Source organism: Lontra canadensis, unplaced genomic scaffold, assembly GCF_010015895.1.
Source record: "Lontra canadensis isolate GAN:19392208 unplaced genomic scaffold, GSC_riverotter_1.0 scaffold1, whole genome shotgun sequence".
Classification (NCBI taxonomy): domain Eukaryota; kingdom Metazoa; phylum Chordata; class Mammalia; order Carnivora; family Mustelidae; genus Lontra; species Lontra canadensis.
Window position 1 is genome coordinate 1,765,493 of NW_022630995.1, and position 71,338 is coordinate 1,836,830.

At 47.6% G+C, this 71,338-nt stretch overlaps 1 protein-coding gene across 1 annotated transcript; it reads left to right on the forward strand.

The window, feature by feature from the left end:
• Positions 1-20,911: 20,911 nt before the first annotated feature.
• Positions 20,912-57,332, forward strand: RASGEF1B (RasGEF domain family member 1B). Its single transcript, XM_032881787.1, has 14 exons — positions 20,912-21,046; positions 32,830-33,012; positions 35,157-35,279; positions 35,851-35,988; positions 41,610-41,822; positions 42,465-42,539; positions 43,894-43,989; positions 44,109-44,211; positions 46,068-46,147; positions 47,436-47,531; positions 52,427-52,522; positions 52,882-53,005; positions 54,374-54,446; positions 57,196-57,332. The coding sequence occupies exons 2-14, from the start codon at positions 32,836-32,838 to the stop codon at positions 57,218-57,220; spliced, it is 1,419 nt and encodes a 472-aa protein (XP_032737678.1). The 5' UTR covers positions 20,912-21,046; positions 32,830-32,835; the 3' UTR covers positions 57,221-57,332.
• Positions 57,333-71,338: the final 14,006 nt, after the last annotated feature.

The following is a 71,338-nucleotide window of genomic DNA, read 5'->3' on the forward strand; positions in this document are numbered from 1 at the left end:
GAAGGGACATCCAGAAACAGGAAAGCGGTCCCGAACCAGGGCGGTCAGAGCGAACGCGAGGCCCAGACAGGACCTGAAACATCGCCGGGAGGCGCAGGAGCAGGCCAGGAACCCCCAGCGGTGTCCACGGGAGACCGAGGCGGACGGAAGAATCCAAGTTCCCTGGTTTGCAGCTTCGTCTGGGGAGGGGGGAGGTGGTTCAGCTGTAGAGCGGGCACCGGTACCAGACCCCCCAGCATCGAAGATCGGCCCGAGACCTAACAGCTGTGAAACTCTGGGTCGGTTACTTAACCTCTCTGAGCTCCGTCTGCCCACCCTGTAAAAGCGAAATGTAGCTCCTAACCTGCAGGACTGAGCACGTCAGCAATGTCCGGAGCACAGACTGTGCTCTCAGCGACCACACTATCATGGAGGCAGGCAGGTGCCCTGGCTTGGGGCATGCATCTAAAGTAAGCGGGAGCCGTCCAGAGACAAGAGTGAGGCGGACACGCACAAAGGCGGGAGCCTCAGGGGAGCCCCATTATCAGCTGTAACAGCTTTCACGGCAGGACGTCCACAGGGGGATGGCAAGTCGGGAATCAGAGGCATAGGAGGCTCCCATGAGTCCCCATATTAATTAATAACAACAACATATTAACGTTTATTTGGGGGCATTACTGTACTAAACATCTGACCGGCTTAGCTCCGTTAGCCCTTGCAGCAAGCCTAGAAGGAAGATAGGGTTGTCTTCACTGTCTTATAAGTGAAAAAGCGGAGATTCAGTTGGCCAAACTGAGCCAGCTAATGGGGGGCAGAACTCGAATTCAGGTCCCGCTGACTCCCAAGCCCATACCCTTCACATCCAAGGTCTGGAGTGGGAAACTGGGGGTGGCCCGGGATTTGGTTTGAGAACTCGAACTCCCCTGCCCAAGCAGACACACCCAGGCCACCACGGTGGCTGTCCCCGCTGTGCTCATGAAGAAATGATGTCAGTCTGAAGGGAACCACCGTTCCCACCTGAGCACCCCCCTTTGTGGATTGGAGTTGATTCTTTTGGTTCCTTTCAGATCCCAGTCAATCAGCTGCTCATGACCACAGACCGCTCTTAGGGTTCTAGAGAGTCAGTCACAGTCCTTCCAGGCCCACGCTTTCCCTTCTCTGGGCATTTTGACCAAGACCCCGGGGCTGGGAGCCAGTGCCTCGGAAGTACTCCAGCCCAGGAGACAGGACCCAGGGTCACTCTGGGCCTCCACCATTTACTACCTGCGATTTGGGGCAAGGCCCTATCCTTCTGGGGCCTCTTTTCATTCCTCTCTTGCAAAGCAGAGATAATGACCCAGACTCGGGTCAAACAACTAGGAAATGAAGGCGTCTGCCGAAGGAATCAGTATGTAACCGTCTGCTGTTCTCTGTGGCACGCCGGGTCCTGACAGGGGCCAGCTGGGGGGAGTGAGAAAAATCTGGGCTCTTTGCCCCCAGAAGATGTCAAAGTCTTGAGCCCCAAAATTCTTGAACTGACCCCGTCATCAGACTACCTTGAACTTTGGTAAAACCTATTTGAACTCCTCTTTTGTTTCCCAAGTGCAGCCATAGTGAGTCATTTTCCCCTTGGGGAAAGTGTCACCTTCCCAGTTCTGCCCCTTCTATTTTGATGTTAATTTTAGCATTACCTGTGTGGATTGCTGGGTTTTGATCCAAAACAAGCCCTCCCGGAATAGAACAGAGACCGCTCTCTGACTCACTTCACAGCTTAAGACTCCGGCTTACCCATTTCTCAGGGAACAGATTCCCCCAACAAAGCCTACTGTGGTGTTCTGGCCTCGTAATTTTCGGCACGAGGATCTGACAAAAAGTCCATGGCACAAAGATGGCACCTGCCAGCTAGTGTTTAGGAAGAATTTGAAATTATCAGAAGGCTCCGCGCAGACTGTCCCGTGTGTTAGTCCGGGGAGCTTGACTTTGCTTTTTGTGCTAAGCCGATCCCTTTAAAATATTAACTCATCCCAGTGAGCAAAGACCTGCCTTTTTCCTGAACCTTCCGCGTCTCCCTTACAGGGTCTCAAAAGCAGGCATTTTCTTGTTTTTCTTTTTCTTTTCTTTTAATGTACGATCTGGCCTGTCGAAGGAGACACCAAAATGCCAGGGCAGTCGAGCGAATAATCAGCATTTACTCGGGGCCCCGCCGCGCTTTCCAACCAGAAGGACGACAGAGCCGAGTGAGTGGGGGTCTCTCTGCATGTGGCTTTGTGCAGCAGGCCTGCCAAACATTACTATTCCAGCCCTCAAACCTGTGCCAGACTGTTAATATCTTAATGCTCATTCAAGTGTCAGGGAGTGCTGGCAGATGTCAGGGAGAATGGGAGGCTGTCAATAAGGAAATTACTCACATTCACAGGGTGATGGCGGCAGTCTGTCAGGTAGCGTTTGAAAAGAAGGGAGCAGAGGGGAAAAAAGCAGGGGGCAGCAAACAGCGCTGGGGGAGGGTCCTTTTCGATGGATAAATTGTTTAAAGACATCTCATTTTCCCTCTGTTCCTAGAGCTAAACCCCAGATACAGCACTCACAGGTCAATCAGGAAACAGACGCTGTTGTCTGTTTCTGGGGGGTTTCAGCGAGAGCGGGAGACTGGGGCCTTTTGTGTGTGACCCACGACAAATAACTCAGGTTCTTTCCTGAGCGGCGGGAGTGCATTCTCCGGTCGAGACACACACGGTTTTCCAGACTTTACCGATTTCCCTCAACAGCTACTGACCGCCGGCTGCGCTCGCTGCGGTGAATGACCCAACGGCTGAATGTACACGGGACGTTTATTTTGAAAAACATTCTTCACATTGGAGAGAGGAGGAGGCGTCCTCTTTGCTGCGCCGTTTTAAGATCGAGAATCTGAACTCGGTAGAATTCCGCCCGTGCGGCCCTGACGGAGCCCGCCGTGGGCTTGCCCGTGCGACAGAGGGGGCTGCGGACTGGAGCTTCTGGAGAAAGGCTTGTGGGCGATCCTGCCTTGGAAAGCTTCTCTTAGTTCTGGATTTGCCACGGTGATTCTATTTATTGCCTCCTTATGCCTGTAAAGCTCTTTTCCTGTCTGTTTCTTTACTGGTCTTTACACCGCCCCACCCCACCCCGGTCCTGCATGTACGTGGGTGTGCTGGGGGGGATGCAGGTACCGTTGGCATCCGTCAGTTCTCAGATACACGGGAAAAAGCCCACATGTAGCTACAAAACTTGCCTTTGAAATGAAAGGTCAGGACCCCCAGAATCACCCTGGAAACATGAGATACCTCCAGTGCTTGTCCCTGATGATGAGAAAAATACCGCTGCGTGGCAATGCCGTTGGGAGTCGTGGCGGCTCACGGGGCTGCCTGCGCTCAGTGTCCCACGTCTCCTATTTCACAGCCCCTCCACTGTTTTAGAATCTCTCCCAGAAGCAGGAGGAGAGAGGAAGTCAGCACCATGTGTGAGCTCCTTCTAGACTCCCTAAGGAAAAGCAAATATTGTACTGATGGAAAGTCCAGGCCTAAAGGCGCCCAGGAGTGCAGGAATTGAGGCCGGGGACTCCCCCCCCCCCCCCAGCGCCAGAGTCACCTGAACTCCGGAAACACACCTGCCATGGGGACCAGCCTCGGGGGAACAAACCAGTGGCTGCAACGGCGAGGCAGTGACAGTCTAGACCTCCCTTGGCCAAGGAGGTGGCCCTTGTTGATCCCCCTGGGCCCCACTCCCCACCCCCCTTCCTGGCCACCCTTCCTGGCCAGCTCCTGACCCTGCCCCAGATGAAGTGGTGCGGGGTTGGGATTCGGGGTAAGAGTGCGCTCCTGCCGCGTCGGCACAGCCGCCCATGAGCACGCCGCCTCCCTGCTGGTCCGGCCGTGGACTCACCGACTGCCCGGTACACACCTCCAGCCGTCGTGCACGAGGCTCCCGGCCCTCTCCCGTGTCCCTGACCCTTTGAAGTGCTCTCCTCAAGGGAGCAGAGGCAGATTCCCGTCTGAAAAATGTGGGATCACTGAACTCATCCCCCGGGGGTCTTCCAGGGACACCTCGCGTGGCAGGAAGGAGTCGGTGAGTTTCCATCAACTTACCTCACAGCGTCCCTGCTTTTCCTTGCGAAGCTGAAGCGGAGTCATGGGGCCAGAAGCTCTCTGTGGCTTTACAACGTCTCTCCTCCGGAGAGTGGAGCTTCTCCACCCCACCCTCGCCTGCCTTGTCCTAACCCACCCCCTGAGGTCAGTCCAGCCCTTTCTCCCGCATGCTGCGACAGTAAGCTCGGGGAAAGAGCAAGCGCGTCAGTCCATCCGTCCAGTGACTTGGGCTGGAAGAAGTACTCAAAACCACAGAGAATATGCCACCGGCCGGACGGAAGCAACGTCACGACGGAATCCTGAGGCATCAGTAAAAACATGAGCGAAGCACTGGGTTTCTTGTAGGCGTCTAGTTTCCCATCTGGTTCCTTCCCATGTGCTGCTCATTTTACTGAAGCACTCTACTAGTCAGAAATCAAAATCCATAGCATTTTCAAGTCATTTTCTTTTTCTTCCTACTCCTTTCCATGTTCATGATTGCTAAATATGTTATTCTAAATCTTCATGTTTCCTATATCCTAATCTCTAAACGGATACGGGTCAGAGAGTAATGGAAAAATTAATAATAACAAGGCTATCACTATCACTAATTGAGTAATTACTAAGTGCTGGGATAATGTCCTGAACCATTGCCCCTGTGTTACAGGTGAGGATTAGGGTTTAGAAATGTTAAACAATTCAAGGTCTCTTGTTTGTAATCCCAGCTCAAAGGCCAAAGTCCCTCAGGGCCTGTCTGGGACTAAGACAGATGCCAATTTAAATGTTCATATAATCTTAGAACATCTCATATATTTCCTTCATGCTTCTTATGACAGTTTGTAATTTTACATTTTTTGTGTCATTATTTGATAAGTATTTCTCCCCCTAGACGCTCAGTTGGCAGATAGCAGAAACCACATCTATCTTTGATACCGCTGAGCCTGATATACAGTAAGATTATAAGACATATTGAATGAATATTGGAATGACTTACTTAATGAATAAATGAGTTCTTATCTGTCCAACCCCAGAAATCCAAGGTTTTAGTATAGGCAACAAGATTGCTGCTTTAATGACGTTCCAGGAGACAGAGTATGCAAAGCACCATGTAACAGGCCACATTAAGTCCTGCGAGCCGGACGGCCTGGGTTTAAGTCCCAGCTCAATGGTGGCTTTTCCGGCTGTTTGATCTTGGACACGTTACCTGACCTCCCTGTGTCTCAGTTTCCTCATCTGGAAAATGGAGGTAGTAATAGAACTCCCCTCACACGGTTATGAGCATTAAATGAATGCATAACCTCTCAGAAGAGTGCGCGGTACTTAGAAAGCTCTGTGTATGTGTTAGATATTATCATCACTCAGGAATTTACTTAGCACAAAAAAAAAAAAATACCCCAGGCTAATTTCATTCAAAGAGTCCTATGTGATAGTATTTATTCACGGATTCAAAGCCCCTGCTCTGCTCCTTCTTAAGGAGGATCCTAACAGTGTTCCTCTCAAAGAAGTGGACCCAGGTTTTTCACGCTTAAGCAGAAAATACCCAACATGAGTCCACCTGGAGATTTCTACTAATCTTTTACCCCAAAGGTTCAGAAAGGAAATATTTAGCAAAGATCAGTTATTTTAAAATTTTGAGCATACATTATAAATATATATTTTTAAATATCTACTACCCTCTGTTGGGCCCACACCCTCCATGGTCCTCACCAGTAACTGTGGAATGAGGCAGATGGTCAAGGGCCTGACCTAGAGGCCCTCCGTCCCAGATTTCATCCCCGTCCTGCACCTTATTGGCCCGTAGTCCTTAACTGCGTCTTGTCTGCCATCTTACGTCTTGTCTGCTGTCCTTCTGTGCCTCCTCTGATCGTTTTTTCCATTGTTCCTCCAGCCTTCCTGTGTCCAGGGTCATCAAGTGGCCCTTCACCACTTCCCATTCTCCACGTATTCTCAAGGCTCAAGGTGACATCATAGCAGAGACTTAGAACAGGGACACATTCAGTCAAAACACCTGTGTGGGAATTTGTCTCTACTTCTGCTCCCAACTACTTGCCTCAGAGCAAGTTACTCAACCTCTCTGGCTTTCTTCAAGCTCATCTGTAACAGTGAGACGAATTCTCCACGATGTGTGTTTTGGAATCAGGTTCACCTTCCTCCGCCCTATCTGTCCGTATCTGTGTCAGAACAGCGGTCACAATAGTACTGTTTTCAATAGACACTTTCCCAAGTCTTTCCTCTCTACCGTATTACTTGGTCCCCATATCCGAATGGCGAGGTCTTCCTGTTAGGCTCTCACTCTATTTCCAGATAAGGACATTGAGCTAAGACAGAGCAGGATGTGTGACTTGCCAGCATCACAGAGACCCTAGAGCCCAGACGTATTTTACTGGGGCCTGTCAGGCTTTTCTGAGTCTCACGCTATATGCATGGCATGGGGCAAAACGCTAGCAACACAGCAACAGTCCCACAGGTTTTTGTAACAGAACACACACACACACACAGACACACACACACACAGACACGCACACAGGCATGCACACAGACACACACAGACACACAGACATGCACAGAGACACACACACAGACACAGATAACACACACAGACACACAGACACACACACAGACACACACACAGACATGCACAGAGACACACACACAGACACACACAGATAACACACACAGACACACAGACATGCACAGAGACACACACACAGACACACACAGATAACACACACAGACACACAGACACAGACACACAGACAACTGAGAACTGAAAGTCACAGATAGAAGGACCTATTGAATAAACCACAATTTCCTTTCATCTCGTTGTCTGTGAACACAGAATCCCCTTGTCCTGGATGGAACCCCCACGGTTGTAGGAGAGAGCCCCACCTCTCACGCATTCCACGAAGGGCCCCGTGAGAGAAGAGATTCATTTTACGTTGACATCATTACTTCATCCTCACGCAAGCACCAGCCTTGGGACGGATGTCTCTCAACCCCGGTCTGTCTGGACTTGAAGTAGTGCGTGTTTTAACGTATCCTAAAGCGTTGACTTTCTGTAGAGCAACACAAATCAAAATTGGAAACTATCAGTTTTCTTCTGAATCCATGGTTTAGTCTGGGTATAAGAGAAGTACACAGAGTTTCAGTTTCGTTTTTAGTGAAATGAGACACAACAGGGTTTACTCTGAAACTGCACGATTTGAATAAGAGCTTTAAGATTATCTGGGTTATTTTCTGTTGTTTTTAAACTACATTTTCTAGGACTTTCGAAGGAATAGTCAGGTTCGTGAATATGTCCTGTGCTCACACAGTTAAACACGATGGAGTGTGACAAGGTGCCTGTCGTGTGAGGAGTTTCCTTCCTGCCTGTCCCTCTTGCTGTGCCCATCGACCAGTTCCCATCTCCTCCCCGAATCGCTGACCACTGACCAGTTCCTTGTTTATCTGCCCACGGATTCTTCTCACGTGAGAAATACTACAGTACAGATATATATGCTTTCTTGTTTTATCCTTTTCTACACATTATAGCACACACTATACAACAACCGGACCTCCTCTCACTACGTAGCACGTGTGCATTACGTATCCGTGCACAGTTCCTTATTATTCTCTATTATGCTTGCAAACTGTCTGACTCCGTGACTGTGTCAGAACTCACTTATCCAGTTCTCTAATGACGAACGCTTGGTTACTTGGATCTTTTACTTGACGAAACTAATAGCTTTGTTCATGTGTTACTTCGTGTAGCGAGTGGACTGTATCTTTAGGATGATTTTCCTTATCCGCTATTGATGGGTTCCAAGATCCATGCATTTGTAACCTTCCACAACAGTGGATTTTTATTAACCTGATGAGCTAAAGAAAAAGATATCTCGGTGCAGCTTTAATTTACGTTTTTGTTAAATGAGTCAGACTGATCATTTTTCCTCGGGGTAAAACTCTTTTCGGAAACAAACTCGTGTGTTCAGTCCTTTGCTGGGATTCTCTCGGTGGTGCTGATGTTCAGTCAGTGCCAGGACAATAAATACGCCAATATTTACCATTTCCTAGTTTGCTATGGGATAGGCTTTTCTTCTAGGAGAAAGTGACCATTCTTATCTCCTTCGCATTGAACGTTACAGGTGGTTAATTAAGTCGTGCATCTTTTTATTCTGTGTCTAAGATTTGGCCAAAGTTGAATTCGAACGAAGAGACGTACAACGGTGCCCGACGTCCTCCTCTTTCCGCCGCATCCCTGCACCTGGTTGAAATTTGCTCATTATTTTGAAAGACAAAATCACCACCAGGACAAACTCCCAATCTCTCCTCCTCTGTAAGGAATTTTAGAATCGCTCCACCAGTCCCTCCAAGGAGAACTGGAAGAACTGATAGGGTGAAAAGAAAAAAAGCGGAATTGTCTGCCACAGAATCCGTCTAACAGTATAGCTAGATGACTGTCCCTTTTTCCTCTCTTAGATGTGTGAAAATGATTCTTCACCTGTTGATATATTGTTTGCAGAAATTTGAAAAGTAGTGGCTTGTTCTGATGTGGCTGCCCAGGCTATAAAGTTAACCTTTTGACTTCTAACGCACTAGTTAGAAGAAAAGGAAAAGCGGGAGTGTGAGAGGGGGATGAGGTTCCCGTCGCCCTGAATACTAATGAGCTGATGGATGTCACCTGTATTTACTGCGCAGCTGTGATGGGCCTGACATTCTACTGGACACTGAGCTTGGGTATTAGGAGGCGAGAAGGGCGTGCCCCTCGCTTTCTCGGAGCTGGAATTCTAAACCAGCCCCTCCACCCTGGTTCCAGTGAGACTCCGTGGGGAAGTTTCGCAATCATTCAGCACAGGGGCCCACGACAAGAAACTGTAAGGATGCAAGTTGGGAACAAATATTTTTTAAAATTCCCCAGATGACTCTAAAGGAAGCTAGAGTGGAAAACCACTGGTGTAGCCATACCCCGGAGATGCCTACAAAACCACGAGGTATTTTGAAGAGGAAGTGGTCATGGAAACTTTGATATGATGTAATATGGACTACCTAGCATCGACTTTGAGGCATTTTTGGCACCATGTTTAGCTTCAAAAGCAATAAAGCCTTAAGCCAGCATTCCAATGTAAAGATAAGTTGGAAGATAGAAGAACAGGTGCGATGGCACCTCCAGGAAAAACACTGGACATATCCAGACTGTGGCACTTTCTCTGACATGGAGGGCCAGGTGTCTTCCAAAAAGCCAATGTCAAGAAAAGCAGAGAGGGCTGGGAGTGAGGTGGAGACGGATATAGACTAATAGAAAACAAAGAAACAACAACCTAGTAGAACACCTTGATTATATCCTTGTTCAAAAAGAAATCTCTGGGAATAATTTTTTTGGACAATTTAGGAAACTTAATATTTAAATATATACTAGAAATCAGATGATATTAATACGGTTGATTTTTCCTAGGTGTTAGATATATCATTACCTAGGTACAAGAATGTAAGGAGACGCGTGCTGAAGCGTGTAGTGCTATCAACAACTTTCAAGTGGTTTTTCAACAACAGAAAATGAAAGCCACACGTAGAGATAAGCAAATATGGGCCCACTTTTCTGAGGAGTCTGAAAGAGGCTGAGGTATTAAAGATGAGAGAGGCCGCTGCATAGTAATGATAATTATATTTAATTAACAACCACTTATTGAGTTTTGTGTGCCAGGTACCGCACTAATGACTTTATATACCAGGTAGTAGTTCCTTTTTAAAACAAGCATTATTAGTATTTTAATTTTACAAATGAGAAGACTGAAGCTTGTAGTAAGTAAACAGCTTCGGCTCACACGGAGCCAGAATCCAAACCAAGTCCTTCCTGTTTCCACTCGGGAGACCTCGATCACCAGGCAGCCTCGCCCCGCCTCGGGACGGTGCTGCCGCCGCACGTGTGGCCACGGAAAGCACACGCTATGGACTTGCTTCCATCGCAAGAGGCATCACAGGGCAAATCCGTCCGATGTCCGAGTGTCCACTTCACGGACTGGGTCCTCCTTGCCATACAGAGACCAGAGCTAGGCCGACCTCGGTCTAAATCTTGGATCTGTCATTTATTAGATGTTTGTTCTCAGGCAGCTTTTTCAAAAACCTTCCGTCAGTTTCAGTTCCTCTTCTAGAAATGGACTCCTCTTTATGGGATTGTTAGGCTGCTTCAACAGATGTGTAGAGAAAGCACTTAGCACATCCAGGATGTATAGTAAATGCTGAGTAAACGTCAGTCACCCATCCCCCAGCTTTTTTAAAAATTAGATTTGAATGGCTACAAATGACGGAAAATCACCTGATGCTCACAGTGATTGCCAATGCTGGACCCTACAGTCACTAAGTACGGACTTGGCATCAGGGATCATGGCTTTGCGTACCTACCCCACAGCAGGAAAACTCAGCTAGTGGCACAGACTTGTGTTTGTGGTCAGTAGGATAGTCATTACGATGTGTGTATTAAGGCTGTGAGTTTATTAGACCTCTGCCTTCTTTTAATTAAGAACACCGCAACCCACTGATAGAGACAGGCCAACCTGAAGCGGACGACTTAAAACCACGGGCCATAGCTGTCCTCGACTTAGGTGTCTGAGTACCTAACACCTCCTCAGCTGAAACTTGGGCATGCAGCAAAGGGACGTGCTTCACAACCCGCTCTCGGAGCAGGCACACACTGGTCAGAAGAGCCCTAGCCTGAGACTGGCAGGTGTTCCACAGCCCACAGGATCGGCAACTCCGTCAGCTGTACGGACAGGCTGGCTGAGCAAAGGGGAATATTTTAGGGCAAGTGAGCTTGGGGAACTACATGGTAGATCAAGACGTAGCAATATTCTCATTTATTCTCATTATTTGATATCAAACACCCACTGTACACCAAGTATCGCTGTGGCCTTTGATGGGATAGATAAGGTCTTTGTTCACTTGTACTTTTTATTCTAATTACTCTATTAAAACGTTTATCCCAAATTTAAAGTAGTAACTACATAAATGGATAAAAAAGGTGATTTTAGGGAGTGCTAATATGATCCGAAGGGTTCCTTGAAGGACCTCTTCATTCTAGGAAACGACCAAGAACTAAGCCACACCAGCGATGTTCATGACTGACTCCTTGTCTTTCAGGGTTGCTTCCAGAGAAGGCTTTCTCGATGCCCTCTGAGATGGGCGCCCCAGCTGTTCTCCGTCCCAGCAATGGCCACTGTCTGTGACGACTGGTCGCTTGTCTATTTCCTTGTGTTAAGTCCATCTTGCCCACCTGGAAGGACGTCCCGTGACAGTGGGAACCTTGTCTGTTTTGTTCTCATTGGGTTCCCAAGGCCTTTTCCAGGGCCTGGCCCATGGAAGTTTCTCTCTCCGGTAAATACCTGTGGAGCTAGGGCAGCCGACCCTCCCAATGTGCCTGGAGCAGAAGATCTGCCCACGACATGTGGTTTTCGGTGCTAAAACCAGCACAGTCCCAAGTGAATTGTCCCAGACGTTCCATGACTGAAGCTGAATCTCAGATCTCATTACGCCAGACCCAGAGCAGAAGTGTCACTATGCCATGAAATACTTACTGGTAGTCACGGCCTCTAGCAGAGCCCAAGCCTCAGCGACCAGGGAAAGCAGGTGCCCAGGGACTCTTCCAAACACCACAATCTAATAATGCAGACATTGAACTCCGGGTAAGGATATGCCCATAGTCATAAGGTGAGTGGGTTAGGTCAAGTCTATCACTTCTGGGACTCTTCAAGCCTCTTGCCTGGCTGCTGAGTTATCCAGATGGAACGCGTCTAAAAACTAACAAAAACTTAATATGAGTAGCATTGGACAGTGAAAAAACACCTCTGAAATCATGTCATCCAATCTCCTCATTTTACAGTTGAGGAAACTCAGAATCTGAGCGTAATTTCCTTAGTGGAGAGCCTAGTTTTATAGGATCTTCTTCATTTGTTCCCACACAGACAGGGTCCCTTTGAAATAGTGGTCACTGCTCTTGGTCTCTAGGTTAGTGAATGTGTCCCTTCCATAGTTTGCTCTCAACCAGCTGTCCTGTTTTGCATTTCTTTCCTCATTTGCTCTGGAACAAGTTCTACTAGCCTTTTTTGCAAATGACTTATTTCAATATGCTGGTTGTTTCTCCTCAAAAGAATTCCTGTTTAACAGGTTCAAATATTCCCTCATGCCGTGAAAACTTCTGTAAAAATTTCTAGGGCCTAATAGACATCTTATTTGTCAGGTGAGAGTTTCCTGGAGTTTATGTCATTGAGATACACTTTCAAGGACTGGTTTCAGCATTATATGTGGGGTTTTTCCTTACCAGAGGAAAGACACAGATCAAAATTCACATTCATTTTTATTTTGTTTGTGTTGTGAATCAAAAAAATGAGACTATGTCTGTCATGAGCCTTCATGAGCCAGCGGGGGCAGGGCTAACCCAAATCACATCTATTTAGAGATATTTTCAAAACAGTATGTCCTAGTTCAACTATTTTGGGGAAAAAAATACAACTTGTTAGTATTTTGGAAGTTAGAAAGTTTGGATTCACAACGGCCTTTTGTAATACCTGGTTAAACTTTTAACTTAGGAAGAGGATTTCAAAAAAGAGTTTATGGGTTCTGAAGAAAACACAGTAAAACAGAATGACTCAAGACCAGGGTTTTATTTGTCTGAGGAGACCTATGCCGACGAGGCATCGTATTTGAGCCTCCGTTACAAATTTCTTGCTGTAAGAGGTATGAAGTTCATACCTCCATAAAGAAGGCCTTAGTCTTTCTCAGGCTTATTTCCTAACAAGCTCTCTCTTAGGAGATAATCTCTTTAAGTCATTGAGCAATAGTCTGGGCCGGAGAATTCCTCTTTTCTTCCAATCTCCCCAAGCTCCCCCTCTCCAAGCAACAGCTATGTCCTTCCCCCCACACTGACGCATAGAACACGTCTCTGAACATGTACTGTGGCTCTCTCAACAGACCAGACATGAATGGAGCATTCCGTGAAGAGGGAGACCTGTCCATATGTCCAACCTCCATTTTCCTTTAATTCTTGACCATTCTTCAGAGACAGCTAATTGGAGACAATTATGTGAATAATTGTAGATTCTAAAATTATCACTCGTGAATTCCAGGCCCTGGAAACGTTAGTCATATGCTAGTGGTGTTAGTCTGAGGGAGAGTTGACTGGAAAGCAGTTCTCAGTCAAGAATCAAAGCTCTTTTGGGTTATACTCATAATTTGCATCCCTGTCTGAGAGGGGATACATGCAATCATATCAAGAAGCAAGAGGAAACTAATTTTGATAAACTTTGGGAGATTTATAACATTCTTTAACAAACTTTTCACACATTATATTTTGTATGGCAAGACCAGACAAAACTCTGCACTTCTGGTTGACAGTCATACATTATAAATGTGACTAATCAGGGAGCAGAGCAAGGTAAAATAGTAGCATTGCCAGTACAGATTGCCTTAAAATGTAAGCTTTAAATGCAGAACTTGAAGTTATGCGGTGTAGCTATATGAAAATATCCAACCATAATTATAAAAATTGGGGGGATTTTTTGGGAGAAATTCACAAAATTTTGAAAAAGTATAAACAGTTGGGCACCCACTTGTGTCTCAGACGAATAAAAAACATTGCTTTCCAACGAAAACACCCACAAATGATGATAATGGATATGTTGTCATATCTGCTTTATGTCTTTCTTTATGAAAGAAATCAAACACAACACAAAAACTTGGAGCCCCTTTGCCTTCATCCTATCCCACCTTCACCCTTTCCCAGAGACAACTGTTCTTTCTAATTAGCCAGGGAAATACAGTTAAACTATATGATCCGCTCCATTTGTTTTTGTGCAGAAAATATATTTAGCATTATGTTTTCCATAGCAATTTCTAAACATATGTACAGAAATGCTGGTTTTCCAATGGAAATAATATTATTTAAGTGTCCATATAAATATTTGGATATTTTAGCAAATTAAACTTGACAAAATTATCTGGAAATCACAACAATGCTGTAGTATTTTTTAAAAACGATATAGTCTTATTTAAATCAATTCTTTTAGTAGAGGAAAGAGAAAATATATTAGGCATATGTTTTCATGATGCTAACAGTAAATTCTTACTAGAGAAACTTTTGGATCAACATAATTTCTCGAATATACTTTATGACGTCTGATGAATAGTTCACGCTATGGTTACTTTAATGATACAGCAACTAAGAGTTTACTATTTTACTATCTTGAATATTAAATAAGATAGGTGGTATTGGCAATATTCAGAGAATTCTAATGAAAAGTGTTAGCAACATCTAGAATTCTTTATCATTTCATCAAGAAAGATTTGATATCTTGAGAATATTTGAAAACAAATTGTACCTTCTACTGTGTCAAAGTAGCTCCACAGATGTCACCCCTGCAGAAATAATTAGGAAATAAAATCATGTAGTTTTTGAAGTTTTGGGCTTATCACCTAGGCTCTTTGACTTGCATAACTTGGCTATTATCTTGTTGGGAGGGCCTTGGAAAGATCATTTAATCTCTCTAGAATTCAATTTCCTTTCAAAAATGCCTTGGTTGGTGGCATGGGGGTGGTGAAAGATTACAAGAGAGGTCATTAATATTTCTACCAGTTCTAAAATTTTATTATTCTATTATTCATTTTCTCCCTTCTCCCTTCCCACTCAATGTTCCAGGACATAGACTGGTAATTAGTCAAAACTAAGGAGATCTTCTAGCAAAGTAATCAGACTTAACATTAAAGGCTGTAAGAATTTGAAACAGAAAACCTTATCTTAATTCATTTTAAGATCAATTTACTCACAAGAAAGCTGACAAAAATGGCTAGAAAGAGAAAATAGAAATAGAGAAATATATGTATATTTACTATTCGCTATAGTTTATAGGATGAATACTTATCTAAACAAACTCATGGTAAACAAATTTGAACTTACACTCAGAACAGCATTACATCTTGCAAAATGATGCTTGTTTAAGGTTATGAAATATTTCTTTGTGCAGAAAAAATAAATTACTGTGCATTATATAACCAATGAAGACGATGAGATTGTCTCATAACCTCATGATCAGGCCAAGTTATATTATTTCTCAACATCAATATCCCTCCTGAGGTTATTACAAATAATTACTTTGTATTAGTAAATAAGAGTGGGCAAATGAGTCAAACAGTAATGTGGATAAAGGAAAAATAATAACTTTGCCTTTCAGCAGTTCTCATCTAGCATAAATGAAGATCCATTAATGTTTTACATCTCCCTAGGGGATTTTGAAAACCCACTATATCTGTTGTGGAATTTCCCATGGGGTCATTACATTCTTTTGTGCAACTTAAGGTCTGAGAGATAAAAAGTGACAGTGATAGAAATCACGTGGGTCTGTGGAAGAGACTTTCCCGGAGTTCTCTTTTTTAGTAGTCAGTTCCTTTGTCTTCAGGAGTATCTTCTCAGCCAGTCTGGCGAATAACAATCTGTAATATTTTTAGTGACCCCAGGAAAGGGAAATATATGCCTCTGTAATGACCACTGTCAGAATTAAATGGCCCTCACCGACCCAATGTTCTCCCTAAAGGACATAGCGGATGTGAAAAAACATTGTAAACAGTAATAAATGTTGTGAATTACTATTGAGATGATAATTCCAAGACTGATCCAAGCACATGTTTCATCACAAAAATTCCTTCTAAATGGCGGGGCTATGAAGGCGTTCACGTAGGTGGGCAGGGACTCGAGATCTTCAGTATCTAAATCTTAATGTCCTACCTTCATCGTTCTTCTCTCAGGTTCTGGGAAATGCAGGCACACAGGTCAATGCCAAACACATACATGGCTTCCATTACTATGAAATTCCAATGTGGTCCACCAGTGAGCTAGGTTGGCTCACACAGAGAATTCTTTCATTCAGGATAGAAGCAGGAAGACGGCAGGGCACCAAATCCTGCCAAGAAGCCTAAAGCCTTTCACTCTAGGCGCCCTGGTGATGAGGAAAGCAAAGCCCAGGAGAAGCCCACTGAACCACCAGGAGAAGATGAGGGGTTTTCTCTAAGGTCTGGAGCTGGGATGATCTAACTGGCCTGTCCAACATCTTGCACAGTATCTCCCCTTAACCATTGCTGCCCTGTAGGAGAGAGTCCAAAGAGAGAGGATCCCAAAAAAGGAGTCCTACAGCTCCAAAATATTTGTCTTGACTTAGCTGTGCCACAATAGTATTTCCATATCCTGTGTGAAAGCAGTGGGTATGGGAGTAGAATAGCTCTGCTTCATATGAACAGAACTTGCTTAGGTCATATTAACATACCTTGCTTAGGAACTGTTAAGTGATTTTCTCCAAATTACGTTTAATCATTCTTCATGTTCTTGCTTTATAAAATTCTCATGAATCTTTGGTTCAAAGACAAGACAGGCAATGCACATCATACTTAGTTGGTTTGTCCTCCTTGGCTTTGAAAGTGAGAAGGCCATGGTTGTGGTCTAGATTGATTGTTGATAAAAGTAGGGTGATTGGTGCCTTTGTTTCTTACCCGTATAAGCTCGGACTAAAATGCCTTATGCTTAAACTGTTCTCCATATTCCAGAATGACACGGAGAAAATAAATGACAGAGAAAACGTCAAAGTGTTTTGGAGAGTGACTTGGCCATTTCACAAGGCCTTCTAAGACCCAGAGAGAGGGAATTCAATGTTGAGAAAGGCTGCTGTTCCACCTTGGATATCTTTAAAGTTCTTACACTGAAGCTGTGATCTGTTCCCTTATTCTTTTCTCTCTTTAGTCCTATTTTGTGCTCTGGAGCCTCTTTCGTCTTTCACGGAACAAGTTTTACATATTTGAAGGTAGTTACATTTTGTGAAATTTTCATTTAATGTTCAGGTGTTTTAAGAAAATCATAAACCAGGGCACCTGGAAGGCTCATTCAACCTAGCTTCCAGCTCTTGCTGTGGCTCAGGTCATGAACTCAGGGTCCTGGGATCGAGCCCCCATTGGGGTCCACGTTCAGTGCAGAGTCTGCTTGAGTTTCTCACCCTCTCCTCCTCCCCCTGCTCTCTCTCTCTCAAATAAATAAATCCTTAAAAAAAAGAAAATCATAAACCACGATTAATATTGAACTTGTGTCTCAGACAAATAATAAACATTGCTTTCCAATGAAAACTCCTCTAGCTTAAATGCATATATCTACTAGTTTTAACAGCAATATCTTTGACATGTAAAATGAGTCAAATTGATGTCATTTTTTTTAGACATTATTTCACAAATCTTACAGTCAGTAATTAAATCCGTTTTATAGAGTAGGAAGACCAGAGCACTGGCACCAGAGAGAGACACCGGTTTAACTTACGGTCTCTTCAGCTTTACGGCCATGGCAAGTTACTTACTTTCCTAGGCATCATTCCTTTATCTCAGAAGTGGAGAAAATAGTACATATCTCTCTGAGTTTTGCCAAGGATCAAAGATAATGTGAGTAAAAAACGCAACACAAATACGGTGAAACGCTCAACAGAAGGTGAAAGGGGTAAACAACGTCAATGTCTGTCAACACAGAGAGATGAGCGAAATTGAAAGTTGGAAGGAACACAGTGAAAACCAGAACAAGACGGATTGTACAGTAACATTTAGGTACGTTGACTCATGTGGAACTCACATAAAGCGACACCATCATTGGGCATGAAAGGTGGACTGAAACACACACTGCCTACATGGCGGAAGAGTTACGTGCCTTTGGATTGGTGGAAACTAGGACTTCACATGGGAAATGAAAGAGACTAATAATATAAACTAAATATATTAAAATAATAAAGTTTATTTTTATTTTTTAAATTTTTTTCAGTGTTCCAAGATTCATTGTTTATGCACCACACCCAGTGCTCCATGCAATCTGTGCCCTCCTTAATACCCACCAGCAGGATCTTCCAACCCCCACCCCAAGCCCTCCGTTCACAGTCTCTTAATACCTCCTTAATACCCAAAGTCCTCCTTAATACCCACCACCAGCCTCCCCCAACCCCTCCCCTCCAAAACCCTTCTTTTGTTTCTCAGAGTCCACAGTCCTCATGGTTTGTCTTCCCCCGCCCCCCGCCGATTTAAGAGTGTTAGACATGGATTAGTCATGCTGATTGCTCTAATTTTGTGCACTTGAGGTCCAAGAGGAAAAGAGGAGAAAAATACTGTTTAGCACAGGGCCTGCCATGTACCCAAAGCTCCGTACAAGCGGTTATTTTATTATCTGAGTATCCTGTTCCGCGGGGCTTTATTTGCATCAGTGTGACTGGTACTACTGAGCTCACCAACGTTACCCAGATAAGAATTGAGCCAATGGAGTCAAAAGACCAGAAAGAAACTATGAGAAGTAGAAAATGGAAAAAAAATATATCTTTTCATGATAGAGAATGATTGATACATAATCATCACAGCTATTGTTTATGGAGTAGTTACCATTTACTAGGCACTAATGAAGTCAACTAATACATATTTACTGAGTGCTTATTGTGTTAGACACTGTTCTAGACATTCAAAATACAGCAGGAAATCAACAACTACAATGACAACAGCAAACCTGATGTTTTGGAGCTTATATTCTAACTAGGGAGAAAGGCAGTGAGTAAAACATACAATATATTAAGTGGTGGTAAGTCCTACAGAAGGAACAACAACGAATGGAGGGAGGGACCCTGTGGAGACCGGGTCAGGGAAGGATTCGCTCAGGGACATTGTTCCAAACCCACTTCACGTGTTAACTCTTTTCATGAATCTTCCTGTTTTTGTTTTTGGCTTTTTTTAAGATTTTATTTATTTACTTGCAAGAGAGAGACAGGGAGAGAGAGCACAAACAAGGCAGTGGGAGAGGGAGAAACAGGTTCCCCACTGAGCAGGGAGCTGATGTGGGGCTTGATCCCAACCCCAGGATCATGACCTGAGCGGAAGGCAGGCGCTTCACCGACTGAGCCAGGCAGGTGTCCCTTTAAAGAATCTTCTTAACATGCTGCGAAGAAGTTACTTTTGTAAACTATGACTGCTGTTTTCATATGATCAAACTGGAGCCCAGGGTCCCTCAGTATGGGATTTTGTAAGGTTTGATAACTGGCAAAGCCATAGGACAGGATCCGAATTTAGGCTACCCAGCTCTGAAGCTGTCCCCGTCCTTATGTATTGCCTCTCACACAGGGAGCTAGAAGGGGCCATGGGGGATCCATCAGAATGGGGAGTGGGAATGTGGTTTAGTAATACATTAAATCAATACTATCACAGTGTCCATTTTATACTTTGAGAATCTAAAATAAGCATTTTTGCTTGAGTGAGAAACACTTAAGAAAGGGAAACAGGACAAAATCTTTCAGGGTGGTGGGTGGGTGTATCCAGAGGTTAAAGGATGTGTCAGATATTTCCACTAAGAAATCTTGGTTTACTCTCACCCTTTTAATTAATTGCTACCGACCCAGGAACCTCAGTATTGCACATGGCTTGCACAACCTCAGTGGCTTGTTTGTTACAGAACTAGGATGGAGAACTGAGCTTGAAAGACAAAACCACCAGTACAACCTCAGTGACTAGGCTGGGCAAGCAGAGCCCCTGTGCCTCCCTGCGTGGCCCACTCCCACCAAGCCTGCCGGCCGCATGGCTTCTCCTTTCCACTGCAGAGAGGCTCAGTGAATTACTGAGTCGGGGAGACCCATTTGCAGGAGTAAAGGAGAGAATATAATTAGAGGAAGAGAAGTGAAAGGAGGGGCAGATGAAGAAAATGAGGGGAGCCAAGAATAGGCAAGGTGAACTTGAAAATGACCGTTTCCAGGCCAGGAAGGAGGAGGTACAGGAAGAGGATGGAGTAGGGACAAAAAGGGTTCCTCTAGCTCAGCAATCCTAGTTATAGTCCTGTAGCGCAGGTATGAATCGTGTTGTTTTTTATATGTGGGAAAACCGAAGCTCAGAAAAGACACTTTACTTACTCAAGGTCATGTAGCTGCAGCAGAGTCTCCGGATGCTTCAATTTTTGCCTTTCTTCCCTTGTTTCCATCGTTCCTTCCCTTCAGTCTCTTTTATTTGTACAAGGTGAACTATTGAGGTTTTTACCCTTTTTCTAAAATAGTTATCAAGTATCCAATGATAGAGTGTGTGGTTACCATGACAACACAGCCTTCACCGAGGACTGGCCTCCCCCTCGCCTCCAGAATCCTATTTCACAGCAGATTCCCTTCCCTTGTGGAACCTGTAAGAGCCGCAGTTTTAGACTTTGTTTGTGACCATCTGCTTCCCCTGTGTCCCCACGAGGCCGCCGTGAGCTTCAGCACCGCGGGGCCCGCCTGCTTTTGCCGGGAGCCTGCCCCGCGCTTTGCTCGACGGCTCGCACTCGGGCCCTGCGGAAAGACGGGTCGGGCAGACGTGCTGCGGGCCGCCCCGGCGTCCTGCGCAGGTGCACGGGCGGCGACCTGGGCTCCCGACTGCGTGAGCGGATACAGTGTAACGAGTCGGGCCGGTGTCTCCAGCGAGCACGCGGGCAAAGGAACACACACACACATGACCTCACAAACAGCCCCGGGCGGGCGGACTCAGAAAGGGACGCGCGCCACCCGAGCGGCCGAACCCACGCGGGTAAACACCGTCGCGCTGGGCCCGGCGGGTCTACGCAGCGGGGGCGGGCACCCGACGGCCGCGGTGGGCGGGAGTCCCAGGCGCCCCGCGGCGCGTGGGCGGGTCCCGGGCTCCGGAGGCGGTGGCGGCGTGGGCGGTGAGCCGCGCCGCGATTGGTCCGGGGCGGGGTGGGGCGGGGCCGGAGGCGGGAGGCGGGGGCGGGGAGGGGCGGTGAGCCGCGCCGCGATTGGCCCGGGGCGGCGCGGGGCGGTGCCGCGGCGGGAGGCGGGGCCTCGGGGCGAGGGGGTGTGCGAGGCCGCTGAGGCCGAGGTTTCAGTATAAACAAGGCGCCCGGCGGGTCGGGCGGGTTTTTCTCTTCGTCTTCGCGCGCTGCGGCCGCCAGTTCTCGGGTCGCGCTGGTGGCGCGCGGCAAAGCGCCGGGAAGCCGAAGACCCGGGGTCCGTCCGCAGGTGGGTTGCTCCCGGCCAGGCATCTCCCCGCGGGGCCCGGAGCCCGGCCCGGGAGTGTGCGGCGGCGCTGCGCTCTGCGCTGGGGGACCGCGCTCCGGGGACCGCGCCCCGGCTGCCGGCGGCGCCTGGAGGGGCGGGAGCGTCGCGGCCAGCAGGTGCTCCCCGCACAAAGCGCCTGGCCGGAGCTGGACGCGGGGGCTCCCCTGCGCGGCCGCCGAGGGCCCCGGAGGCTGCCCGGGAGCCGACCGGGGCCAACAGGTGCGGGGCCGGGCCGCGGGCAGGGACGGGCTCGGGCTTGGCTCTGCTTCTCTCGCCGCGATCGCGCCCCCAGGCTGCGGGTTGGAGGTCGTGGTAGGTCGAGGGTCGGCCCGAGTTCTGGCCGCGCGCGTCCGTTCCTGTCTCCCGTCCGCGGCGCTGCCGGCCGTTCCCTCCTGCTCGGCTCGTTTCCGCGTGTGGGGGCGGGGGCGCTGCGCGCGGTCGGCGGGGAGCCCTGTGACACCCGATTCTTGGGAAAGGACGGGAAGCAGGAGTCGTGCGCTTGTCACGACCAGGTGGTGTCCAGCCCCCCGTTCGCCTGGCGAATTTGGGGCTCACCGGTGTCCTGGCTGTTGTCCCAGCTCAGGTGAGCCTCTGGAGACACCTGGCTGGGCTGCGGTGACGTGAGCCCGAGGGCCTGGGAGCCCCGCGGTTGCCGGCGCGAGGGCCCGGCTGTCTAGGGCCGCCACTGCAGCGCCGGCCGGGAGCGAGGGAGGAGGGCGCGGGGCGGGGGCTGCTGTGTGCACGCCTGTGCGCGGGGCAGGGGCTGCTGTGTGCACGCCTGTGCGCGCGTGTGGACGTCCGCTTCCCGTGAGCACTGCCCGAGCGCTGCTGTTTTGCACCTGACCGGGATCGAACCGACGCAGCTCCGGCTAAAGCGAGGGAGTCCGGCCTCTGACGGCGCACAGGGTGGTCCAGGTGGTGCGAAGAGGCGAGGAGATCTCCAGGCAGCGACTTTCTCCTCCGGATGTGGAGGTGCCCACTTCGCTGATGAACCCGGTGTGTGTAGGTGAACATGCACACATTTGTGTATGTGTGTTTGGGTGCAGCGTGTCTCCAAGGAGCCCGCGGTCAGCAGCACCGTGTGACAGCGGTCGGAACCGCTGGTGCGCCGGGATCTATATTTAGCCCCGGATGAGCTCCAGAGGCCGAGGGAGGGTCTCTGAACCGGGTGCATAAAGCGGAAGAGCCTAGGGAGCAGGGTGTTGCGCTCTTGAATGTCTGGTACAGTCAGACTCAGATGGGGTGAATAATGACTCTTTCCTCCTGAGAACAGCAGCCGGAGCTTGGCATGTGATAGCCGCGTCTCAATTTGAAACATAGTTGCACGGCTGTGGTAAAACCTGTGCTAACACACAAGGAGGCTACAGTTCAGCACAGTGATGCCTCATTGCAGATTAGGGAGGACTGTGACTGATCAGATGAGGTTTGGGGGAAATACAGAATTGATTTTCAAAAAGCCATACAAATAAAAATTTTTGGCGGTTGCTATTTTCCTAACAGAATAAAAGAATGGCATCTTGTTAGAGCCTGTCATTAGTGCTTATTTTAATTTGGGGGGGGGGACAGTGTTGGTCCACTTTTGACAGAAATCAGGGTTTGCAAGCATTGCTTTATTATTCCTTTCAAGCAGATTTTCTGGCCAAGATGAAAAGATCAGCTCGTGATTAGCAAATTTCTTGTTGGCATCATTCCACTACATGTCGGTCAGTCCTTTGTTTTGTTGGAGGTGGCAACATTTCTGGCTCCCAAGCATACTGGCTTTGTACTTTCCAGCTCTCTAATGGAGTGCTATGTTAAATTCTTAGAATTTATTTCTCCCATGGCTCATTTTCTCTGACCCTACCACACCTGATACCTGAGATAACACTGTCTTTTGGAATACAAAATCACCAGAAAGCATCTACAATTATTGTCTTTTTTACCCCAGCTTAGCATCTAATCTAATCTATTCTTAGGTACATATTATTTAATGTTTCTAAAAATGTATTATTTATCATAATACACATTTCGTGTATTATTGGTAACATTACATTCTGATAATCTAAAATTAACCACCAGCTAATAAAGTACAATAGACCTTTTCAAAAAAATGACAACTGAATAACTCCGATCTAGGAAAAAGAAATGAAGGGGAGAAGCTGGGTGAGAATCTAGACAAGGTGTAAGATACCTAATAACGGCACAGGAAGTGAGGGAACCAACATTATCAATCTCCAAAGGCTACTTGGAAGAAGTGAACTTTGGAGAAGCAGTTTGGATGGCTCTAGCAAGTCTCCCTGTGAGACAAGAGATGGGGAAAAGAAGGTATTCTCCTTTACCTAGAAAAGAACTTGGAATTCCCGAAGCAGGGATTGAGAATCTTGATTCTGATGCTACAAATAATAAGTGGAAAAGACATTATAACATATCGTGAAGCCTGAAAGAGACAAATTATGCTGTTGAAAATACAGCTTAAGATGTATGGTATTTTTGTTGTTAGTGGTTCAATTTAGGTGTTACCTCCCCACCCCCTTCACTTTTCTAGAACTACAGTTGTCCTATTTTGGTTCTCCCATTAAACCTACTTAAAAAAATAGATCTATACCAACCCCGATTATCTTAAAATAACAGATATTATAGCCTCGTGCTATGGACAGATTTCTGCCCTGGGATTAGGGAGATGGGTTTGGAGCCCTAACAAGTCATTTGTTCTCTCCCTCTATCTGCAATGTCTGTAAAGTCGATGGGGTGTTGAACTAGGTGATTTATGAATCTCTTTTTGTTCTGTTACAACTGCTTTATTTTGGTGTACTCTCACTTTGTGCATTTGTGCCCTAAATGGGATGGAAGATGAAGGATGAAGTATGTGCAGCTACCTTCTGGGTGTAGGGAAATGAAGAGAAGAGAGTAAAGTTTCTCTGTATTGATAAAAACTATGTAGAGATTCAATATTTTCTTGACCTCCTGTTTGCTTTTATTTTTCTTCTGTAACTGTGCCAAAAATTACTATCAAGAAGGTTGAGTTGGAAATTTTTTTGACTTAAGTCAGTGCTACTATTTATGAAATTTTAAAAAAGATTTTATTTATTTGTTTGAGAGCAAGAGCCCAAGCACAAGGGGCAGAGGGAGAGAATCTCAAGCAGACTCCCCACTGAGCATGGAGTCTGACGTGGGGCTCGATCTCCTGACCTGAGCGGAAACCAAGAGTCAGATGCCTAACTGAGCCACTCGGGTGTCCCACCATTTATGAAATTTTTAATCAGTCTTTGACCTATCATTTTTACTGAGGTTTATATATTTACTATTCCATTTCAAGGTATGTCTTTATCTAGAAGTCATTCATTTGATTCAGGTTTTATTGGAAGCCCTGATACGAAAATCAGTTTCACGCAGGGAAAATACAAAATAACCATGTAGGGAAGGAAAACCCTTTGCAGACCACCAGGATTGTTCTATTTATTGAAAAGGGAAGGACAGAGAGGGAGGGATAAGCTTAGTTTTTCAAGAACATGCAGCCAAAAAATAAAATTATCCCAGGAACCATGTTCCATAATAAATGTAAATAGAAAATTCTGCTTGTTTACTACATGTCCTCACTAAGTATCAGGTCATTTTTCTGCTGAAATGAATTGGGTTTAGAAACATAAACCCTTTTCGAAATGATATGATGTTCTGTAATTTGGCCTAAGAGCTATCGTACAGATGATTCTACACCTTCTATCTGTGTCGTCCGTGTGGTCGCCACTAGCCACGTGGAGACCTGTAAACTTAAGTTTGATTAAATTAAACAAAATTAAGAATTGAGTTTCTTTGTTGTGCCTGCCATATTTTAAGCACTTAATAGCTACTGGGCAGCTGATGGCGACTGTCCTGGACAGTGTAGAAGGGGACCATTTCCAATATCCCAGAAGGTTCCTTTTGACAGCACGTAATTAGATCAGGATGATTTTGATTAGCCAGAAGATCACTTTTGTCCCCTGGGAAAAAGAAGTAATTAATTCTCATTGTATTTGGGCACCTAAGTCCTACAACGTAAGACCGACGGACTTTTTCAGCCAGTGTTTGTTTTCAGCTGTACAGCATGAACAGTGCCACTATCCAAAGCTCAGTAATATGCCAGGATCACAAACACCAATTTCTGAGGTTTTTTCCGCCCAGAACTCCAGTTGTCCTTTCACTTTTCCAAACCAGCTCCCACTGTTTTCAGCTGGAAAGCGCCAGTGTTTTCACAGACCAGGAAGGTGGAGCCATCTGCTGTTCAGCTCAGGAACTACATGGAAGCTGTAGTTTGAAAACAAGGCATGAAGAATATGGATGTGTCCTGTTCCCACGCAGTAAAGATTAACCTTGTAGGAAAGTTCCAAATGACTCTCCAGGCCCATGTAGAGTTGTCATGTAGTGAAATTTTGTTTTGTGTTTTAGTAAATAAACTGCTAACAAGATATCTCCCAAGACAAAAGATGACAAATTTTTTAGCTTTAATTTTCTTCCAGGGAAACCAAAGATAGTAATTATTTGAGTCACAATTAGTAAATTAGTGAAGATTTAGTAAAAGTTTTCTTAAGTAGCATCCAGGGTAAATCAAGCAAAATGCAAATTCTTTTTTTTTTTTTTAATGAAATCTTGTAACATTGTAAGTAATACCACCAAGTTCATCATTATGGAGAGAAATAAGACCTCCTTTAATAAGAAATATTCACTTTTCCCTCCTTGATTATGAAACTTACTAAGCATTTGGGGCTCAGTTCCAAAGAATGTACCCATGTGGGAGTGAGTTACTTTTTCTTCACGTGCCAAAGAAGTGAGTTGTTTCAGAGTTGTCTAGTCTGCATTGTTTGTGTTCTCAGGAACTATACCTCTCTTCTCAAGGAGGTCACCAGAAGTGTAGCATTTCTGCAGTTTCCAGAGCTGTTGCTACAAATCTCTGCCTTTAGGACTTTCCCTGGCTGGGGAAAGACATGAGAAGATAATCTTCTAGACCTTTTCAAGCTCCAAAGAAGCCATGTTTTAGGTATCGTCAGAAACGTGACTCCTACTTTCACCCCGAGTCAGTCCATAGTTCTCTACACACAGTCCATCCTCGTGTTCTAAGATCCAGTGGAGCCAAAAGCAGGCTAGACGTACTTGAGAAAACCAGGGAGAGTAAAGCTGAAACATGTGAACTCTTTCTCATTCAGCTTTCTGGAACCTCAAAGGAGAACAGGAAGAAGGTGCACCCCCCGCAAAGTGCAAAGTCCCTTTGGAATCGGGATGGGAATTGGGAAACCGGTAATTCCAGGATATTAAATTAAGCCTCTCCTCACTAAACAAATATAGTTTCAAAGTTCAGCTGTGATAGGGAGGCCTTCCTCTACTTCAGTGGGTTTGTTTTTTTAAATTGGACCACATGCCCAGTGCTTGAACAGAAACAAAGGTAGTGATCAATATAAAGGCATTGGATTCGTTAAATATTTCACCAAAGTATTCTGTGATGAGATATGGATCGAAAGCTCCCTGTCCCGTGTTTCTTTTTGTTTTTGTTTTTTTGTTTTGTTTTGTTTTGTTTTTTTCCAGTCCTACTTTTTCTAGCTCATTCTCTTAAGTGTAAAGGCAATGCTGACTTGACGTTCTGGTAGAGATTTACAGAGCACCTACAGCAGATGCCAAAGGATAGCTTCTGACTTAGTTCCCACACCCGTCTTTTCCGCAGCCTCTTTTCCAATTTGATTGTCACCTGAAACCACCTTATCCCGGTGCACCTGCCTCTTCATAAATAACGTTGTGCAGAAGCAGTCACTAATTCAAACACAGTCTGCTGCTTAGAAAAAGGCAGCTTTTCATCTGGTGCTTTCGCTGCTTTGAAACCATTAGGCATGCCTTTCAAATCCATTCATCCCTTAAATCACCCAGAGCTTGCTTCCTCGCTTCTGGATCAATGTCAGGCTGAACTTTTCAGAGTCCTTGGAAGAGCATGATATATCTTCGTGACTGAATTAGCTGCCCATGCAACATATCTAGTCTGTCAACCAACTTTTCAGCTTACTAAGTCAATTTTAAGAAAGAGCATTCATCTTGTACACCTGAGTTGGATAGATCTTTTGCTTCCCGTTGGGAAGTTTCCAATAGAACCTGTGATCTCTATGCTAATTTCATGGCTCTAAGCTTTCGTTTAGCCTAGTTCATGGTTTTAAAAACCAAAATCTGCTTCCCATTGTCTCTTCGCATCTTTCCCCACCCCAAAGTGCCATCTCAATTCAGGGGGAAAAATACCTGTTTAAATATCTCTACCCAAACCAGAAGAAGTGTCCTGTTAAAATTCTCTAACTCCATTTGATTGGCACTACCTGAAAATACGAGGATTCTTTGATTTCCAAGGAGCCAGGCTTGAATGTGTTAGACCAACCTTCCCTTCAGAACCGCCATGTTCTTCTTTGATTCGGTAAATCACATCTAGGCTCTGTACAGGTCTGCACCTGTTCCTAAACTGGGGTCTGAACTCCCCGAGGGTGTAAGCAGAGTTGGTGGTACATTTCCCTCAGGGCAGTGTGGGGAGAGGTTTGTGAACCCCCCAGAAAGTTAAGAGCCACCGGCCACATTGAATATATGGTTTCCCAGGAAAGGATTTACAAATGAAACTTTTTGTAAGGTGAGAATTGTTTGCGAGGTGAACCTGTCCTTGCCTTATCTCATTGATAGTGATTTGAATAAAGTCAGCAGTTTTTTTCAAGTATCTCATATGAATCTTTTTTTTCCTAAAGGAATTAACTACTTTGAAGTTTGACTTAATAGTAAACTAATGCCAGCGTTTACCCTAATGCTGTCACACATTCTAATTTTGGAAAAGTCGGGTTCTCCTGAACAAGATTTTTGGTTAGCGGAGAGGTCTGTCGGGTTGGGCAGCATCTGTGCTGAGAAGGGTGGTAGCGGAGAGGTTGGTTTTGAGATTGTACTGGAAAAGGCAGAGGGGAGAATTGAGAGTTTAAAGGACCGTAGAGATAGATAATATTAATTGTGAGAGCTGTAAGGAGAAGGTTTGCTACAGATGAGAAATCAGAACTACACTGAGACGAAAACAAATAAATAAATGGGGTCTCTGGGATAAGAGCAGTGTCACCCTTTGCCCTTCTTCCATTACGGAAACCATTAGCAAATGATTCCTGGCATTAATAGTGCCTGGGAGTAAATGCTTTTCTGCATTCTCATGTCCAGTACTTGGGTATTTTCTCTGTTTTTTTTTTTTTTTTTTTTTTTAAACAAGAACCAAGTTAATATTTAATCTTCTGAGCCTCGTTTTTCAACTCCAGAACCAGAGCAAGTAGAATTCAAATCTTGGATGAGAAATCTGAGTATTACTGAACAAGCAATAGTTCTTGATGTGGGTGATGCCAGGGGAGATACTCGAAAGAAAGAAACTACTATGTTTGTCTTCTTAGGTATATGAGGTCCGCTTCATGGACAGTGCTTCCTGGACCATCCTGCTGGCCTCCCCTCGTTGGTCAAATGCATTTCCTACACCATGCAGTTTCTCTTTCTTTTGAAAATGGCTAGACTGGCCACTTGTTAGAGATTGTCCAGAAACGGGTGGTGAATACTGTGATCCATGATCTTTATTTTCTTCATTTGTCTCAGTAAGATTGTTTTTTAACTGGAGATCTATGAAGTAAACACAAGCATTACTCTCTTTAATTGAATCTGAGATGCCATCCATTGTAAGACATTCTTTAATTTCATATTGCTAAAAAAAATACTGTTACACATGCCTTATTATCACTATGTGCATTCCAATTACAAAGACAGTAAATGTTAACATAGTGTATCTTAAAATCCAAAATCTCTGCCTAGATGGGATTGTGCCTTGATTGCAAAGGTCAGTAATGTAAATAGTTCTGCTGTCATGATAGTATTGCTTGTTTTTGTTTTTTTTTTAAGATTTTATTTATTTATTTGGCAGAGATCACAAGTAGGCAGAGAGGCAGGCAGAGAGAGGAGGAAGCAGGCTCCCCACTGAGCAGAGAGCCCGATGCGGGGCTAGATCCCAGAACCCTGAGATCATGACCTGAGCTGAACGCAGAGGCTTTAACCCACTGAGCCACCCAGGCACCTGGTAGTATTGCTTCTTACTAAGAATAATTAGTGGCATTAATACATCTTGACAGCAATGACTTACATGGACCATGTGAAGCACAGGAATTGTTCTTACAGCCTACAGTTTGGGATAGACTGGCAGATTTTTCATTTTATGGTTAAATATTATAGGTTTAAGGACGTCCAGTTGTAGCACAACATGATGTAGTGAAATAAATTTGGAACCTGAGGGTCTAGGTTTGAAATACGGTCCGATCTGTCCCTAATCTGCTATGTAACCCCAGTCAGTGATGACAGGTTTTCTGAACCGTAGCTGCTTACGCAGTCAAAACAATGGGAGGATGTCTGCCAAAAAGGGTAGCTCTAAGAATCCCAAAAGGCATTTGTAGGCAGTAAACCTTACACAGACTAGAATTGCTGACCTTCTCAGAGCCTTCTGCGCTGTGCGTCTAGGCATTTCCAGGTGAGCGGCTTTGAAGGGGAATCAGAGCAGTTAGGGAAGGTGGAACGTGGAGACCTTTCCCTTGCTCCGAGGATCCCATAGTAGCAGAATGGGAGGGAGGGAGAGGGCCTAAGGCATGGGAAGGAAGCCGTCTCGAGTGTAAGGCAACGTAAGAAAATAGGACCTACGTGCACGAATGAGGGCCCGGCGTCTCTCGGAGCGACTCGGATCTGAGCGGTCGGTCGTTGCTCTGTGCAAGTTTGACAATCACGATGCTTCGTGGGAGAATGAGCTCAGCTGATGATCAGCAGAACTTGGGGGTGATTAGAAGGCAGAAAGTGACCTGTGACATACCCTCTTCTTGAAACTGATCCGTAGTTGTCATAAGCTCTGTCCCCAATTCAGCCACCCCAGGTAGGTTCCGTGGTTATTTGCAGTATTTTCCTTGGTGCTTGGTTTGGGGGGGGTGTGCCTAAGTGTGGATATTTTGTGCCTCATCAGGGAAATCCCATGAGTGACCCATTCCCAAGGAACGACACAGAAGACTCATGCCGTCACTCTAATAAGGCTCTAAGAAGAACTTTGCCATAAGAGAATTTAATAGCTTTGTCACGATTTAGGATTTGGGAAGGAGTGAACAAAATTGAGACCCATTTTCTAAATAAAACACACACGTTGGGGGAGACAGTGGTGGCGTTACCTTCTGCAGTTCTCACACTGCGAGGCACCGGATCAGGGCTTTGTCAAATCGGAGCCATGGTCAGAGCTGAGTCCTCGTCTGCTTCGTGGGGGTAAGACGTTGAGAAGTACAAATACTTGTGGCTTTGGCGCTGATTTCTTGAAAGGGAGCTGGGTGACTCTGGACTATCGAGGGCTAGTGGTTTCTGTTAATAAGCGGAAGGTGGCGGGGGGCGAGATTCACAGGCGGGGGGTCCACTGCCGCACGGGCTGTGACGTCCCAGCCTGGTCACCTCGTTCCACCTTCCAGGGTTTGCACGTGAATCGCAACAGGCGATTGGAGCAGACTGTGGCGGCACTGGGGCTCTGGCCTCTTCCGTGACCTGTGTTGCGGTCAGTGCTAATCGCTTAGGACACACATTCTCCCGCCTTGTTACAGCCTTTGTGTTCTCCTCCCTCAGGCCGCCGGGCACCCACTTCTCACTGGTGGCAGTTGGACAGTGAGGTGAAGTCTGTTCTTCATCCCAGACGAGATGATCTCTATGATCCTTTTGAACTTTCAGCATTTTCTGATTTTTCTGAAATTCCCAAGTCTTTGGCCAACCATCTCCCCGAATCACTTTATTAGAATGGTTTCAGTAGTGATGAATAAATGGAGAAACTGAAGAAAATTCGTGGTTCTTGGCAGAAAAAATAAGAAAAGCCCAACTCCCAGGGCACGATGGAATCCCACCTGTGATGCTGCTCGTGCTGGATGCTGTATGGTTTTTGACCATCTTCAGCTTTTGTAAGCCGGAAGTGGTAACCAAATCCGGATGGATGGCTCCCTGCAGGCTCTCAGACTGAACTTTGAGATGCTTCTCATCTTGGGTCCCAGAGTCTCTGTTTATGGACATTTCGAGTTTCTCAGGGAAAGGGTAGATGAAAAAAAGGCTCTTTTAAAAAAAAAATCTTCCTGCCAAGGATAAGTTGTTTGCAAAGATTATATTGCACATGAATCATACTCAGAAAACTGGCAATCTGAGGAGGACAGAAACACACTTTGTCCACTGTCTTATAAAATGTTGACATTGAGTTCTCTATTTAACAATGACTTCAGCTAAGCTCAGAGCATTTGTGTTAATGCTTATGTCCTGTAGCTCCTGATCCTTTGGGTGTTATGACCATGTCCTGCCTCAGCGAGAGACATGGCAATGATGACGCACGTAGTGACAGATCTCCCAGAGTGATTCTCAGTAATCAATTTCTTCCCATTGGTGGCTGTTTTTTCCCTCCAGCATTCTCCCATGGCATTGGTTTGTGGTTGGGATAGAGTACAAAAGGCTGAAGCTTTTCTTCTGTTTCTTTTTCTTGATGTTTCCTTCCCTAAATGCTGTTTTCATCTGCCAGGTTGTCCTAATAGTAGATTTTTTCCCCAACACTCCACCCCTTGGCCACCCTTGCCAAGGCGCACGCCTGCGTTATGATGCCATGGTCCCCGTTGGCTGCAGCTGGAGCAGATGCCCTTGGAGTGGAGCATGTGCCTTCCCAGACAGGGCTCCACACCCCTCTCCCATTCAAATGTAAATATCCTTGGCATCTTGAAAAGAAGGATTAGCCCAGGTTGTGTCCTCCTGCGGCCTTCACACACCCTCTCCCCCTGGGTCCAAAGCTAGGGCTGGCTTCCCGTATTGTTTGCCTTCTGAAACCCTCAGTCTGTCGGCTCCTGAATGCCTGCATTGTCCAGACACGCTGCCCGAAACCGACAGTCTATTCTCGGGTCCCGAGCTCTGTCCCTAGAAATCCGAGTCACAACTTAATAGCCTGTGGCCTCTACTGAGCCCCTCTAAGAAGGGCTTTGTGAGTTGCAAAGCATATGAATGGAGAGGACTGGCACCAGGCTTCCTGTCCCCCAAATCAGGAGCCTCTCGGCCAGCGTTTGCTGAGAACGGAGGCATTATAGAGCCCCCACCCCAAAGGAATTTGACACAAATGGGTGAAAATCGGCCATGTCAGACCTCCCAGTGGAAGCTGGAGGGTCAGCATTGAATGTCTGGATTTACATACACGCACCTGTAAACACACATGCACGCGTGCACACACACACATGCACCTGTGCATACGCACACACACACACAGTACTTGAAGTCTAGGCCTCTCTCACAATTTCACTTTTTCAGCCTCTGTCCTGCTTGTCTCCTGCTATACCCAGTGTCAGTCCGGCATTGCCTGTCGTGATGCTGAGTCTTCCAGCAGCTTCGAAGGCTCGCACGCTCTCCCCGGCCGGCGCTCGGCTCTGTGGGATGAACCAGTGCGAAGCCCAGCTCCGTCCTCCACAGGACGATCTCCGCATGCGGCAGCCGGAGACTCGAGCTCAGATCCAAGCTGGATCCTCCGATGGAAGCGTGGCCTGGCCTCGGGCGGCATGAGGTTGTGCTCAGTCGGCCGGTGCGCGTGTTCCTCCGAGGGCGACTTGCGTTCTCGAGGCGCTGCTGTTCCATCCCAACCAGCCCGTTTCCAAAGTTAGCGACTCCCGCATCGCCGCGCTTTCCTTCCACGGCATTTACTGACGCTGCATCCTCTCCCCTTAAACCCGCTGTAGGGAAGCATGCCTCGGACGCCCCCCTTCTCGGCCATGTTCGACAGCAGCGGTGACAACCGGAACCTGTACCAGGCGGCGGACGCGGGCTGCGCGGGCCTGTGCTACCACGACAACAACCTCCTGTCGGGGTCTCTGGAGGCGCTCATCCAGCACTTGGTGCCTAACGTGGACTACTACCCGGACGTAGGTACCCCGTCCTGGGAAGCGCATCCCTGCTGGTCTTTACAAGAAATTGCAACGTAGGGGCAGGGGCCCCAGATACTCCTGAATTGTATCTGGGCTGCTAAGAATTTTTCAAATCAGAAAATGCCTATTGATTATTGAGTGTTTTGAGATCCAGTGGAGCCCGCATGTGATTCACATTTTGATTATTGTCTGCATATCAGTTTCTTCTCGGGGCTGGTACCACACTGTAGGGGGCCAGATGCCATCCAAGTGCGGTATCTGTAGGTTGAATTCATGTATATGCCTCGTCCTTGCGTAGAAACGCCGGAAGACAGTGCATACTCCTAGGATACTTAAATGCTTGTTTTCTTTCCAAGACCATCTCCATACTGAGGAAAGTGAAGTCGGACAGGAAGACTTCCTAGAAAGGGGAACAAGAGGCATATTCAAGATGCGGTTCATATGTTTTTCTTGGATAGCCAGCCTTTTCATGGGTAATACTTTCTAGTCTAGAGAAGTCACTTACATTTTCTCACTCTCCACGGCAATTCCAAGAGGCCGGAGCGGAGAGCACTGAAATTCAGAATGCTGAGCGAGCCGCACACGGTCTCAGCCAGCACCAGCATCAAACCTAGGTCTCTCTGTTTCTGGGCAAGTGGTGTTTTTCTCCCCGTTTTCACTGGTGCCAGACTTGCCCTTGTTACTGAACAGCAGTTGGTAGTTGATAAGGAGGTCATGAAACCATCTAGACACAGAGTCACATGTTTTTATAAATATAACGATGACCTTGGTGCGCAAAGGATAGTTTGTGCTTGCCGCCTAGTTCACCATAGTGTTTCTCCCTGAGTTATCTCTCTGTGCGATTTGTTATATAGCATTGTGAAATATGTTGCCACACAGGGAACACTTGTGATCAGAAGTAAAAGGAATCCCTTGTTCAGCCCTGTAAGTGTTTATGAGCTAGTAAAGGCGCCTAAGGGGGGAGGCGGGGGTAAAAAATAAAAAAAAAAACAAAACCCACAAAACAAAATGAAAAACAGCCTTGGATTTTTCTTTTCACTGGGAGTCTGAAACTGTTATAGCAAATAAACCCTACTTCATTACTGGCTTCTTGGGAGACAATGTAGTTAAGAAAAAGTATACAGTGTGATATTGTGTTTTATCAAGTTGCTTAGCCTCCGAGGGAGTAAGCAGATTACTTGAAAGCCCGCCTTTGAATGTTCTAGCACCAGCGGATGGACTCTGCTGGGTGCCCACCAGACACACTGGAGAATCCTCGAGCTGTTGTGGGCTCGGTGTTTTTTTGGTTTCCATTGAGTTACCATAATATCTGGACCCAGAACAAGATTCTGTAGGGGTGATCTGTTTAAGTCAGATCTGCGTCTCTGGGCTGAATTTCATTCTCCTTAGCGAGAGTGAGTGATGTGTCCTGGTGTCCTGGCGCCCAGAGGGAGGGACGTGAAAGTGTGCTTTGAATAATTTCAGTAGATAAACTTATCTTGTGCTTCTGTTATTTTTAGTGTGGTTGAAGGAAAGAGGTACATCAGAAGGCAAAGGAAAAATCTGTCTTAAGGTGTTTTACTACGAAGCATTATTATTTTTTTTAACATTTTTTTTTAATTTTTATTTTTTATAAACATATAATATATTTTTATCCCCAGGGGTACAGGTCTGTGAATCGCCAGGTTTACACACTTCACAGCACTCTCCTAGCACATACCCTCCCCAATGTCCATAATAACCCCACCCCCCCTCTCCCGACCCCCCTCCCCCCAGCAACCCTCAGTTTGTTTTGTGAGATTAAGAGTCACTTATGGTTTATCTCCCTCCCAATCCCATCTTGCTTCATTCATTCTTCTCCTACCTCCTTAACCCCCCATGTTGCATCTCCTCTCCTTCATATCAGGGAGATCATATGATAATTGTCTTTCTCCGATTGACTTATTTCGCTCAGCATGATACCCTCTAGTTCCATCCACGTCGTCGCAAATGGCAAGATTTCATGTCTTTTGATGGCTGCATAGTACAAAGCATTATTTTTTGAAACTGCAGTGTGTTAACTTTGATCGAGAGAACTTAATGACATAAGATGTGTAAACTATGGGGGAGATATTAGTCTCAGAGAGACTGTAACCACGGTGACTGTTTTCCTCTCGCCACAGAGAACGTACATATTCACCTTCCTACTCAGCTCTCGGCTGTTCATGCATCCGTATGAGTTAATGGCCAAAGTTTGCCACTTATGTGTTGAGCACCAGAGACTAAGTGATCCCAACAGCGACAAGGTACGATATGCCTTGAACTTTACTATTCTCTGTTAGGCTTGGTAACTCTGTCGCTTAGATTTTGTGACGCTGCCTCCCTTCCCCCGGGCTGAAGGGCATAAATGGTGTCACGGCTGTGCAAAGGCAATGGGGAATGGCATAAAGAACTGTGGAGGCTTGGACACCGGAATTAATGTTCCTTTTCATCTAAGATCTTTATTTCTCTAACGTTCTTGGTCCTACTGAATCACTTCAGTATATAAAAATACTGCGATGTTACTACCCAAGAGAAAAGCCAGCACAGTGTGTGTGCTGGTCATTATGGTCAGTATGGTAGAATTTTTAAAAAATAAACCATCATGTCCTTCTTGCGAAACAAACCAGCCCCCGCAGTGTAAGTTCAAGGCCATGGAAGAGCCCTAGATCCTGCCGGAAGTTGGTGCCACTTGGCATTGACTTGGGGGAGGAGGACTAGACTTCTTCAAGCCCAAAGACTTTACAGGAGACGTTTACCAGTGACTCTGTTCAGTTACAGATGTGACGCCGTCCGTGCTGATAGAGATCACTGAACGAGATGTGCTCTTTCTTCCAGAACCAGATAAGAAAAATTGCACCCAAAATCCTTCAGCTCCTGACGGAATGGACGGAAACGTTTCCTTATGATTTTCGGGATGAAAGAATGATGAGAAACTTGAAGGATCTGGCTCACCGGATAGCCAGCGGCGAGGAGGTTGGTGTCCTGAGTCTTAGTGAAAGCACTTGAATTTCCAGGCCGAGCCTTGGTGGGAACTGGTGCTGAATTGTGTATCACGATCTCCACATCTTCCTTTCTGTGTTGCCTTTGGGCAAGTCTTCGACATAGCCTCGTGGCCCGTTTGTTGTGTGGAATGGGGAGGATTACACAATCCCACTTGGAAGGGTTATCATCTGGAATTTTATGTGATTAATCTGGGGGTGCGTTCGTGTCCATTCATGCGTAGGGTTCACGTTGCAAGGGTGTTTTAATTTTACTTGTACTTTTCTTCCTTCTGAAAGGTTTGACACAGCAAGTTACATAGCATGTACAATAATACATATCATATTAGTAGATCTAAACACAGGTAGAACATAAATAACATGGTAACGTGTTAGCAGATGATAAGTTGTGTGTTGATACATCAGAAATAGACACTTTGTAACCACGGAAGGGAGAAAACACAGGGTCTGGAAGCGACTAGCAGGACAGGACTGCTGCGGTTTCGGCGTCAGCTTCGGGTAAAAGAGAAGCACAGTTGGTTATGGGATTTTCACCATCAGGAAAGAAAGCCTACTAGTTCTTCGGGGCATTAAATTAAACGAAATTTTAAGAACTTTCTTATGGAGAACTTTATCCAGGGGGCACAGAATGAGATCAGGGAGACTGCTCCGTGTAGGTTTTGTAACAAATGCTCCTTGATAAAAAACCGAGGCTGTGTGATTCCTGTGTCATTAGCAAAGGTCATTCTTCTGGAGAGGAGAAGACAAAGAGGAAAAGATCCAAGTCTCCTGGTGGCCGGAAGTTGGTTCAAGGCTAGTACCTAGGGCAGGTGGAGAAAAGTGAGTCTCTTGGATACTCTGTCATAAATACCACTTCCCTGCACCAAGCCTTTGACAAGAGCTAACTAGCTGTTAAATCAAGCAGGGTGATCCTCTCTGAAGGAGGCCTGGAGGCCTGGTATTTTCTGCTGAGGCATGTTGGGCAAGGGTGTCTTTGTAGCTTCTGTGAGCCAGTAAGCTCCTGGGGGCAGAGCCCTTGGGCGCAGATACAGCCCTTCCACGCAGGGAAAGACGGACAGAGCGTTTGGCCACTGGAGAGATGTCTTGTTTTGTTCGTCTTGAAATGCATTTTCCCTTCAGAGTGACCTTCCTTGAGAACACGCTCCCTCGGTGCCGCGCCGTGAAGATCAGTAACAAGATGCCCTCTCTGTTGTGTCTGCTTCTGGTGAATCTATTTTAAGACCATTCCCCCCACCTTAAAAAATTATTTCAGATTTGCAGTTGACAAACTTGACTCGCCTGCAGTTATGTCCTCATGAGAGTGGATTTAACCCTTCTGCTGCTCCCATGTGACGTTGTACTGAACCCTGGTGATCAAGACGGCTGTGATTTATCCGTAAGGCTGAGTGAGTGGGTTCCTGAGTCGTTTTGCAAGTTATGACTATTAAAATTATTTTGCCGGTTTGCCTGTGATGGGTTTCAGCCAGGTATGAATTGGTGGGTCCGCCACGCACAAAGGCAGAAGTTCAGTGCCACAGGGTGGTTTTCTAGCCGATCTTACTCAGCCTGTGTCTGTCGGGCTGCTTGGCTGCATCAGTCCTGGTTCAGTGAACGCGGGTTAGGACAAGATGCTCAAAAGATTAGTGGCATCGTAAGGACTTTTTCTTGTATGAAGTCCGAGTCTGGAGTCAGTCGGTACCACATTTAATTAAGTTGTACTTTAAGTACCTAACTTGATAGGTCAGTCAACTGACCTTCCCCCGTTGCCTTTTTTAAAAGGTAGGAATGGTCACTTGATCCTTTCCAAAGGAACACCTGAAGAATCTTTTACAGATAAAAAGTTGGCATTCTGAAAGTGTCTGATGGGTGGCCTTTGGTTTGTCGTGTGGTGGTGGTCAATGAGGGAGATGACTTATATCTGTGTCAGTCTGATTGGATCCTGTCTGGTTTTTTGGGTCAGGCTCAAGCCCCTCGAGTGCTGGGAGGAAGTCAGAGGCCCCCAGGGCCTTCGAACTGGCTTCTTGTGAACACTCCTCTGTTAATAGCAAATCCTTGATAAACCTTGAGATTGTCAGATGGTTTTGAGTGAGAAAAGAGGAAACGAGAAGGTAAGCCAGGTGGAACCAAGGAATGGATCAACCCAGGGCTTGAGCAGCCACGCGTCCCCTGCCTTGATCAGGTTGGGTTTTACAGGGAGAGGCCGTTCCTTTGGCCCCTTCAGTCCTGTTTCTGGAATTGGCCGCTGTTGGCATCTGGTCGATCTGAGCGGGCTTCAGCGGGTTCCCAGATTCCTTGTCTTCTCTGTTCCTGCAAATCGAGGAGGCATCTGTGCTGTGTTAATGCCCCGGTCAGCTCTAAGATCGTGTGATGGATGCTTTCCTCAGAGAGACGCCTTCCCTCGCCACCCCAACCACTGTCCCCCTGCAACACCCTCATTGTTGGCTTTCACCACCGTTTTCTTCAGAGCACCCTGTGGCTAGGAATTACTTGCTTTTTTTTTTTTTTACTATTTGTTATCCACCTCCTCCCCCTCCCCTCCGCCAACTCCTGGCGCCCTCTCTGTTCATCGTAGCGTCCCTAACTCCTAGCTCAGTGCCCGGCATCGCGTAGGTACTCAGTAGCCTGCGCATGAATGAAGGAGCGAACTATGCAGTTTCTGGAAGAGGAAAACACATACTTCCCTCCGCAGGAAGGAGCGTGGGCTTGGCTGGAGACTTGTTGCTTCTCGCCCGAGACTTTAGGGATTTTTTTGGCAGTCAGTGACTCCAGGTGCGCCCTGTGTATGATTTTGTCTGGTTCTGCTGAATCTGCTGGGACAGTTCTGCATAATTTGGCTTAATATGTTTCCCCCTGGGGATTGCCCCAAATGAAGTGGTTTATTAGGACTTGCCCGCAAGAAACATGAAATGGAGCTAATGACTGAATTACGTGACATGTGACTGTAGTGGGGAGAATGCAATTTTCTCTTCCTTAAGGGGCTGGTCTTTCTTCTATCTTTATTTGCCAGGTAATTACGGTCACTGGCATTGGAAGTTATAAAAAAGAATAAGTGCATATTTAGCAATTCATGACTCAGTAAGGAAGCACGCCTAACAACACAAAGCTTGGAATGGACTCAAATGGCAGCAGGAAACTTAAAAGAGGTCATACATGCATACGCTCTGTCTCTGTGCGTCTCTTTGTCTGTCTCTCTCACACACACACACTCACACACACGCTAGTTCTTCATTATTTGAATAGCTTTACCCTATTCCCTCTTGTATACATTTCCCCCTTACAGCTTATTGCTTTTTGCTCACTAGCTGAGTCCTTGACCATACATCCCTCAACCACTTCCCTTAAAAAAGTATGTTTTAAAGTGTAGAATAAGAGACTGTGGACTCTGAGAAACAAACTGAGGGTTTTGGAGGGGAGGACGGTGGGGGGTTGGGAGGGCCTGGTGGTGGGTACTAAGGAGGGCACGGATTGCGTGGAGCACTGGGTGGTGCATAAACAATGAATTTTGGAACACTGAAAAGAAACTAAGTTAAATAAATAAATAAAAATAAAGCTAGTTAATAATCTGAAAAAATAAAAATAAAAAAAGAATCTTTCACCAGATACGCCAGTAGAGCATAGATCCTGATACTTTGCTACATACCAGCATCACCCGGGAATGTTGGGTATGACATTTGGGACAGGGACTGAAGAAACCATTTTAAGTTCACAGATTTTTAATGTAACTCAAAATGATGAAAGCAGAAGAGCGAGGGAGATGGGAACAAGGGATTTATTTTATTTTGTTTTATTTTTATTTATTATTGTTACTGAGGTCTAATTAGCATCTAACAGTCTATTAGTTTCAGGTATACAACTTAATGACTTGATATTTGCATATATTGTGAAGTGATCGCAGTAAGTCTTACTAACATCCATCACTACACAGTTACAGAATTTTTTTCCCTTGTGATGAGAACTTTAAGACCCGTTCTTTTAGCAAGTGTCAAAGATGCAATACAGTATTATTAACTATAGTCCCTGTAATCACGTCCCCAGGACTTATTTATTTTGTAATTAGAAGTTTTTACCTTTTGACCAGCTTCACCCGTTTTGCCCCTCCCCTATCCCTGGCTTCACCCCACCATGAGGGATTTAATTAGCCCTTAATTCAGTCTCGAGCTCCTTCAAATTCCAAAGAAAAAGACATTTTTCTTTGAGGGACAAGCATATTACCAAATAGATAACATCTTCTAAATTGGTAACGTTAATGCTGGGTGGAAGATAGGTTTTTTGAAGGTTCAACTTTTTAAACAGGTATTTCATTAATGATTTAGGGTGGTCTGTGAATAACGGAAAAAAAGAGGTGATCTAATGGGACAGTTTAAAGAACTGAGTAGAATATACTCCAGACAAGTAGAGACAAAGAAAAGAAAAAGAAGCCTGGGTAAGCTGCTTTTGCCTTGACTAAGTAAGAATCGGTCATTTCCAGAAGTGTTTGGGGTTTTCCTTAAGTATGCAGGTATCTGTCCGTCTGAGTTTCTGTAATTTGCTCTGGTGCACCGGGTTGCCTCTGTGACATGACAGGGCTCTTGTACTTGTAGGTAAGATGCCATTCAGTTTTCAAACAGTTAATCTCAGAAAGTAAGAGTGGGTAACGCCTTTTAAAAAGGGTCTGACTAAGCAGAGGAGCATAACCATAGGCCTTTCCACGTCTCAGTTCAGAGGGACGGCCCTCCTCGGAGGTGTTGACCTAAGGACCGGGTTAGGTCGGGGCCTTTCTCAGCTCCCTTACCTACAGGGATGGTGGTTTGCTTGGCAGTCTGGGGCGAGACAAGACAGAAGAGAGCGCCGTAGCTTCTGTCGTGGTAACAGGCCCCTGCGGATGGATTAATTGTGAAGTTATTTCTTTGACTTAACGAGTGCTCTGAAAAGTCAAGAGACTGGCATTGTCTCGAAGACGTGAGTCGCTTTGGAAAACGATTGGTCTTAAGGGTCGTGGCTGTCGCGCAGCGCGGGGGCGCCTGGCTGGTCGCGAACGTTCGCGCTGACTCGCGAGTGCGAGGGGAATGGACGTGAGTCACTGCAGGTCAGGTGCCAGCAATGAACAGCCGCTGCCTCCTGGTGCCAGCCGCGTCCTCTGTGCAAGTCCGGGGCGGGTGTGGGCAGGGGCGCGGGGAAGGGGTGATAGTGGTATTTTCTGTCCGGCTGGCGTCGCTTATAGACGGCCGAGACCGGGCATGAGAGGCGCAGGGAGATCAGGAAGGGGACCCGGCGGAGAAGCCTTAGGAAGAGGCTGCTCCGGGCGGAGAGCAGAGTGCTTTAGCCTGCGCGGGGTGAAGCGGGGCATGCCTGGGCCGGCCCAGGGAGCACTTAGTTCTGTGCAGTAGCTCATCAACGTGTGGCTGTGGGGTTTTCCTGGCTCAGCCCGAATCTTCCTCTCAGAGCAGCCTGAGCAAAGAGCTCACTTTCCAGGTCCGAAAAGGCCCCTCCTGGGCGACGTGTCCCTCTCGGACCTCGGAGCTGGGCTCGGGCGTCCTGTAACCGCGGCTTCTCGCGCCCGGGAGCGCAGGCCCGGGTTAGCCTGCGGGGGAAGGTCCACACGCAGAGTGACCCTGATCCTGCGCTTCTCCCCGGCAGACATACAGGAAGAACGTCCAGCAGATGCTTCAGGGTCTGATCCGCAAACTGGCCACGCTCAGCCAGTACGAGGAAGTCCTGGCGACGATCGGCTCCGCGCCCACGGATCGGCTCGCGGTTCTCAAGACCAAGCCGCAGTCCGTTCAGAGGGACATCATCACCGTCTGCAGCGACCCTTACACTCTGGCTCAGCAGCTGACTCACGTCGAGCTGGTAAGGTCCTTGTCACCGTTTGCTGTGGCAACGCGCACGTCGTCCGCGGTCACGTCCCGGAGACTGTTAGCAGGACCCAAATGGGAAGTGCTGTGGCAGTGGCTGTCTAAGCAAAACCTTGAACATGAATGTTTTTGACATTCAGAGAATTCACTTTTTTTTTTTTAAAGATTTTATTTACTTATTTGACAGACAGAGATCCCAAGTAGGCAGAGAGGCAGGCAGAGAGAGGGGGGGAGGCAGGCTCCCCGCTGAGCAGAAAGCCTGATGCGGGGCTCGATCCCAGGACCCTGAGACCATGACCTGAGCTGAAGGCAGCGGCTTAACCCACTGAGCCACCCAGGCGCCCTGGGAAATTCACTTAAACACTAGCAAGCAAGACTGAAGGGCAGATTGACTGACTCCCTCATCTTCACCCTCCATTTCCACGACTTGCCCAGCCTTTCACTATGCCGTGTGGCACTGACTTTGGCAGAAAGTTGCCTGTGCTCAGATCGCGAAGACGATGACAGTATTTAGGGTTAAAGGCTCATTTTAGAAGCTGCATAAAAAGCGGAGGCCGTGCCAGAAGTCAACAGGAGTTAACAGTCCATTTCTTCTCGTTTTCTTTACTAACGTTGATCTGCTGGTTTGGTGTTTCAGGAAAGGCTCAATTATATTGGGCCAGAAGAATTTGTTCAGGCGTTTGTACAGAAGGACCCTTTGGACAATGACAAGGTAATCGGTCTACCTAGAGGTCAGCTCTGAAACTGGAAATGGGACTTCTTAGTCTGTGATAGCAGATGCAAGAGACAGAGACTGGAATTATTTTGTCTTAGGCTTTACAGTCAGAAGGTGTTTTTTTCATTAGCCACGTCTGATTCATTGTGCTTTTCTTAAGCCTGGTCTTCAAGCACCGTCACCGTATTCTTACCCTATCACAAACCCTAGCCTCTTCTTCCTCCTTATTGGGAAATTAAATAAGCAAGTAGACACAGGATTTGCGGTGATGAGGGTCGGAGATAAAGGCGCAATGGTTTTAGCAGATTAAGTCAGAAAAAATACCAGAGAATGCTCCGCTCGTGACTCAGCAATCAGAGGGGCGGGAAAGACAGGACACACATGCAGTGAGCCGAGTAAGGGTCTCCGCTGCTTTGCTGCTGGTTTCAAGGTCAGTCTCTCGTGACAGGCTTGTTCCCCGAGTGAGCCACATGTGAAGCAGGTAGCACGCATGGATGTAAGATCGGTGAACACACATAAGAAATGGTTCCCCAGTGGCCCCCAGAAGCATCTTGAGTTGTTAGGCAAAGACTGGATCGTCCACTAGTGAAAACCCCCTTTGGAACTTAGGGGTAACAGCTGTTTTCCGGCCTTAGAATAGCTTCCCTCAGTACAGGAAGCAAGGATTCGGCTTTGCAGTAGGAGGCTAGTGGACTTTTTTTTGTTTGTTAGATTTTTTTGGAAGGAAGGAAAGAGGAGTGTAATTACCCTGTTCAGGCTTGGCCTTGAGCACCAAGATGAGCTGAACTCCTTTCGCTTTTGAAAAATGTGCCGTTCACCCTCCTAAGGACTGGGACGGCCCAGACTCTCATTTACCTCGCTTGGAAGATGTTTCGTTTCTTGCTACATGATGCTCTGAAATGTTGACCTAGACGGCATTTTAAGAGAAAATATCTTAGTCCCTGCTCTCAGCCTCTCCTCGCCATGTCGCTAGCAGCTGGCATTCCCACGCCACTCATCAGTCCCGGTTGCTTTGGAACATAGCCAAGACCCCTTTGAATTGTGCTTCAGAAGACAGTTCCCACTGAGAGTGACTTAGTTTCTGGGGGGGAAGGGCCCCATTTTGAACACTTCAGAGTACGCCTCTGGCTAAATCTTACGGATTTCACTGGACCGTAGGAAGAGACTGTGGTATTTCTGTGACGGGGTCCAGAATGTTAGTGATTTTCTCTCCCTCCTTCCCCATCCCCTTGTCTTGGATGGCTGTCTCGCTCCATAAACTGGACCAAAGGCCCATGTCTGACAGGGACGAGAGCCCAGTCCACTCTTTTTTCTTGGTCTCCAACTCATCTGCTCGCTTTGCTCTCCGCAGAGCTGCTACAGTGAACGGAAGAAAACCCGAAACCTGGAGGCGTACGTGCAGTGGTTCAACCGGGTCAGCTACCTGGTTGCCACCGAGATCTGCACGGTGAGAAGACGAGTTTTCCCTTTCTCCTCATCTCCCTTTATTCTTTTCATATTTATTTTACATCTGTTGGGTCCGCGTGTTGGATCACTGCCCTCCTTTTCTCCCCCGTCTCTGTACAGCCCGTAAAGAAGAAGCACCGGGCAAGGGTGATCGAGTATTTCATCGACGTAGCTCGGGAGTGTTTCAACATCGGCAACTTCAATTCCCTGATGGCCATAATCTGTGAGTGTTTTCTGGAAGGCACGGGTCCTTCACTTGTGAGGTCCTGGGAAGGGTGTCCACTAAAATGCACACGTAGTACAGTTGCATTAATGAAAACTCTACTTTTGGGGCGCCTGGGTGGCTCAGTGGGTTAAAGCCTCTGCCTTCGGCTCAGGTCATGGTCGCAGGGTCCTGGGATCGAGCCCCGCATCGGGCTCTCTGCTCAGCGGGGAGCCTGCCTCCTCCTCTCTCTCTGCCTGCCTCTCTGCCTACTTGTGATCTCTGTCAAATGAATAAATAAAATCTTTAAAAAAAAAAAAACCTCTACTTTTGAATTCCGAGTTGTTCTAGAATGTTCCAAATGCTTTAAATATCAGCATCGTACAAGTGCGCACACTCTGCTGGACGTGTGTGACTTCGTGGAGTACAGCCAGTCAGCTTGTCCTCCTCTAAATATTTACCGATAGAAGCTCATGAGGGAGAGATTTGTCTAAAAGGAGGATTTAGAAAGTGTTCGGGCAGCTTGTGTGTCAAGCATGATAAAATGTGTGATCTGAGACTGCGCTGTATGATGTTAGCAGCGTGGACCAGAGGGCGGCCCGAGAAACGGGATCTTGTGACCGTCCGTGCTCCTAGGACACCTGCAACCCCGTATTACCCTGGTGGACGAACTTCAGTCCTTCTTTGTAACATGGGATCTTAACACCAGTGACCATGTTTCTTTTCATTCATCCTGTAAACATAGTGCCCGGGTCATGCCACAGTTATTGATAGTGACTCTTTCATTTGAAAATACCCTATTTATAGGATAAATCATATGTTTATCCTATACATTTTAGGTAGTCAATAAATAGTTGAATATTTACTGGACCCTCTAGAGTCAGAGTCAGTTTGGAGTTGGAGTATCTACCGGATGTGACTCAGTGCTTTTGATCCCGGTAACTCCCCCCTCACCAGTTCTGAATTCCGTTTTCTTTTCAACATGATTTTCCTTGTTTTCTCGCTAAAAATACCACATTTTGGCTTTTTATCTGGTTTACTTCTTGAAAATAGTGAACAAAAAGACCATGTAAATCAGGGACCTGAAAGTCCACAGTCTAGGCGGTAGAAGTTCACTTAATTTTCTCCCTTATACCACTAAGAAAATGTCAAGACACACCATGTCGTGGGAGAAAGTATCTGTAATACATGACAGCTGAAAAAGAACTTGCATCCAGACTCTATAAAGGACCCTGTGAATCAATAGGGACACAAATAACCTAGTGAAAAACAGGGCAGATACTTAGGTTTGTCACAAAAGTTTGCTTCTGTATACTTATTATTATAGATAATAGTATATAAAAATGTGCTCCGTATCATTAGTCATCAGAGAAATACAAATTAAAATCATAGTGTAAAACCATTTCACACGTTGAAATGACTGAAATTAAAAGGACTGGGTGAGGGGCGCCTGGGTGGCTCAGTGGGTTAAGCCTCTGCCTTCGGCTCAGATCATGGTCTCAGGGTCCTGGGATCGAGCCCCGCGTCAGGCTCTCTGCTCAGCGGGGCCCCTGCTTCCCTCACCCCTTTCTCTCTGCCTGCCTCTCTGCCTGCTTGTGATCTCTCTCTCTTTGTGTCAAATAAATAAATAAAATCTTAAAAAACAAAAAAAGGACTGGGTGAACCAGATATTGGTGAAGATGAGGAGAAAGAGGAAGTCTGTGTGTTACTGGTGGGGTATGAGACGTATTTCTACTGTGGAAAACTGGTGGCTGTTTTTTTTATCAAGTTAACTTGCACTTAATAATGAACACTTTTTGGAGCATAATGTCGAATGACTTCTCTTACTTGTCTGTTTCAACTTTTTCTCCCATCTCCACTCCGTTCCGCGTGGGAAGCCGGCATGAACATGAGCCCGGTGTCTCGACTGAAAAAAACATGGGCTAAAGTGAAGACTGCAAAGTTTGATGTTCTTGAGGTACGTGGAGCTGGGGCCTTGCTGCTAACACTTTACAGCCAGGAAGTGAGATTCTTCTGTGTGAGCTTTGCCCTTGATCAGGGCGTCCTACAGGGAAGAAAGCCCGTCTCTCCTTACAGACGCAGGGAAGGGAAGGGCGTTAGAACTGGCAGAGGGGAGGAGAGATCGGTTGTAGCCCGGCCCTTTCATAGACAGAGGGTCCACCTTGGGGCGGACCGACTGAAGAAATAGCGACTTGTCAGCTACATCCTGTTGTTTGCCAGGATGGAGTCTGGATCCTGAGCCACTGGGAGTTCTGCCTCAGGGCCGGCTGACGTCCTGTATTTGCAGTGTCCCAGGGGAAGAGTTCCTATCCCTATGGAAATACTCACTTGCCGTCTTTCAGCACGGTTAGCTAACCTGCACAGAGGCTCTGCAGGGTACTTCGGAGGATAGTAAGAGTTGTCCATAAAGGCATTTGTGTTTGGATCATACTAATGTCGTTATCACCTTGGCATGTTGGTGCTTTGAATCAGTGGTCTTTGGAGATAATAAAAAAATGCCCTTTCCTAAGTTTTCTCCAAATTGGGAAGCAGCACTGACGTATTGCATTATTATGCCTTTATTCATATTGTCTAATGTCTTCTCCTTCTGATAAGACAGTACGCTTCGGTTACCTGTGAGTGATTTGTTGCCACATGCAAAGAACACGTTCACAACAAAGGGTCACTACGCACAGCCAACCGGCAACTGGTCTGTTAACATTTGAGTGAAACCTGGAAATGGTTTCCTGTGCTGCTTCTGATTCTCTGTTATCAGTTTTAAGTCGAGTCTCCAAGGTGAACCTGGAAAGAACTTGGTCTAGGTTTGACCTTGTCGAAGCCGACTTCAGCTTACGTAAATGAATCAAACCTCAGCAAAGAAAACGTGTGTGTTCTGATGGGTTTTACGCCTGCGTGCGTATGAAGGGGTCATTCCTATCCTTAATGAGTTGTCTCACCTATTGCAATTTTTTAAAAAGATCTATTTATTTATTTTAGAGAGAAAGAGATAATAGGGGTGGGGAGGAGGGAAAGGGAGAGAGAAACACAAGCAGATTCCGCGCGGAGCTTGGAGCCCTGAGCAGGCTCGATCTCACGACTCTGACGTCAGGGCCTGAGCTGGAACCAAGAGTGGGCGCTTAACCCACGACGCTCCCTGGGCCCCCCTCACGTATTGCAATGTGTTATGTAGGGTTCAAAGTACGGTCTTGCCAACTTTGTGCTGGTGGGATGTAAAGGATTAATACTCTTCTCTCTTTTGTGGACAGCATCAGATGGACCCTTCCAGTAATTTCTACAACTACCGAACCGCTCTTCGTGGGGCAGCGCAAAGGTCTTTAACGGCTCACAGCAGCCGAGAGAAGGTACGTGCCTACAGGAGTTGTATTCATGCCAGTTACCACGTGTGGCATTAAAATGCACCGGGAACTCCTGCCCCAAGCTTCAGATCAGGAGAGAAGTCGAGAGACTACGGAAGGGTTTGTGCCGTGCCATGTGGAGAAGGGGAATGCTAGAGGAAGGTACCATGTTAATACCCGTTCTAAACGGACAGGACTGTGTTGCTACTGCATTATTTAAATGATCGTTTTGTTCTATGTCTTAGTTGTTTCTCAAGCAATAAATGAGGTCATGTGTTAAGATGACAGCTAACATTAGAGTAATTTGATTTAATGGAAAACAGACACTTCAGCTCGGCACAAGGTAGCTAATGGAGTATAACCTTTCTTCTTACAAGAATAAACTTACTCCCGTGGCTAAGTCATTTATTTGCAGGAAGGAGGTAGGTTGCTGTAGCGTTAGGCTGTTACGAGGTATGTGGGTGGCAGAGGAAGTCAGGGGTGATATCTGAGAGACGAAAGGTCCATGCTGTCTGCTCGCCCCTGAACAGTTTCATACGGTCCTGGCTCTGCCATACGCTTGACTCTGCGGGTCCTTTCTCGGCCCACGTTAGTGTCCTATTTCTTAGGCGAAAAGGAGCAGTCCTTTTGACATTTAGAGATCGTGTCATTTGTGAAGTCAATACCTGCTTACGGTAGACGGGGAACGAGGTTGTTTGATGAAGTATGTTTCGCTTAGATTCTGTCCATCTTTTAAGTCAAACTGTATCATCAACAAATTTTAGGAATGAGGGTGGAAAACACCGCAGGGCATCTCAGTGCCTTCTGCAAGAAAGCTCCAGCCTCAGTGATCTGGAACAAAAACAAATCACAAGAGGAAACGCCTTTTGGAAAGGTTGAACTGCTTCTCACAAAGTCCAGAGTATCAGTCCTGATAACATCTGACAGATGCTGGGAGCCCAATAGTTAAATTTTTTGAAGAGACAAGGTCAGAGAGGAGATGAAGCAGGGAAAACGGTCTCAGTTTATCCGGACGGAGTGTACCAGCTGTTAGGTTTTACTTGCTCAGGTCTCAGCCGTCCTATGACAAGACTGAGAAAAAGTCCAATCAGAAGTTGCTTCGGCTTCAGGAGATCAGCACATGGGGGGCCGCATCCTCTCACCCCCCCTCCCCAGTGGGGTGCAAGGCTGTCTCTGCGGGACCCTCCAGGAGAGCCAGGAGGCTAACGACCCCTACCTCCAGCAGGGCACCCCAGCCAAAGTCACTCTGAAGTCCCACCCCCCAGAAAGACTAGACTTCTGGGACTCCAACAGCTTTTTCCAGAGAACAGTCCAAAGTATTTACTCCTTAATCATGTAATAAACTCTGTCCGCTGTAGTTTTGCCGTCCTTTTAACCCAGTTCTGTGTGGGAGTATGAATTTACTCTCGTTCGTAAAACAAACAAAATCACCACCATAAAAAAAAAATGCCATTGCTTTTTCACAATTGGTCTCAAAGGCTATAAATGAGAACATTTCTGGGTAAAACACATCTTTTATTCAGGAGGGTTGGGGTTTATTTTTCCTTTTTTGAAGTGAGGAGAAACTCTCTTTATTCCCAAGTAATTTATAAATCTTCTAGCAACACTGTTCGGGTAATAGCATCTTTAATATTCTTTCAGATTGTAAGTTTATGTGAGCAAGGTGGCACATCTCTAGGTACCGTATCCTAGAACAGATCAATTCTGTCTTCTGCACGGAGGCCCTTCAATGATCTTAAACAGCTACTTTTCCTGTGGGTACTCCTGCCTCCAGGTTTTTAGCCATTTCCCATACGATTACATGGTTTTAAATCCTTTTACCGTTCCATCCATGTTTGTGGGAACTAGTTCCCGCTCAACAGCATGCATTTCTAGGCATGAAACCGATTGTGTTTCTAAAGCATATTTGCTAAGTCTCTGAATTAAGAATATTTTGATAGAGGGTGCCTGGCTGGTTCAGTTGCTGAAGCATACATAGGGCTCTCGATCTCAGGGTTGTGGGTTTGCGCCCCACATTGAGGGCAGAGATTACTTAAACAAATAAAATTGAAAAAAAAAAAGAATGTTTTGAAAGTGAATTAGAAAACATTATTACTTGAGAAGTTCCCCCACTAAAGGCATCATTGGCAGGACCTCCAAAAACTTCCCAGAAACCAGAGCTTTTGCTCCCTCCTATTGGCAACCCATGTATCTACCTTAGTGCCTGGGAAGCCAAAGCCCTTATAATCTCCTGATTTTTATTATGTTAGGTTTGTTGTAGGGGCTGCAGATACGAAGAGAACTGTCCGTGAGTAAATTAGAAGCTGAAGACGTATGGGTGTAAGGAACAGAGCAGTGAAGGGAGATGACTTACATTTCTGTGTTCTTGGAAAAGTGATGCAAGCTGTTAGTTAAGGCTCAACCCAGCAGTTCCACTTTTGACATTTATCCAAAGAAAACAAGAAGATCTCCGTACCCCTGTGTCTATTACAGCATCATTTACAATAGCCAAGATATGAAAACAACCTGAGGATCCATCGGTAGGTGAATGGATAAAGAGGTTGTGATCGCTACACACAATGGAGTAGTACTCAGCCATGAAAAAGAATGAAATCTTGCCATTTCTAACATAAATGAACCTCAAGGACATTATGCTGAGTTAAATAAGTCAGACAGATACCAGATGCTCTCTCTTCTACGTGAAGTCTATCTCTCTCTGTATATATAGGATCATCTTGGAGGCACCGTGAGTGTGAATATTCTGTAAGGTGTAGCCCTGTGCCTCCGCTGGAGGCACATGACATGGGGTTATGAGAAGTGTACGATATCTGTGTGAGACAGAACGCTCAATACCGCGTGACTCCCACAGCCCAGCACTGAGAATAAAGAAAATTCTTGCTTAAAACTCTTATACTATGCAAGTGCCACATCTTGATTATGACTGAGTCTTCATTTTCCTGTGTTGATACATCCTTGTTATCATAAAGGTGCATCAGTCATATTTTCCCCTTTCTATGGGCCCCATTGGCTTTCAGGAGAGCTTACCTCAGGTCAGACCTGTGTTATTTAATCCTCACCACAAGTCAGTGAGGTGGTTACTGTTGTTCCCATTTTAAGGTGAGGAAACTAGGTTTCTTAGTATGTTAAGCTTGCATCAGGGTTCGGCAGACTTCTCGCATCCAGGGCCAGGTCACAAGTATTTTGGGCTCTGTGGGCCATGTGGCTACTCCGCTGTGACACTCAGGCGTAGAAGTGGACACAGACGACACGTAGGTGCGTGAGCGAGTGTGGCTCGTTTCCGGTAAGGCTGTCGGGCCACTGGAAGTTGAAATCCCTGTCATTTTCATGCTCATGAAATACTGTTTTGATATTTTTCCAGCCATTTAAAAATGTTAAATATGTGGTCCCTCGCAGCACAGGGAGGGCCTGGGCCGGGCCGCAGGCCGTCGTGTGTAGACTCCCAGCTCGCGCTGCTGGTAAACCGTGGGGCCGTGGGAAGCCGAGGCCCAGCAGGGTCCAAAACCCAGGCTTCCCCGTCAGAGGTGCCCTTTCAACGAAGCGAGGTCCGGGGCGCGCCTTTTCATTGTTATGGCGGCCGTTTAGTCCTCAAATAACAGAGGATTAACCGGTGATCTTGGAAGGGGAAGGGGATGAGGGCATCTGGACTGAGAGGCTTCTGCAGACCATAGCAATGATCACAAGTGACTCAAAGACACTGTCAAAACCACAGATTTACTTTGGCTGTTCCAGCGACCAATGAAATAAAAAAAAAACCAAGGCTTACTTTTTTTTTAAATGGCTTTGGGAGACATCTGAATTTACCTCTAGAAGTGAAAAGTGATACCTCATATTTTTGTGTGTGAGCCCAAATGCCTGTTTTCCAGGGATCCCATTCCTCTGGGGTGGATGTGCCCCGTGAGTCACAGGCTTAGGGAAACTTCAAACACCTGCTCTTTGGTGAACAACAGGGCCCGCGGCTCGTGTCTGGAGTGTTGCGCGCACTGTAGCACACTTAGAATCTGCAAAAACTTGTTGGCACTTGAGAAAAGTGGAAGTTACAGTATCTGAGCTTTGTTCTTTGTTCGTTATGGACTTCACAGGATTTAAGATCGTTTCTTAGAGATGATTATTTTAGGTTAATTAAATACCGCCTCATCAAATCAAAGACCCGAGGCAGGAACGTCGTACTGGAGGTCTACTGCTTTTCAAACAGCCATTAATTCTAACAGACACATTTATATTCCTCCGCGCTTGGACACATCTCACAACATGTTGTGCAAGGTTCTGCCAGGTGATTTCCCCCGAGAACAGGTGCCTGCTTGTTCTCTGCCGGAGGCCAGGTTTACCCAATAGCAAGTTCGCCGCAGCCATGACCTCAAACCCTGAGCGCTCACGTTATCTTGAGCGATGTCTTCAAGAGTAAAATGTTCATCTCAAAAGAGATTCGTCTAAGACGTGTAAGTCTAAAGGACACAGCAGGACGGATTTCTGGTGGGGCAGTGGGTCACACGTCTTAAAATCTGAAGATACCTGCAGTTGCAGGTTCTGTTAGTATTTTGCTCGACCTAAGGGATTGCTAAACAAGAAGCCGGAGTTCTTGTAGCTCTTCCCTTGATTCTAACTAGAGCTTTTACATTTGTGTTACGGCCGTGGGGAGGACTGCAAGGCTCCCTAGGCCTCCACCCCTAATGCCCGTTGTCTCTGTTGGGGTTTGGTTGTTATTAGCATTTGCAGCTTCAGCACAATTACCGAGGGAGGAAAGTGCTGTCGTGGGCGGCCAGTGAAACACTGTGTCTTCCTTCATTGTTGCCTCTTCCGTGAGTCGCTAATGGCCCTCAGGAACCCTATAAGGGGTTCTGTTGTTCCATGAGAGACTGAATACCTATTTGCCCGAGCAAACCCAAATCTTTTCTTTTCTCTAGATCGTGATACCATTCTTCAGTCTTTTAATCAAAGATATTTACTTCCTGAACGAGGGCTGTGCCAACCGCCTTCCAAATGGCCACGTCAACTTCGAGGTAAGGGGAGGCCGCGGGATCCAAGCGCAGGGAGGGTCGGCCCCGGCACACTCCCGCCCGGCCAGGCCGCCCGAGCTGCTTCTGAAGTTCTAGAACCAAGTTTTCTCTCTGTCTGTTGTTTTGTAAGGAAATACCGCCCCTGAGGACCGAGCAGAATAAATTAGCTGCAGGGTTGTTACCAGTGATTATCCGGAGGGATGTGTGTCGATGTTTACCTGTTCTGCGCAGATACCTAGAGCTGGGTTGTATGAGATTAAGAAAATCATGAAGTTCAGTTGGTTCGAAGCCAGAGGGGGAAGAAACATCCGTGGAATGCTTGTGATTTTCGTGACCGCTTTTCAACTCTTCTTTTTTCTTAGAAATTTTGGGAACTGGCCAAACAAGTGAGTGAGTTCATGACGTGGAAACAGGTGGAGTGTCCGTTTGAGAGGGACCGGAAGATCCTGCAGTATCTGCTCACGGTGCCGGTCTTCAGCGAGGACGGTGAGTGGCCTTGTGGGCGGAGCCGCCCATCTCCACATCCCCGCAGCCTGCCATGGGGCGCGGCGCGGGTGCGGCAGGCCTCAGTCTGGTCCGGCACGAACACGAGGCCTGTCTTCTGAGCGCATCCGCCTGAAGAGTTTTCTGTTGCGCAGGGACCACGTGGTGTGCCCCTAAAGTATTGGCCAGGCGCTCGCTCTTCCCCCACAAACATTGTTTCTGTGTTTAAACATTCTCTGTAATCCTAGCACTGCCGAGCTTTGGGGACACACGGGGACAGTCCTTTGAAGGACGTTTTTCCCCACCTTGTTTGAGACTTGCTTCACTGGAGAAAAAAGGTGTTCTGTTTGTGGCACGTTGGTATTAAAAGTGATTTGAAAAACAAGCAAAAACAGTCACTACCTGCTGCTATTTGGAGAAGTAGTGGGAATCTTGACCTGTTAAGATGTTAAGGAATTTTAGGCAGAAACAGTGATTGTCTATACTGAAAAAAAATGATGAGAAGAGAGGTAAAGTTTATAAAAAAATTAGGGATTTATTCTTTCGATCTTTTATATTCTAGTATTTTGGAAATCAGTGTGTTAGTAATTTCTCGTAGCAAATCGGTGGTGTTTGTGATCATGACTGACATGCGTTTCGCACTAACGTTACCCATCCCAGAGGGGATTTGATCGTTCGTAACCTTTACACGTGGGATTAATACCGAGCTTTTAAATTTTTGAGTGAGATTCTTTTTGATTTAAAACTAAAGAAAAAAATATTAGAAGAATGAACAAGTGGCCTGGAAAATCTGGCTCTTTAGCTAAGAAAGGCTTTTTTAAAAATCAAGGCTAGCAGGAGAGGACCCCCACCCCCATAAAGAACGTGAATGTGAGCCTGTGATAGCATCGTGTGGTTCGCATTTGGAAGCTGTTTCCCCTCATAAACTTCAGTTAATTAAGTGCCTTTTTGGCCCAGAGGCCCCTTGGGTTGGCTTTTTTTTTTTTAATATTTTTTAAAGATTTTATTTATTTGAGAGAGAGAGAGAGAGAGCATGAGAGGGGAGAGGTCAGAGGGAGAAGCAGACTCCCTGCTGAGCAGGGACTCCGATGTGGGACTCCATCCCAGGACTCCAGGATCATGACCCGAGCCGAAGGCAGTCACTTAACCAACTGAGCCACCCAGGCGCCCCGGCCCCTTGGATTTTGTTGAGATGGTCATTTAGGCCAAGTGATATTCTGTGTTCTCACTGAAACCAGGGTGCTTCCCAGTCGTAGATGACATGCTAAAGAGTCTTGCTTCCGGGTTCAGCTGATGAACAGGGTGGTTGGCGGCGGTGGTGCGCAGGAGAAGGCCTCAGTGTTCACGCGCTCTTACTTTGGTTGATTGTAGCGCTCTACCTGGCTTCCTACGAGAGTGAAGGACCTGAAAATCACATAGAGAAGGACCGATGGAAGTCCTTACGGTGAGTCTGTGCTTCTCACTGCTGTGCAGCTCGACGGGCCGCGTGGGACTTACTGGAGGAAAGCCACATGCTTTCTGTAGGACGTCCCTCCTGTGTGTTCCAGCCCTCTCTGCTCCTTTTCTCTTGTCACCTGAATCTTTGCGGCTGAAAATCCTCGTTGCCTTCATTCAGTTTTATGGGCTTTCACTTGTTTATGCTGTCTCGTGTGCCGTGACTCTGCTCTCCTTCTTTCTCGTTATTTACCGCACAGTGTGAATGGTAGAAAGAGAACCGACTCGTTCCTTTCATCTAAGAGATAACAAGTTCAGACTCTGTTTCTGAAGAATCCTAACACTAAAATTTTATTTGACCTGCGATGAAAGAGACCCAAGTACCGGTTGGTTCAGTCAGTCTGAGTGTGTCACTCTCTTGGTGACTGCATTTTGGTCCCCATTTTGGTTTGAGAGAAGGAGGAAGTTGGGACTTTATCTTTTGAAGATGTGCTTGTTTGAGCGGTGGGGAGGGGTAGAGGGAGAAGGAGAGAGAGAATCCCGAGCAGAGCATGGAGCCTGATGCAGGGCTTGATCTCAGGACGCTGACATCATGACCTGAGCAGAAATCCGTTTGGACACTCAACCGACTGAGCCTGCCAGGCAGGCACCCCAGAAATTGAGACTTTAAACATGATCCAGAAGCTGTTCAAATTAAAGAATTGTGTTAATCTACTGGCATTTTCTAGTAAATGTGTTTTCCAAAAAACCAGGATAGGTAATAGGTTAATGTATATTTTAACCATTTGAGATATTTTAATAAGTAAAGTAGCCCAGGATACAGTAATCCCATAGTCAAAATTGCTCTATTTGTATTTCTGCTAAGAGACTCTGGGAACATGTGCCTTGTTGTACCAGGCGGACAAGCACGTTTCTCTTCTTCCCAGAGTCGTTTGGGAGTCTTTATCACACTTGATCCTGGGCCACATGTCATGAACCAGGGTGTCTGTTATATTGGGTTTTCTGTGATTTCATTTGGACGCAAATGAGGAGGGATGAGGTCCGGAGACAGTGGAATCATTATCCTTAGAGCATGTCAAGGTGATGGGTGAGCGATTGCTTTCTTTTATTCCAGACACAAACGAGAAGAAGGTGCGGCCGACACGTGGCATCAGGGGAACGTAGCAGGCTTGCGGGGCTGGTGCGCAGGTGGACAGTCACAAATTGGGGGCCTGCCAGTGACATATTTATATTAAAATTTCCTATTACTCTGTTGGGTTCACAGATATTTGGGGCACTCCTCAGTGCTGGGTGAGAGCTTTAGGAATGACTGACTCCTTGTTCTCTGCCTTCCATGTTTCTTCTTCTTTTTACTTCCTTTTCTATTTTTTTTTTAAGAGTTTGAAGTTGATATGGCCCCTGAGTAGGGCTTAGCTCTTGTGACTTCTATAGATTTGTAAGCACTGGCAAGCCGGGAAAGTGGACGCACTTACATGATACTTGGCGTCGGCGTTCCCTGTGAGGTCCAGACACGTTAAATAGTCTGAGCCTCCCACACGCGTCTTTTCCAGGCTTTTCTGATTGTTATTCTTTATGCCGTATTCCTTGTGGTTCGTGGTTAGTTGGAAGGGCTCATAATGTCAGAGTGTTGACGGTAAAAACCAAAGACCAAGTTACACAACCTCTTCCCATATCTACATGTACCGGACACACAATATACAGTAACGGTTAACATTCGATTGGTTGAAATGTGAACAGAGAGGTTAGTGGATAGTTTAGAAATAGGAAGTGAAAAAGAGGGTGCCCTGTACAGGCTTAAATTCAGGGACAAATCCATGAGTCTGCCTGCAGTTGTGCGCTGCTCAAACGTGCTCAGTAGTGACACTTCCGGTAAGCATTCTCCGAGGGGCCACCCCAGCCCAAAGAGAGAGAACAGTGTGTGGGGAAATATGTAGACAGACACAGGGAAGATGTGTTCTTCGTACAACACACTAGTTTCCACGTGGGAATTGTTTTTAAGGAGCCTTGAAGAACAGACTTTCACTGCGCCCTTTCCACATCCTGGGTCATCTCAAGCCCCACTGCACTGCCTCCCCTCTCTGATCCGTATCTCCTCCGACGGAGAACAAGGCAGACGTCTTCCCCGCTTCCAAGCTGACGGGCGATTTTTAGTGCCCTGCTTCTTACCCCGATGACAACGTAAGCCCCTCCAGGGCAAGCACGGGGTCTTCCATGCCCGCTGCGGCACTGGGCCCGCGCTCCTGCCGTGCCGGGGAAAGACGTCGGGTTGTGGCAGGTATTGGCCACATTGTAGCAGCCACCAAGAGGACAAGGAAAATAGGCCGTGATCGTTTGCAAAGCTGCATGTTAAGTGGATACAAAGGCTAATTGTTCTAGGCTGATAGTACCTAGTGAAACTTGTATCACTCTAACGTAGGAGGCAATCAGGTGACTCCGCATAGACGCTTTTCTGCTGGTGCCGGCGCCGTTCACTGAGGCTCAGCAGTGGCGATGACAAACATCCCCTGGGGGTAGACACCTGTCTTGTCCCTGGCTGTTTAAATGCCCTCCGTGGGCACTGGAATGTGCAGATGCTTCTCTTTACCGAGTAAGCCCACCTGTGATCCTACCAGTGCAGACGTGAACGTTTCTTCCTCTTTCTAACTGCATAATTGAACTCGGCGCCTAGGAGAGGTAGAACCGGTACTGGGCGGGACACTGTAACCCTGACCCAAATCTGCCGCCACGTCCGGTCTCTCACTGTCATCTTTGTTCTTCAGGTCCAGCCTCTTAGGCAGAGTTTGAGGAGCAGGCGCTGACCGTGGCTGCCGCTGAGCCGCGCGGACCGCCGAGGGCTGCGTCTCCCACACCCAGTTCTGCAGAGTGTCCCGTAGTCCCCGCAAGCAGGCCAGCTCTGGGCAGAGGGAGACGAACGTCCCACGGCCGACAGATGACTCGGACTCTGAGAGGTGGAGATGTTCACGGAAGATGCTTGAGAAAGAATCCTCTACCGACCGGCGCGGCCCGTGATTCATCTTCTGGAATTTCCATGTGAATCACAGCTCTGCACCTGGACGGAGCTTTCTTCTGTGTGTTTGTGTTTTTTTTATTTGCTTGAACATTTGCTGCTAATGGGACTTGCCCAGCTGAGGGCTGGCTCTTAGGAAGCCCATGTTTCTTTAACTTAAGTGAAAAAGGGAGAGGAGGGAGGGGAGAAGACCTTCCCGGTGGATCCGGACTTGAGCTCCACGGCATTGCCCGGAGGGGTAAGACTGGTTCAGCGCGGACTCGGACTTCGGTTCCCCTTAGTGTGTGCTGCGTTTCCAATTCCTCTCCTCCCTCTTCCTGCAACTTTGAGTGGGCTGCTGGTTAGCAAACTCCTTTTTACCCATATAAGTTATTTAATATAATGAAGCTCAACACTATGGTAGGAAAATAGCCACTAGGGAAAAAGCAGCAGACTTTGTCGTCGGACTGCTTGTGTTCTACAAGGACTGTTTGTTTTCTCTGCCCTTCTGAGCTGTTTACAACTGACCACTGTGTTCTACAGATGTATTTTTCAGTAGTTGTTTTGTTACTTAGTTTTCCATCATGCCTATTTTTTCCCTCTTGTAAATCTAAATTATCGGACTTTAAGAGTCTTGGAAAAAACCCATGACCTAATTACAACTTAATTTTTTTGAACAGACTGTTATTTTTCATTATGTTTGGGAGTCTGTTGGTGACCAAACATGTGAACCCGCGCCTCCCCTCCACTGGGGCAGTGAAGGAAAACAAACGGAAAACATCTTGCTGTTAACTCAAAGGTCGATCTAATTGTGAAGTAGTTCACCTTGTTAAACATCTCAATAAGCCTGTCGTTGCTCTGCAAACAGCCATCCTGTGTATTTACTCTAGGAGAAACTGTAGAGTAGTAAACTGCTAATGAAGAAACAAAACATCATGTTCAAAACCAGAGACGTATTTGAGAACTTAATGACACGGTTTCCCAGAACAGAGCATGTGTGTGTGCTGCACGCCTTCTCCGCAGACCGAAAATGTCGCCAAGTTGTCCCTTTACAACCATCAATATATTTTATACTCCGGGCCAGGAGCTGTGGCGTCTCTCTCTTTTATGGATGGGGTCGCGGGGGGCCGGGGGAGGGGGCTGTCAGAGCAGTTCAGCTCAGTGACCGGCGTGGGTGTGTCTGCCTTGGAGGAAGAGGCCTGCTGCAGTAAGTGTGTAGACATTTATCTTCTAGAAAGGGGTCGGATCAGGCATTGAATAACGAGCACTGGCCAGGCGCCGCAAGTGCTTAGTGTGGATCACCATCCCCCCTTTTTAGGTGTGGGAATGGGCATATTAATAATAATAATAATAACAATAATCTGTCCAAGGCCACATGGCTATTAAGAGGCCCGGAGATTGGAAGGAGGCTTTCGGATTCCAGAGGCCAGGCTTTGACCCACGCTGCCAAGCCTTCTCCAGCTTCGATAGGACCTTTTGGACTTGTCAGCCCGGGGATCTCGCTGGGGAGCAGCTTTGGGTTCTGTAGGTCTGGGGTAGGGCGCAGAGGTTGCTAATGCACCAGTCCTGGAACCTGCTGAGAGGAGGCAGACGCCCGGCCATACCGGGCTTTCCCTGGGGAACGTCTCTCCCCGAGCTCTGTGCCCCTTTCCTTACTGCCGGGGCAGGGGCAGTGTTTCTCACGACCGTCCCCACCCAGGACAGCCCACTGTGGGCTGCTGGCCCAATCTGCCAGGAGCTAACAACGGCTTGGAAAAAATCAACAGAATAAAATTTTCCAATTTGTGAAAATCCTATGAAATTTATATTTCAGTGTCCTTAAAATCGAACGCAGCCATGCTCCTCTGGTCGCGCACCGTCTTGGGGCCGCTTTCTGCCCTGGAGTCTCCCCGCTGCAGCAGACGGCGTGGCCCGTGCAGCCTCCCACGCACCCCCCGCCCCCGGCTGGCCCTGCCCGGACCGTTTGCCCACCAGCCCCTGGTCCCCCGCGGTCCTCCTGCACGTCCCATCAGCAAGTTTGCAGAGACGGCGTGAGGTCTCTCGTGGGGCATGAGGTGCACACATGTGGCTGCTGGAAATATTTTACTGAAGGGGAATTGGCTTAAAACATGGGATGCTGAGTTTTCGCGGAAAGTTGCCATCGTCACACGCAGCCTCTTGTCTTAACATCTAGATAAACCAGGCTTCAAGAGTGTAGGTGACGGTTCTGTGGCGATCTCCAGCTCTTCTCTCTGTGCCGTGGGCTCGGACCCCCAGCAAGCTCCAGTCCCACGGGTGTGGCTGGACCACGGCCTCCAGAAACTCAGCGTGGGCGGCCCTGGCCCTGTCACTCATAGGTTCAGACTCGGGAGGTCGCCTGTCTGGACGCACCACACATTCCGCAGCAGACTCTGCCCTGAGGCCTGGGGGAGCCTCAGAGCAACCTGGGGTGGGGAGGGAGAGAAGAATGAACCTTTCTCCAAGGACGTGTCCCTGGTGTTTGCCCACGGGCTTGAGCTCCCCAGGAGCGGCCTTTCATCTCACCAAGCACCGTCCTCTTTCCCTCACCGTGGGAGGTTTTCGGCTTCACCTGTCCCCCCAACTGGCTCCTGGCTGCGACACCCCCGCCCAGTGCCTCAGCGGCCTTGTGCTTTCCTGCCAGCAGCTTCTTTCTGTGCTTCCCTTTCTCTCACTGCCGCCTACAGCCCTCCTGCCCTTAGGATCTCCAGAAACCACAGCCTACCGTGGGGGCCCATGGGACCCCGTAGCTAACCCCTACGGGAATGTTGACTTGTGGATTATTAACATCTTCTACCTGCTGCTGGGGGACATTCTGTTGACCCTGTGACCTGTCTCAAAAAAGACAGTGCCTGCCTCTTTCCCAAAGGTGTCTTACCATCCTCACTGAGGGTGCACAACGGCGGGTAATTTTCCTTTGGAGCTTAGGGTTCAAAGGAATTCCTAGATTTGTTGCCTGGGGGGAAACGTGAGTTACCTGGAAACTAGTAACTAAACATAAAAAACTCAAAGATATTCTGATGGCAGCTCCGTCAGCTTCTCCCTTGAGACATTTTTTCTTTCAAGATTTTATTTCTAAGTCATCTCTACACCCACCGTGCAGCTCGACTTTCAACCCCGAGATCAAGAGCTGCACACTCGACCCTGAAGACATTTGAAAAGGAAAGATGTTTGCCAGATTTGGACTTCGAGAGTTTCAGTAGAAAATGAAAACTTCCTGGAGAAGTCAAGCCACAGTTTTTTTCTGGATTTGAATGATCGGATCTTCCCCTCAATTGTCTGTTTCACGTAATCAAGACCACTGGCTCCCCTAAAAGCTGACAAAAGACATGTTGGGGTTTGAGGTTTATGCATCTGAACCCAACAGGTCAGGGGCCTAATGTCCAAAACTAGCAAATAAGGTTTGCTTCATGCCAAAAAGACCACTGCCCTAATTCTATATGAAAACTCAACTCCTCCTAAAGGATGTATATATACTTTTTTTTTTTTTTAAATGAATACATTAGCCAACATTTTTGGATTTCTAGGCACCGGTTTTGTAGGTCATAATTTAGGGAATTAAAGAGGGGGAAGGGAAACGATATTTCTTAGAATCAAGAAGAAAATGATGTACTTCTTGAAGGGACCGAACCATGAAACACCGTTTGCATTCTTTCCCTCTCTCCGCCTGTGCTGCTTGGAGAAAAGGAGAGTTAGCATGAAATCATCCTTCTCTAGACGGACTGCTGTGGGAAAGGAAGGTCAGCACAGCGTACTGTCAACCTGGCTGAAACACGGAGTTGAAGGACCGCGGGCATTGTTAAATTTTTTGCAAAGCAATTATGAAATCTCACACAGGCAGGGGACTGGTGTGACTTAAGGTGCACCCAGAAGTGTGCTGAATGCAGGAGCAAGCCAGGTGCCACCCTGGTTATTGCAGACTCACAGGTTTTTGCTTTGTTTGGGTTGATTAAATCTCAACCGTACCTCTAAGACAATTGGATTTCGGAAATAAGTAGAAATTTAAGTAATTCTGTTCCACTCATTGGTGCCCAGAGACCAACAAGGGAGATCCAAGGCACTGAGGTTGGTTTTCATTAGGATGACTCTTAGTTGGTCTGCTAACATCCCCCTCTGTTCATTAGTACCAATAATCATAACAAGAAACCCATCTTTTTAAAATTTTTATTATTTTTTTTTATTTTTTTAAAGACTGTATTTATTTATTTGACAGACAGAGGTCACAAGTAGGCAGAGAGGCAGGCAGAGAGAGAGGAGGAAGCAGCTGCCCAATGAGCAGAGAGCCGGATGCACATTTCATGAGGTCAAGTGCTAAACCTGACCGTGCAGAGATCTGTGGGACTTTGGGGACGTCTCCCTTCCTCTCTGAACCTCAGGGTCCTCCTCTGTGAGCAATGGGTCCAGACTAACTGCTGTGGAATGACCATTCCTGAGCTAAGGGTCTGTGGTTTGGGAAAGCCCTCCTCGGCTTGCCGGGCTAAAAGGCGAATTCGCAAGTAAACACTGCGTCTCGCATCCGGCCGCAGCTTTCTCTTCCTCCCACCGGCCTCTTCTGTGTGTGTGTCCTTGTGTCTGAGGACGGAAGGGATCAGAAGCTAATGGCTCCTCAGAGGAGACAAAGGAGTGATGGAAGTTCCAGTCACCCATCGGGTCGTGTCCCACACCGGGACAGAGCTCTCTATAGGGAAGAGTGACGTTACACCAGAAACCAGAAAATACCCTTGTGCAAGGCCAGTGGAATGATTTCAAAGGTGCCAGAAATAAGAAACACAGTTTCTGAAGGCGACAAGAATGACTCTGTGGGTTGGACTAATCGTTGCCACAGCGGCTGTTGTAATCGTGCCTGATTATGTGGATAAAATCAGACAGAAATTGCCTGTTCACACCTCGGCACTTAAACACGAGTCACGCTTTGGCTCAGAAGACCCGGATTCACACAAGTGATGATCAGAGCCTGCTCCTGCGTTTTGTCTCAGGCCCGGGGGTCCCTCCTTGGTGGGAAGCGGCAGAGTCTGACTTACCCGTCGGGGGACGTCCCACGCTGAAGGACGCTGGAAGGGCCACAGGCCAGTGCCCTGAGGACGGACACCTTCTTTCCTGGAGCTGCCGATGCTGCAGGAATCCTAATCCAGGGAGACGGAGACCCCCGCCGTGGAGGGAAAAATCACAGGAAGATCGCAACAGGCACGACCTCAGACGAGGGAGAAAAATATATGGAGGGAGGATCTGTACATCACAAAGCTTTTGGCAAGTTTAGGAAGACGAGGGATGCGGCAACGTCAGAGCTTCTGAGACGCTCGGAGCGCGCAGATGCTAACGGAGCAGTGACGCTGGGACTATGCAGGGAAGCGACAAGCTTCTCGCTACTGAAGTAACTACTCGACAAATGATAGAACTGGGGAAGCAGGAGGACTGCTTGTAAGCACAGTCACTTACTGAGCTGAGTCCATACCATCTAATGAGATTCTGGAAAATGGGCATCATCGGCCCCTCTCCTCCCTCTTATTCAAAAATGACCAAGCCCTGGGGCGCCTGGATGTCTCGGTCGGCCAGACATCTGTCTTCAGCTTGGGTTGTGATCTTGGGGTCCTGGGATCGAGTCCCGCATCGGGGTCCCTGCTCAGTGGGGAGCCTGATTCCCCCTCTCCCTCTGCTGCTGCTGCTCTCTCTCTCTGTCAAATAAATAAAATCTTAAAAAGAAATGACCAGGGGCGCCTGAGTGGCTCAGTGAGTTAAAGCCTCTGCCTTCGGCTCAGGTCATGGTCTTAGGGTCCTGGGATCGAGCCCCGCATCGGGCTCTCTGCTCAGCGGGGAGCCTGCTTCCTCCTCTCTCTGCCTGCCTCTCTGCCTACTTGTGATTTCTGTCTGTCAAATACATAAATAAAAATTAAAAAAAAAAAAAAAAGAAAGAAACGACCAAGGCCTTTGTTGCAAGCCAAAGAGAAGCTGACTGGAGTGCTTGCCTCTCCGCCAGTTTGGAGCTAGGAAGTAAGGATAACCCATGGGGTTCTTGGGTGCCCCCCAAAGGCTCGGGCATTGTGAAATGCTTTCTTTCCTTCAGACCACTCTCTTGGCTCACACAGCAGTCCAGCCCTGTGTGCCATCAGGGCAGTCAAATGAGTGGGATCCCTTTGCTCTCTGCCCTTACATCTGGAGAGGCAGTGAGGATACGGACTTATTACCAAAATATTCCTATACATGGAACTTCTGAGGATCAGAGAGCTTAGGACATGGTACAAACAGGTCGTCGGTGTTTCTCCTCGAGTTATTTTCTCGGCCCGCAGCTGTCAATCCTGAACAAGCCCGAAGGGAGTTTTACTCGGCCCCATCCAACCTTGTCCGGCCTTCACTTCCCAGACTCTCTCCTCCATGAATCTCTGGGCTCCAGCAGAGGTGGAAGGAACAAAGGGAAATAGTTGTGTTACTGCTAAGACCAGCCGCCTCTTTTAGCAAAACTCCCAGGTGCGTCTGTCTGTACAGAGCCTCTCTTTCCTTTGCCATAACAGCAAGTCCCATTGATGGTCTCTACTTGGAATGCACTTGGGCCCCAGAAGGTGACGGTCATGTGGCTCAGCAGACTGGGGTGGACGGAGCCAACTCAGCCCTGCTGATGACGGACGACACTGCTCCCAGGAAGGCTGGCAGATTCCCAGCTCCCATCCTACTTGCTTCACCTGCTCTGTGTCCCGGAGCTCCCCTCACGCCTCGCTGCAGAGCAAGACATCACTTTCTTCAGCGTAACCGATCCAGGCGAGCGGCTGGAAGGTTTGAATCTGTTACTCTCGTTCATTCTGTTACGTGATCGACTAAGAACCATTTTACGTTAGCTTTCCAACTGGCAGAATTTCAAGGCGTCCAGTAGAGTGAAATTTAACGATTTATGCAACGAGGGGAGACATGAGGAAAAGGAGAACCTGTAAACCCCTAAAATACAAGAGCTTTGAAAGTTTTCCTACGCAGTGATTAATGTAGCTCTCAAGCTGGCTGACGAGTGGCCTGGGACCGAACCACAATCCGGAACTGTTCCCTGCCCTAGGCAGATTCCTTCGAAGGCGGCCGGCCTGCCTAGGGCTCTGCCCAGCTTCCCATCCTTAGCAATTCCTGTTTTCAGCTATCCCGCCCCCCCCCCGCTTTTTTTTAAAGGTTTTGTTTATTTGACTGAGAGTGCGCACAAGATGGGGAGCTGTAGGCAGAGGGAGAGGCAGACTCCCGGCCGAGCAGGGAGCCCCAAGCAGTACTGGATCCCAGGACCCTGGGATCATGACCTGAGCCCAAGGCAGACGCTTCACCGACTGAGCCACACGGGCGCCCCTGTCCCAGCACTTCGGCAGTTACAGATTCTCTGTCAAGAAAACAAAGGGAAAATCTCCGGGATTTGCTGAGTTCCTATGCCCGCTGCACTCAGTGCCAAGGGCCAGGGATACGGAGGAGTGAGTGAGACCCAGCACCTAGGCTGGGGGACTCACCTCCCCCTGAGAAAATCACCCTCTGTAGTGCAACAGGTGTCGGGAGCTCTTCTCTTCTGGACGCTGCCCCCCACGCTTTCTTCCTGTCTAAGTAGTCCGGGAGCTCGGAGCCCTTTCCAGGGCGAACACAAACCTGAGGTTTTACCAACCTCTGCCCAGGGAGACTCCTCCTGCCTGCAGGTCGGGCCGCGTGTCTCCTCAAACTGCTCCCGGGGAGAGGAGGACAGTCCCTGCTGGAATCCAACGAGCCCCACCACCCCCACCCCGCCCTCTCGCCCCACTGAGCTGTGCAGAGATGGAGATGGAGGTGGAGCTCCTCGAGGAGGACACTTGCTGTCACCCAGCTCCCCGCGAGGCCCCCTTCCCTCACTGCCCGAGACTGGATGCGCTGCCAGCAGCCATCCCTGCAGAAGGGCACAGAGGACGTGCCCTCGTCGAAGAACCCGCCTTTCTTCCTGCTGCCCGAGGGTTGAGCTGTGGCTGAGCGGGAGGTGGGAGCCGCTGGACGAAGGGTTTGGGCTCTGGCCTGAGACACTGCACTTTCCCTCCAAGTCTGTGTAGAGCCGTGGAAGGGTTTTCGGCCATGAGGTGAGGAGGCCAGAGGTGCGTCTCGGCCAGAGGACACTGGCTGCTCAGAGACGAGTCGGCCTGGGCAGGGGGACCTGAGGGTGACTTAGGGGACGGAGCAGAAGATGCTTGTCTAGAGCAGACAGCGATCAGGAGAGCCTGAGCCGGAAGAGGGAGGATGGGGAGGAGGGGAGGCTTGGGAAAACCTTAAGGAGGCAGAGAAGAAGGCCTGGGGGAGGGTGACCGAGGGGTTGTCCTAGGTCTGTGTTCGGGGAACGGTGCCCCCTGCAAAGATGAGTCAGAGTCCAAGTACCTGGGACAGGGACCAGCGTCCTAGCCCCGTCCCTGAGAAGGCCGCCTTGTTTGGAGGGAGGGTGTTTACAGAGATTAGTGGGGCCCCCAGGGCAGTACCACTGGCGTCTTCCTAGAGGGCGGGGAGCTGAAGCAGAGCCAGACGTGGGGAGACGGCCACGTGGGGACGCAGTCGTGCGGCTACACGTCCAGGAACTTCCAGAGGGTCGGAGCCGGGTCCTCCCCTGTGTCTTCAGCGGGAGCCCGGCCCCGCTGACAGCGTCTGTCTCTGTTGCTCCAGCCGCTCGATTTGCTCGGTTCGAGGCTCTTTGTCAGCGCAGCAGCCCCAGCGAACTAACGGCGTCTCCCGTGACTCAGTTACTTGTTCGGAAGTCTGCCATGCATTAAACTTCTCTGATGAAGAGGAGGTTTATAAAGGGACGGGGTAATACTTCCTACAGGTGACTTTGAACTCCACAACCGCCCTCATTCCACTGTATTGCCAAACATCCTTTTACGGTGCCGTATTTCCTTGATTTACGACCTTCAACTGGATCATATCTTAATCGATGTGAAATGAAGGGGGGACTTGAAATGTTTACACAAAGCAATTAAATCCCCTGCTGATGGGATCCAGTCCCAGGGCCCAGCCCAGGGGGAGGTGGAGTATCTGGACTGAGTGGCAGAGTCAGGACGGACTCAGGAAACACTGTGCTCCCTCGTTGTGCAGGGTCACATGCTCAGGCCCGGAGACCCTACGTGTCCCGGGGCTGGTAGAACACGGTGATGACGGGGCTGGAGGTTAACGTTTAATCTCTGTACCTGTTGCCAGTTCTTTCTCCTGCTGCGGGGTCAGGGCTGAACGTCCCTTGCAACGGGGGTCTGGAGCCGCTCCCGGCTTCTGCAGGCCGGAGTTCAAGTCTCCACGGTGAGGCTCGCCGTCCTGCGGTGAGTAAGAGAAGGGGTGCGGTGGGCGTAAGCCGCAGCCAGAGCAGAACAAGCACAAAGCAAACATCGAAGGAGGGACTTACTTCCTCACGGAGCATCTCCAGCCGCCTGAGAACCCCCTTCACTCGTCGCTTCTCAAAACACTGCGAGGCCCCGGTTTCAGGGGTTCCTTTACATTCACTTCAAAGGTGACCTCGTTTGGTCCCGTTGGTTTAAAATCCTCTGCCGTCTGGTGGCTTTTCCATCTATGGGTCTAGGCCTTTTTTTAGAGGCAGACTGACCTGGAAGCTTCAGGCCCTCTCACGTGTACAAGCCCTTCAAAGACCCTGGCCCTAATTTTATACTGAGTCTCAAAGTCTTTGTCTTCAAGAAGCTTCTCCTAAAATCACATAAACTCTAGGTTCCTGCAAGCCTGGATGCACATCTTACTATCCCCTGGACTTCTGACTTGTACGTTGTACCTCTACTCAGACGGTTGTGTCCAAAACACAAAAGCAAAACAACTGGGAATTTCTCACCAGTGGCCGTCACCGGAGCTAGCCACTGAGCCTCTCCAGCTCTGGTGTCCAGGCATGCGGTGGCATTGCGCTTCCCGTCATCCTCGGAAGTGAGGCAGAGCTCTGCGATTGCTCTGTCTGATAAAATACGAGTGGAAGTGATTTCATTTCCCAGCAGGAGCTTTCGAAGCCAGAGTTCAGTTCACGGTGCTCCCTTCCAACTGCACTGGTGACAGAGGAAAGGTGTCAGGAGGAGGTCTCGACCCCCCTGGGTCCCTGAGTGAAATCTCAGAACGGAGCTCCCTGCCACCAGGCAACAGACAGCCACTAAGAGTGAGAAGGAGATTCACGTGGATTAAGCCAGTGAGACCTGGGAGTGCGTTTGTTACCACAGTGTCACCCAGCCCATCCTGACTGATGGACTTCCCAGATAGGCCCTTCTTCCCGTTTTTCCAACTCCGTAAACACCAGTTCAGTCCTCTGGTTGCTCTGGCGGGATCACTTGGCCTCATCCGTGTTTTCTCTTTCTTCCGGTGCGCACCAGTAGTCCTGTAGACTGCGTCCGCATGTATGGAAACTGACTGCTCTCACCGCCGCTACCCCTTGCACCAAGGTAAGACACCATCAACTTTTCCCGGATTGTTACACAGCCTTCCAAACTCTGTGGCCTCTGCGCGCCATCTCAGGGTGGTGGTTTAGGACACAAGTCCATCTATGTCACTCACCCCATTGCCCATACTACCCTAATGGTCTCACATCTCACTCAAAGTACAATCTGAGGTCCCCAAGATCGAACCCTGCTGCCTTTCCAGCCTCACCTCCTACCACCCTCCCCCTCGCTCATTCAGATCCAGACATACGCTCCTTTCTAGTCCAGACACACACTGAGCCTCGTCCTAACCATCCCCTTGGCATGGAGCCTGCTTCCCTGGTCAACATCATGGCTCGTTTCTTCTTCACCAGCTCTGCTCAGATGTCTCCTTCTCAGTGAGGTCTTCTGGTTGATGCCTTCTTGTGACATTGTGAATTATAACAAGAAATATATATTAGGCTTTCTCCCCTTCCTGGTTTGGAGCTCCTAAACCCTTGGAATTTCCTAAGTGAGGAGAGCCAAGAAAGTATCCTTTGTTATGTTAATGCGGTGCTTTTTGGAAAGCCCCTGAGGAAGAGGGCTGGTTGCCAGGAAAACCGACCTTGTGGTTAGAGGGTTGGAACTTTCAGTCCTACCTCCCGGACCTTCCAGAATTTGGAAGTTGAATCAATTGAATCAATCACCAATAGCCAAATGATCTGGTCAGTTATGCCTAAGTAATGAAGCCTCTATATAAGCTGAAAAGGAAGGGCTCAGAGACCATCCAGGTCGGTGACCACGTGGGGAAGCAGAGAAAGTGGTGTTTTCTGAGAGGCTGTGGAGGCTCTGTGACCCCCGCCCCAGACCTCTCCCCCTGCTTCTCTTCTAGCTGGCTGTTCCTGAGTCATATTCTTTTAGAACACACCAGTGATCTACTAACTGAAATGTTTCTCTGAACCAAGAAGGAGGTGGTGGAAACCTCAGATCTAGCCAGTTGGTCAGAAGTTCAAGTTACAACCTGGACTTGCTATTGGCAACTGAATTGGGAGCAGGGGGCAGTATTGTAGGACTTAGCCCTTAACCTATGGGGTCTGACTCAGAATTCACTGAATCATGGGACATCCAGCTGGTGTTGGAGAATGGCTTGATGGTGCGCCCCTCACGTGTTGGAATTGGTGATCAGAATTATTTTCCCTAAATCAGCAGCCCCCTCCCTATGTGCTTCTAAGTTGGTAATAACACACATCGAGCTCACCACTACATGCTGGGTTCTCTGCTAAACTGATAGAAATAAACTAATTTACTTACAAATATCCTGCGACATGGAGGTCGTTCTTTTATTCTTATTTAAGGGGTGGAGAAACCGTGGCACAGAAATGTTAGAGGGTTGTTCAACATCGCAAAACTGGTAAATGACGCAGCTTAGATTATCCATGTCTACTAGAAGAGTCACGCTCTTAATTGCCATGTCGGTTTGCTTCTTAGGTTAGAAAAATCCCAAAGACATAAGAAAACTTGATTTTGGCATTATCGGTGCACAAATTTAGGCCACATCACAGCACACAGCACTGGAGAATTCAAGCTCACTGGGCACTGGCACCCAGAGTGCGGGGTGACGTCAGCGTCCGCTCGCGTGCAGTGGGTCATGGGATGTGGAGCTCTGACTCTGGCCTCATTTTGCTCTCATTTCTATCACTGACCAGCATGACGCTTGAAAAGTTCACGATACCAATGGAGCTTTCGTTTCGCTGCGATGACGAATTAAACCAAACCAGACGAAGCTTGACAGACAGAAGTTAAAGGAAAACTCACTCTTGTAAATCAGGTGGAAGAAGACGGGTCTTAACAGAAGTTCATGTAAAGGGTGCTCATGATTTTAATTGACGTGTATCTTCATTGGACCCAAATAGGTATTTGCAGTAGCCATTTTTACTAGGACAAATCCTACATCCTGTTGGGGGAAGACTAGAGGTCTGTAGTCAGAGGGCTGCTAACTGACATCTGTTTAGGTCATCCTGTTGTTTCAACACCCTATCATCTTTAACTTTTTAAAAAAGATTTATTTAATTTTGACGCGGGGGGCAGAGGGAGAGACAGAATCTGCAGCAGACTCTGCGCTGAGTCCCACGTGGGGCTCCATCTCACCACCCTGAGATCCTGACCTGAGCCACAACCAGGAGTCGGACGCCTCACGGACTGGACCGCCCAGGCGCCGCTGTCATCCTACTGTTTTTAGTTCTGAGTGCCGGGCTTGACGAGGACATTGACAAACTTGGGAGCACCATGACGGCCGTGATAAGGACCGTAAAGTTTCAGAATCAAAGGATGTGGTACCCACAGTTATTTGCCAGAAGCGAAGTCGCGGTGGGAAGTAGCACCCGTCAGAAGTCTTCCTCCTCATGAAAGGGAGGAATGAGGGTCCGAAAGGGAAATGGCCAGGAGGCAGATTTCAAGTCAATGCAAAGAGTTCTGTCATCAACAATTATGTCCTGTGTGACCATACCCCGGCCTTCAACATGCCCACTGACCGGTAATGGGCTGACTGTGTGATTTCAGGTGCGGTGCCCAGTTCAGCTGGAGTCCCGTGCCCATAGCGAGCTCTGGAGCATAAAGGACACTCAGAATTTGTCCTTCTGGAGGGGAAGTAGAGGAAATAGTGGGCCTCTCGTACTTCCACAGGTGTTGGGCACTGGTGCCTGACGGAGGAGCAGGGCGGGGGTATAAAGCCCCCAGCATATGGGGAAGAGGTGGGACATCTCCAGTACAATCCTCTGAGGGGACAGGTGCTGGGTGTGGGCCGCCAGCAGCAGAAGGTGCTGAAGTTGAAGGAAGGGCGCAAGACACGGTCCAGCGATCACACATAGCCTGGGAACCGGATTCCAGACCCGCAGTGTCTTGTCTGGAAAGATCTGGAAAGGAGGGCCTTCCAGCCAAAGAGCTAGGCCGTGTACCCAGAGGGTCAGATGCAGTGCTACTCAGCACAGAGGGCAAACAGAACGTGGGGAGGGAAAACGCTCAAGAAGAGACTTTTGCAGTACTAAGGGGAAAATCCCAGCAAGTTAGCTCAAGAGAGGCAGGAATCTCAAGGAAATCTGGGGGGAAAACCCTGTAATATAGACAGCCTTGACGGAGGCTGATTCTGGAGGGCAATTCGGGATCCAGGATGCTCTGGGGACCTCGTACGCAGGAGTTCATATCCAGGGTCAAGAATCTTCCGGCCGAGATAAGCACCACTGACCTGTTCTGAGCAGAACTTCTCCGACCAGCACAGTCGTCATCTGCTGTGAGCTTTGGGCAGGTTCCAGCCCTGCCCAGCAGCTGTCACTGGGAGTAGGACGGGACGACATATCATAGGGCACACTTTGAGGGGATGAAAGCCATGGTCCAAGGTATCGATGTTGTGACCATCAATGACCAGAATAAAGACTCAGGAGCCGGGTCAAGGAGATCCTTGCGCCTGTCACCCATGGCCTTAGGACACCTAAAAGGGCCAGGACCAGGGCCGCGTGAGAGGCCGGTACGATGTGTGCAGTCCAAGACGGCGCTCCGGCTCAGTGCTGTGAAGATGTAAGTGACAGC

Bases quoted from the DNA above. Each gene is read 5' to 3' on its own strand.
- RASGEF1B (XM_032881787.1), top strand. From the start codon at position 32,836: ATGCCTCGGACGCCCCCCTTCTCGGCCATGTTCGACAGCAGCGGTGAC. The intron at 41,823-42,464 runs GTAAGGTCCTTG...TTGGTGTTTCAG, and splicing joins AGCTGACTCACGTCGAGCTG to GAAAGGCTCAATTATATTGG. The intron at 42,540-43,893 runs GTAATCGGTCTA...TGCTCTCCGCAG, and splicing joins ACCCTTTGGACAATGACAAG to AGCTGCTACAGTGAACGGAA.